The sequence below is a fragment of the Cnephaeus nilssonii genome, assembly GCF_951640355.1.
Source record: "Cnephaeus nilssonii genome assembly, chromosome: 2".
Classification (NCBI taxonomy): Eukaryota; Metazoa; Chordata; class Mammalia; order Chiroptera; family Vespertilionidae; genus Cnephaeus; species Cnephaeus nilssonii.
Window position 1 is genome coordinate 112,496,585 of NC_137073.1, and position 72,089 is coordinate 112,568,673.

Here is a 72,089-nt window from a genome sequence, read left to right on the forward strand (position 1 = left end):
CGAGCATGTCCCAGGAGGTGGGGAGCCTCACACAGGAGCAGGGACAGTGGCCAAGGGCAAAGCTGACTGTCACTGTGTTTCCTCGTCTCTGGGGGAGGGACATCATGAAACAGATGAGTCTAAATAACAAATGAATGGTGTAATTTGGTGAAAACGGCAATCCTTTTAAACCTAACCGGCTAGATACCGGAGTTGGGGTGTAAAGGGTTAGGGACTGGTCAGTTTGAGTGCCCTCTCAAATGATGAATACTTTTTTCTTTGAATTGTTTAAATTCCAGGTTACAAAAAAACACAAAGATTGACATTTTAAGAATTTTGTGTGTTATAGTTAATTAACTCTAAACGGCCTCCCAACACCCAAAATAAAATTTAAAAGGAATCACAGGTATTTGACCTGATATTAACCCCTAATTAGAACAATAAGAATTTAAAAGTAAGAGAAGTTGAAAAAATACCAGATGGATAAAGCCTTTTTTTTTTTTAATTCTGAGGATAATGACATGGACAGGTTGGGGGGCTTATGTTGTCCCCTAAGAGCGCTTGTGCTGTCTCAGTGTCACCCCATGCCCGCCGGGCTGCATGAGGACAGCTTACCCAAGGAGCGCACCCCCATGGCCCAGAGGCCCAGTGCCTCCCCCGTGCTCACCTCCTAACTCTCCCGGACGCTGTGCACTTGGAGGTAGAGAACGCAGACCCAGAGAGGTCCAGGAGCTTGTGTGTGACCTCAGCGCCAGGGCTCGGCCAAGAGGTCAGAGCTGAGCCTGGCAGCGCCATTCTGGAGGCCGAGTCACCAGCTGCTCTGGGGCCTCTCGACAGGAGGCGGCCCTTCCCGGCTGCCCAGGCCCCTCGGGAAGAGCGGATGAGCGATCGGGTCTGAGTCAGAGGGTCCTTCCACCGGGACCTCCAGGCTGAGGCCCTGGGCGAGGGGCACCCGTCCCCAGGTTGACACAGGGGTGCTGTCCGCAGCCATGGCCAGCTCTTCTCCGGGGCACCTCAGCCAGCAGAGGGGCCTGCCATCCCGGAGGCCGCGCTCAGACCTCCCTCCCGTGTGTGAGCGAGACACCCCGCCAGCCAGCAGCGCCTCTGCCGGGGATGTGGCTTCAGTTCTACCTTGTCCCCAGTTACGTTACTGAGAGAAGCGTTCCAGAAGGTCAGGGAGGGAGAGTTGGCTACGAATAAGCACCCCAGCCACTCTCAGACTTTCTTGCAGAACTGGGTAATCTGTTTAAATAAATGCTGGTCTTTCGTAGGACGTTATTTCTCATTTCCCCTGGAACCACATCTACCGGCCTCAGCCCTCGCACACCGCACACACACATTCAACGGACAGCCTGGACGCCCCAGAGCAAGGCCCCGCTCCAGCTGGACGGGACTAGCGTCCAGGTCGGACGCCGCTTTCTGGACTGCTGCCTCTCACTCCCGTCCCACATCCGGCTTCCTCCACAGCCAGCAGTCTGACTCTGCCCTTGGCCCCGGGCTTCTCCCATCATGTCCCTACGCTGAGGTGTGAACTCGGAGGCCTCTGGCTGTGTGAGCTCTGGGAGAGGCCGTAAAGCACATAGAATTACAGAGAGATCCTGTTGGCTAATGTATCAACACGGAGAAACCCCGTTGGCTAACGTCTCAAAACACTAACCTGCCACAGCGTTCGGACACTGTTGGAAGGAAAGATGCAGGAGGGCTTGTGAAGAAGAGGAGGTCTCTAACCCATCAGTGAAGACACGGTTTTCCCATGACATACCCTTTGCTGGCAACCGAACAGCCATCTGGCTGACTTCGGTTTGGCAATTCTTATGAGCCAGACAGACTCCTGCATCCAATTTTCTCTGGAAATCCTCTGCCAAATCCATGTTCTCCATCTTTTCTGTTAAGCTGGACTTTTTTTTGAAGGTAAAGGGACGCTGCTGCCCGGCCAGCGCAGCTCAGTGGAACCAGGAGGTCATGGTTCCATTCCCGGGCAGGGCACATGTCTGGGTTGTGGGCTCCATCCCTAGTCGGGGGCTTGCAGGAGGCAGCCGATCAGTGGTTCTCTCTCATCATTGATGTTTCTATCTCCCTCTTCCTTCCTCTCTCTAAATTCAATACAAATGAAAAACAAAACAAAAAAAAGGACATTTGGAGGTGGGATTGTGTAAATCATGGAATCCCCCACAAAATGAACACTTGGGCAATATAGAGAGCAATGTTTTTATTTTATTTTTTTTATTTGGGGAGTGTCCTGGATCCCTCAAATCATACTCTGGAGGTGACTGCCTGTCTCATAAGTACAAAAGGCTCAGGTTTGGGCTCTCCAATGGAGACAGACATTCCAGTCAACAGGAGACATGGGGTCATTCCCACCAAATAAGTAATGCATTTTAATAGTCGGGAAAAAACAACAACTAATGAACTCGAGAGCAGTTTGAACATGTGTGGGTTTCGTGTTTGAAAAAGAAATCACCTCAGTTTCCCAGGAGGGCTGTAAAAGGCAGGACTAGAAAATGTCCATGCGGCTGTAAAAACCAAGGAGCCCTGGAAACTCTCCGCGTAATCCCGGGCTGCGGAATTTCCATTTCAGGAAAAGACCTATTAAGGCTTCTCCACCTGGGGTCAGGGACATGGCGTCATCCTTCTAGAATGTGGTGCGGCCCTGACTCTCACCGGGACGCTCTGTGCACGGCTGTCCCCCAGGCGGCGCTGGCCGGAGCGGCTCAGCAGCTGAAGACAAGGACCATTGTCATCCTGACTGATGGGAAGTGAGCTCTTCAGCTCATCTCCTATCTCTCTTTCCAGCTAGGGGTCCAAGTAAGCAAACCCAGAGCAAACCCGGAGCATGGGAAGAAGTTGCAGGAGAAAGTGCCCCGGCCTGCCACCTTCCTCGCATGCTTCTGTCCCGTGTCCGCCTCCTCTGGGCCTGCTCGCGGCCCCTCTGGGTGCCTCCTGAGTCAGCAGCTCACCCACCTAATTCTAGGAAGGCTTCGGCCAGCGAAGTCACTGTTGGGGGCCCCCTCCCCCCAGGGCTGGCACTGCTGGACTGGACACTGCGCCATGCCGTGGGGATGAGCTTTGACTCTCAGCTTGCTCCTCACCCTCCAGTTCGTTCTCCCCGTGCAAGAGCCGCTCTGCAGACGCAGTTGGGTGCAGGAGTCTCTTCACCGTGTCACCCTATCCAGCGTGTTTCCAAACGCCACGCGGTGCCTGCATTTCTTCAGGGAAAACACAAATATTTGCCAAACCAGCTGCACGCAGGGAGGAAAGCCTTCATCCTCAGTTTCCCCCGCGTCCCGTCCGCTGGCGGGGCCTCCGAGTCTGCTCCCGGGCGGCCGGTCCTGAGCGTCCAGGAGGCCTGGCTCCCAGAACAGCCCAAACGGCCGGTGGGACGCGTCTGGTGCATCTCAGCGCCTTCCCTGGGGCGGTGTCTGTGGTTCAGGTGCAAACGCCGTGGCCCGGCTGCCGGGAGCTTCCTTCCAAAGCTCGTGCAGAAAAGAAAACGTTTCCCTGTCCCGTTAGAGCGACAAGAGCGGAGCACAAAGGGAGCAGCGCCTCCTCTGCCCCAGCGGTGAGGGGCGGCCCCGCACGGCCCCCGGGCTCAGGCCACGCGGCCAGGCTGCCGGCCACCCGCTTTGTGTGGCCGCGGCGTGGGCAGGAGCCTGCTCTGGCAGAGGACCTGCTCAGCTGCCTCCCGTGTCTGCCCTGTGCCACCTGCCGCCTGTCCTTCTGCCTGGACACGGCCACCTCTTCATCCGCTCGGCGTGGGAGGGACAGGACAAGCCCTGCAATGTCCTTACGTGCTCACAGGGCGCTCTGCGGCTCCTTGCTGGCCCACAGGTTCTCTCTTAGGTACAGAGTTAGAAAACTATCAAAAAACTAGTCTTACCCGGCCAGTGTGGCTCAGTGGTTGAGCATCGACCTATGAACCAGGACCTATGAACGGTTCGATTCCCAGTCAGTGCACATGCCCAGGTTGCAGGCTTGATCCCCATGTGGGGCGTGCGGGAGGCAGTGATCCATGATTCGCTCATCATTGATGTTTCTCTCTCTCCCTCTCCCTTCCTCTCTGAAGTCAATAGAAACATATTTTAAAGAAACTAGTCTTCTGACTCATCAGTATTCAGGTGCCTGGTGAATAGCCACTCTTCTGTGCCTCTGCCTCGCCTCCATCTGCGGGGTCTGCTCACAAACATTCCCAGTGAACGCCTATCTGAAAGCTAGTTCATTCTAGCCAGAGTCCATTGGCAACATACAGACAGCTTGTACGTTCTTATCTTGGTACTATTTTAATGAATATGTTTTATTTGAAAATCAAAACAACTAATCTCATAGCTCATTGAGATCTTCTTCCATTCATCAATGGTATAATGGATACATGTTTAGCCTCTGTCATCAAATAGAACTTTGTTTAACGCCTGCCCTTGTAAATTTCCAAGCAATTCTGGGCAAATTACCACTCCTCATTTCACCTGTGTCGTCTCTAAAGATGGAGATAAGAATAAGATTTGCAGCACTGGGTTATTATAAGGATTGAATTATCTGACATATTCCACATGTAGTACTTCACATATGGCCTGTGATTTCAATGTCCATGAAGATGGTGATGAAGATGAAGATGATAGTTGATGCTATGTCTTCAGTGAGTCATAAGCCAGCTTCCCTTAAGATTAATTAATCTTTGGCTATTCTGTGACATCATTAAAATAATAGAATGTAGCCCCAGATGCAATCCTTTGCCGCTCCTCATTTACAGATGCAGAAACTAAGATTCAAATAAGTTAAACAGGAGTCACAGATTTCATAACTAGCACAAGGTCTAGGAATAAAACCTGCGTTCTTCACCCAGGGCCTCTGAAGTTTTTGTGTTTTCCTCTACATTGTGCTGTTTGCCTGTCTGACAGCTTCCTTTGTCCTTCCCGCCAACAATAAAAAACAATAAAGTTTACGAATGGAATGCAGATACTAAGGCTAGATTTAGAGGAGGAGGAGGTGGGGTGGGAGAGAGAGAATTCTAAACAGCAAGCTCACTAAAATCTCCCCTTGTTAGGCCTCCAAGAAAGGTGAGTCTGAATAAGGACTGAGAATATCTTGGGTGGGCTCCATTACTTGCTAACCTGTGCTGAGAAATTGGGCTGGATATGTAACAGCAAAGACTTCTGGTTTTATTCTAAAAGTACTCTTTAAAAAAATGTTTTTATTGATTTTAGAGACAGGAAAGGAGAGGAATAGAGAGAGAAACATCGATCAGCTGCCTCCCACACTGGTGACCCTCTGTTGCAAGGGACAACACTCAACCAACTGAGCCACACTGGCCAGGGCTAAAAGTACTCTTGAGTGGACTTCATCAGCCTTATCCCAAGACTCAACTTGGTTTCTGTTTCGTTTTGTATGACAAACTGTTGGCTCACTCACAGAAAGCCATGCCCACCTAATCTCTTTCTCCTTGAACAACTCAAGTAGAGACTGGAACATCAGGGAATGCTTTCCCCTCCTCCTTGAGAGCAGTGGGTAACCACGTGTGACCAATAAGATGCCGACCGAGGAGCTTCTAAGAAGGCTTTTGTTACCCTATAAAGAGGAATAATATGAGAGGAGAGCTCATTCTCCAGTTTTAAAATGTTTTGAATATGAATATTATCTCTAGAGCTAACATAGCAAATTTCCTCCCATGAAGCAATCATCATGAGGACAAGAAGCCACCAGCTAAGAATAGTGGATGGAAAGGAAGAAAGAAACGGAATCCTTGAAAATATGATGGACTATTGCTGACCTATCCTGAGCCCACACATCCTGGTTTTGCCGTTCACAGTCCATGGCATGTTTTAAGTCGTCATGAGTTGAGTTCTCCGGTGCTTATAGCAGATGCTGTTTCCGAGTATGAGGTGCGTGGCAGCATCTCCCCTGAAGTGGAGGAAGGCTCCACATTCTCCCCCACCAGCTTCAGGGGAGGAAAGGGAGTGGACATCTACAAGCAACCCGCGGTGAAAAGGTAAAGACGATTCAAAAACGAACGAGAAGTATTGTCTCAGCATGGGGCAATCCCACCATTGGGAGCTTTACCTCTCAGCACAGTAGACCGATTGTTTGCCTTTGACCGACAGTCTTGAACCTTATTGCAAACCACCTAAAATCAGTATGTTCAGAGTTGCAACGAGCTTTACAGATAAAGGAGAAACCCTAAGTGTTTACCTTAAAGATGTTTCCCAATTTTTTGATATTTCATATCAGTAGTCGTATTTCATTTGCTGAGCTGCATACATGATTCACAGCAATCACTGACTCTTTATGAACAACTCAGGAGAACATAGTACATGTATCTGTGGGCCTCTCAGAGACAGTCCACTCATTGATGTACATGCCTATTTGGAAAGTGCACACTAAAATTTCTTTAAAACGGGTTTGGTGTAAACTTTTTGGAAAGGGATTTAAAACGCACGCACCCTTGGGCCATGCATTACACTTCAGGGACCTAGGTTTATTTACTCACTGTGTTAAATTAAAGATGGCTGCAGTCACTTCCTTCTGTTGAGGGGAGAGTCTAATGCCCCTGCCCTTAACTTCAGGATGGCTCGAGGGGATTCCTTGGCCAGTAGAAAATGGAGAAAGGGATGTGCTGGAACTTCAAAGGTTAGTTCCTAAAACACCTGGCAGCTCCCATCTGGGTCTCTTAGAACACGTTCTTGAGCTCCGAGTTGCTATGTGAGGTGCCCACTACATGGAGACGTCCATGCTGAAGGGCCCACATGGAGGCGCTCTTGTCAACAGTCCCCTCTGAGCCTAGCTTTCCCAGCATCCCCGTCACGGGGCCATTCACAAGAGGGACTCTGCCTTGCATTGCAGACAAGCACACCTGCCACCCACATACTACGGAGTGATTTCCTTGAATGCCACAGGAAACGGAAGAACCGCCTAGAAATTCCCGACACACAAACCCTTGAGGTAAAATAAAGGATGACGTTAAGCTGCTAAATTCTGTGGCAGTTTGTTACACAGCAATGGATTACTGTAATGTTCACATAAGTGCAAAAAGACATAAGCAAGAATGCCCATTGAAGCATTATCTGTAAAAATTAAAACCTGGGACAACTTAAATTCCATTAATAAGGCACTGGTTAAGAAAATTCTAGCAAACTCATTCAAGGAACTATTATACATCAGGTTGCTGAAATGATTTGGGCAAATATATCTATTTATATAAAATGATGCCCATGTTGGGAGCACGGAACAGACTGATGAACCTCAGAGGGAAGGGGGACGGTGGGAAGAGTTTAACCAAATAACTTACATGCAAATATTCATAACCCCTGGACACAGACAGTAGTGCGGGTAAGGCCTGGGGACGGTGGAGCAGGGTGCAGGGGTCAGTGGGGGAAAAAGTATATCTGTAATACTTTCAACAATAAAGATAAATTAAAAAAATAAAATGATGCCCATGTTGTCTGAAGTCTGTAACATTCCAAGCTGAGAAACATCATTCTATAGGTTTGAATTCACACACACACAGATATGTCTGGATAGACGTCCATACACAAGACCACTAAGGGTTTCAGCATCACGGGACTGACTGTTCCTCCTTTTGCCAGTATTTTTAGCATTATTGTTTACAGATAATTTTGTTACTGTTACTTTTGTGTACATTGCTTAGGCAGTACAGATGCATTAAGGAATTTTGAAAATCAGCAAAACGTGGCAAAAAAGTAGATAGTACAGTTCTAAGCTTCTCTATGCACGTTTTATTTCACGCGAGGTTTGCATGGCTTTACATCTTTCTACATCGGGGTTTCCCAGATCTAACATCATATCATCTGCAAATGATTATTTCACATTCTCCATTCCAAGTTTCCCTCGCTGGCCTCAGGACAGTGTTCCACAGGAATGGCGTCTTCCTAGCGCTTCGGACTGGGTCTCGCTTGTCTGTGGACTGAGCTTAATAGTCTTCATCATGTTGAGGAAGCGTTTTTATTTCTGTATACTAAAAACCCATACTACTCAAGGGTTCTTGGATTTTGCTATAGCTTTTTGGCCATCCAATTGGAAAGACTATATTATTTTTGTATTCAACTTGTCTATGTGATAAATTTTATTAATAGATTTCATAATAATGGATAGGTTTATTGTTGGAATAAAGACCATTTTGTTGTAGTCTCTTCAGGATTTTGCCTGTCTACAGTCATAAAGCATTGGATGCACATATTTCTTTTCTGTTTATCTTTGTCAGCTTTTATTTTCAGAATAGTTCCTGCTTTTTAAAGTGAATTTGGCAACTTTCCTTTTTTTATCTATGTTTGCAGAAATTTTTGTAGCACAGACATTATCTGTGTCTTGAAAACTGACAATAAGTCAAGTGTAAAACCATCTGTCTCTGCAGATGCTTTTTTGTTTGTGCTAAGTTTTTGACAGTTTCCAATAATTTTGCTTTATTAATTTTTTAAAAAATATGCATTTTATTGATTTTTTTACAGAGAGGAAGGGAGAGGGATAGAGAGTTAGAAACATTGATGAGAGAGAAACATCGATCAGCTGCCTTCTGCACACCCCCTACTGGGGATGCGCCCACAACCAAGGTACATGCCCTTGACCAGAATCGAACCTGGGACCTTTCAGTCTGCAGGCTGATGCTCTATCCACTGAGCCAAACCAGTAGGGCAAAATTTTTTTGTTTAAGTCCATGTTCAATTAGTTCTGGATGTTGCTATAATTTTCTTTAGAAAATTGTCCATTTTCTTGAAGTTATTAAATATATTAGTATTATTTTTAGAATAATGTTATTTTTAAATGTATTCTATAACTGTTGTAATATCCCATTTCTCATTTTGGAAACAACTTGATTAATCAGAGTTTTTCTCTATTGTTTATAAAAGTCTCATATTTGTCATTTCCATTATTTGGCTATGTAATTATTTCTGCTTGAAGCTACATTATGTACTTCCTTCTGAAATATTTAGATTTTACTTATTTTCTTCCTATCTCTTAAGTAAATCCTTGAAATAATGTTTCATTTATTTAAAAAATAATGAAAATAATACTGTGAATATACCTTTGGTTATATCTCATAAGTCTAATGTGTGCTTTTTTCTACTCATTCAGTTATTATTGTATTAAATATGGACCCAAAATTGGAAGCCAACCTGGTATTTTCTATACCTTGCGAGTAACCACTCACTGTGGACCAGGTTAATTTAACCTAAGGTCTCTTCTGTGTCTAAAATTCTTTGGTTCTAGAAAGAGTTCAGACATAGATTATGGTCATGATTTATCCAGCAATTTCACTTATCGATATATATAAAAGCCTAAGTGACCATCCCACTGTCCGACCTGTAGCTACGACGCGCAATGACCACTAGGGGGCAGACGCTCCGACTGGTCGCTATGACACGCACTGACCACCAGGGGTCAGGTGCTTAGTACAGGAGCTGCCGAGCTGCAGTGACTTGGCAGCTGCGATTCTTGGGTGATGCACCCGGAACCAGAGAGGAGGGAGCTTGATTCTGGGGTGTGTCACCCAAGAACTGCCCTCTCACAATTCAGGACCCCTCGGGGAATGTCAGAGAGCCAGTTTCAGCCTGATCCCCGCAGGCCAGGCTGAGGGACCCCACCAGTGCACAAATCGGTGCACCAGGCCTCTAGTATTGAATAAAGTTAAGAAAAATATTAATTTAGTAAGGCAGCTAAAATGAACCCCTAAAAGAATCCTCTCAGTTGTATATATTTTATTGGAAATTGAATAAAGACAAGAGAAGAGAAGTTAGGGAGACTGACTTTCTTTTATACTTTGTATAATATTGCCAGAAATTTCTCTGACAGAAGAATTAGCTAATTTAGATGCCAAAAATATGTTTTCTAGTTCCAAGAAAGATCTTCCAAATCAATAAAAGAACAATTAAATTAATAAACTTCAAGAATCATTTTAGACTGCAATAACTACACTTTAATATGTGCATAAATTCTCTCTCTCTCATAAGCCTCAATATATCAGTTATTCGATGCTTTTGGAAGTATTTTTGCTGATAGGCATAAGTTTATCAAGACTATTTTATCTCTCTGTTCACTTTGTTGAGGAGGGAATCCTAATACTGAAAGCCTAGGTGACGTCACACCCTTGCGCGATATTGCCACAAGATGGCTGGCAGGGGAGGACAGTTGGGGGTGACCAGTCCAGGAAGGGAGGGCAGTTGGGGGCGATCAGGCTGGCAGGCAGGCAGGCAGGCAGGCAGGCAGGTGAGTGGTTAGGAGCCAGCAGTTCAGGATTGTGAGAGGGATGTCCGACTGCTGGGCCTAAACCGGCAGTTGGACATCCCCCAAGGGGTCTCAGATTGGAGAGGGTGCAGGCTGGCTGAGGGAATTTTGTGCACTGGGCCTCTAGTGGTTATATAACTAGCAGAAGCAAAATCTGAGAAGCATGGCAATTTTTAAAATTGACACTATTTAAACAGTGTGGTTCCTTCCTTGTATTTCTAAGCATCTCAATAGATGGTTGTGAATTCATTGATTTGGTTATGAACACTGTTGATATTGGATCTGGAAAGATATTGAAAATGTTTCCCATAAGAATCCATTATGTATCTATTTTTCTCTATGACGTGGCCATCCTCAGCCATTCACACTCAGTGGTATCATCAGCATTTCTTTCCTGAAGATGGAAGTTTGTCAAAAGCTAAGTCGCCCTGTGTCTAGACATGAACTCTATATTTATACAACTAAGTTAAATATCAAACTCACCATGGTTCAATAATGAAAATGAATTATTAGATTAAAAATCCCCTTATTAATTTGGTTTTACATGTAAATTAGTTTGTTTCAGTATTTTTCCCTGAGAGGCAGGGCGACAACCAGGAAGTATCTGCTCTAGGCTAATGTGGGATTTTGGACAAGTTACTTAAACTTTTACAAATTCTTTCCTGGCTGTAAAAATAAGTACTACGTTGCACACCTTATGAGGAATAAATACAATCATGTAAACGATGGCTACTCTCACTAATTTCGTTGTTTTGGCTACTCTGAATGGTTGATGGCTTTTCCATGACATGCAAGAAAAACACTTTAAAATCATTTTTCTTAGAATGGTTGTTTAAAACACAAAAATGTTAGGTCAAGAATTTTGTCTTACTAAGTGCAATCCTATTTTGAAAATGGAAATTGCTAGACATCCACTTGTTACCAGGCATGTGTGATACATTTATCACAAATTATATTTAAGAAAGGGATTCATTTTATTTAAGAAAGAGTAAAAGTAAGTGGTTCCAAGTCCATCTTTAAAATAATATAACTAAAATATTGCCAAGTGCTGTTCAGTTGAGGTCCTTTTCCCCAGACTGCCTAATGGTGGGGCCTCTGGATTGGGGTCAGGTGGTTTCTTGGGCATTTGATCTTGGACTCTGCTCTCGACCTGCTTAATAAGGGTGCCGAGATGCTTGACCCAGGGCTGCACATTTATTTTTGGGGAGGATTATGTATTTCTGGAATGCTTTAAGATTAGGTAAGTCCGGGGGAAATTGAATAGACAATATATCCAAATAATATGGCTATGGATATTAATAAATAACTTAAGAGACTTAAAAAAAGCAGACATCAGATAGGGCAGCAGCCCTTAGCCTCCATCACTTCTTTCAGTGGGTCGATTTGCACTATTGAGGGTTCCCTTCCCAGCCGGTAGGCACACCAGAAGTCTGGGCTGCTGTTTGAAGCAAGTGTTCCATGCACCATGCCCGAGGCTGCCTGTGGTGCTGCCAGAACATGGACAGGAACTGCCCCAGTTAAATAACCTCCCCACGGTCAGTAGGATGAGAATTGGGGTCCAATGCGTACTGGTCTGGGCAGTTGGGAAAAACCTTGATGAAAATGGTGACTTGGGCAGCCAGTGTGACGGCCCTGCCAGCAGAGTGGGAACCAGAAGCAGACCTTTCAAAACAGCGCCAGGTCCCCCAGCCTCCTGGTTCCTTCTCCAAAACGGTATGCACATCCCCAAGTTCTTCTATGGGTCAAGAACTGTAACTGATAACAAAATCTCTACCAAACACTGGCAGCAGCAATATGTTATCCATCTACTTCTCTAAGTTTTCTTTATTTTTTCAATTTTTTAATCATAGTATGATTGACATATAACATTCTATTATTTTCAGGTCTACAACATAATGCTTTGATATTTGTATTTATTGTGATGTGATCGCTGCAATAAGTCTACTTTCCATGTATCGCTGTACACAGCTACAACATTTTCCTTGTGATGATAAATTTTAAGATCAACTCAGCACCTTTGAAGTATGCAATGCAGTATAAACATCCCCAGGACTTATTTATTTTATAGCTGTGAGTTTTATCTAAGTATTTATTTTAGGTCAACAATCTATGACGTGATTCTAAGATGCTGGTCTCACACCCACCTGAAAGCAGAAATGGGTAGGAGTGGGTGGCAAGTTAGGGAAGACTTTCTGGGATGGGGCACTGATTTACTGGGAGGGGACGGGAGGGGATGGCCATTCTCAAGGGAAGGTCGGGTCACGCGGCATGAGAAAGGCTCAGAGGCCAATATTAAACACACCGTTATGCATCTCTTTCTGGTTTTCAAGCTCTTTTATTTGTCTGTATAATTAGGTTATATAGGATACTGGTATGTGGTGAAGTAATAAAAGAATTATCTCTGCTATTTATAAAATTTTCCCCGGAGTTGTTAACTAACCAAAAATCGCTGATATAATTAAAATAGATGCTAAATATCATCACTTGAAAGTAGCCTTCTCTAATTATGAAAGTCTACTCTTTTAGCAATTTCTACCAAGTTATCCATTTCCTGTTTTGAAGATATAGAATTAAGTCCCCTTAGTCTCTTAATTATCATTCATTGCAATACATTACTGTATAATTTGTATTCATAAGTTAACCAGAAGAGAGATTTAAGCACTCAATTTCTCTATCCCTAACATTTGTCGTGTTATCCTTCTATAATATCGAGACTCTCATGGGTTTCCATTGCCACCATCTAACTTGGTCCATAGTCATACTCTGCTTTCGGATGTTGCATCTCTTGTTTAACTAACCACCCTTCTGTTGGGATTAACCAGACCACTTCATCCTTCCTATTGGTCGTCACACCTCCTCGCCCTCCTTTAGACCATAGACAAGGCTGTCTTGGATAAAAAATGGTTCCTAAATGTGGTAATCCTTCCCTATTCGGTCCCTGTCTGCCAGGCACTCTCCACCCGGCTCCGAGTCCTCACTCACGTTGGGCTCAACCAAGAGAGTAGATTGCAAAGCTGCGAGAGAGTTCATGGTGCCCTTCCCTGCTCCTCCCCTGTGGGCACTGCGCTCCTGAGCACAGGAAGTTCAAGGACGCCTTCCTCCTTGGCTCATGTTTTCTCTGCACTCCTGGCAAACGACGTGCCCCACGTATTCGTCAGCGAGCTGTGGTAAGAACACCTGTCCCACTGCTAGCGTTTGCTTCTTGTTTCTTTCTGTTCTTAACCTTGTTCTTCATTAAAGGTCTTGATTTAAGCCAGTGAGGGGGAATTCTGCTTCCAACAACGCTGCGACTGTTGAAAGAAGAATATCAACACCCCTGAAAGTGATAGCAATGCAATTATGATGTTATAAATCCTGAGACTATGTGGTCCATGTGCCTGTTTTTACAGTAAATGTACATTTTATGGGAATATCCACAAACAGGTTGCTATGTGGATAACGCGCACCCTCTCGGCGGCAGCGCACCTGATGAGAAAGTCACAGCCACGTAGAGGAGCAGCAGCAAGTGGCCGCACAGGCTCCTGTGTGCCCACCTCCCTCTTGGTTCCCCGCAGGCCTTCCCAGAAAGCAAAGCGCTGCTGGAGGAGGAGCCACTGTTATGTCTCAAACTCTCAGCTCACAATTGCTGCATCCAATTTTAAAAGTCAGAGATATTAACACACAAGAACCTTCTTTGCAATATTTTCAAGTATGAAAGTAGTGTTTTTTGAGAATTGATAACATTATTTGCAATTTATGAAACATTTGAAGGCTCCTTAAGTGAAAAGTTTAGAGATTAAAGAGGATTACAGGAAAGGAATCCGTGTAACAACCCTAGAAGCCACTGCTATCTAACAGCCGTAAAGTAAGCCACCAGTGAAAGCCATCCAGGTGAATTTAAAATGTCTGGTGGTGCCCTAACCGGTTTGGCTCAGTGGATAGAGCGTTGGCCTGCTGACTGAAGGGTCCCAGGTTCGATTCCGGTCAAGGGCATGTACCTTGGTTGCGGGCACATCCCCAGTAGGAGGTGTGCAGGAGGCAGCTGGTTGATGTTTCTAACTCTCTCTCCCTCTCCCCTCCTCTCTGTAAAAAATCAATAAAATATATTTTAAAAAAATAAAATGTCTGGTGGTCACATAAAGAAACAACTGAAATGAAATTTAATAACACTCTATTCAACCCAATGTACCTAAAATGCTATTTCAACATGTCATCAATATAAAAACTGATGAATATGTCACATTCTTTCCTCACACTCAGGCGTCAGAACCTTAGTATTTACATGGGAAGTGCATCTCCACTGGGCCGAGCCAAATCCAAATCTTCAGGAGCCACCCGTGGGCAAAGCTCGGGTGCTGGCCGGCACAGCTGTTCCTAGACGCGGTGCCTAAACCCTAGGGCCAGGGTGGAGACTTGCCCTCTGAGATAATTTCCCCTCCGGCTTCTTCACCTCCTTGCCTACTTCACCCAGCCCTGAAGATCCTGCTTCTTCAAAATCCTGACACCGAAGCTCTTCTGCGGGTTCAATAAGGATCAGCAGCACGGACCCCTTCGTAAAGGCCGCCAAAGTGCTGCTCAGATACTCCCGCTGAAGCGAGTTAGTCATGAGAGCCGGAGGCGCTCCCGTCACTGTCACACCCGGGGCAGCTGGCAGGTGAGCCTCTACACTGTGCCTCCAGCACGCCACAACGTTGAGAGAGCAGCCTGAGCCCGTGGGGCCACCCCCCACACCGGGGGAATGGTGGCATCCGGATTCTGGCTGTCCTCTCCTCCTTTTGACTCAGATTTGGCTGTCCATCTACCATTTTAACATCCCCTTTTACACTCACCCCTGAGTGCTGCTCAGGACCTCGTCATCAAGGGACCCACACTCGATGTCTTCTCTTCATTAGTCAAAAGATCCAGCAATTTGTATGTTTAATTTTGAATGAACTTTTCAGAAATGAGTTTATGCTTTGACGTTTTCCCAGTGTGAATAGTTTTTATTTTCCCCGATGGCCCTGGGGCCAGGTTTATGGTAGGAGCTCCTCAGGGATAATGGTAAGTCTCAGTTACCATGGAAACAAAGGCGGGCACTGTTGCTGGAATAAAGCTGTGTGTCCACCTCGTCAGTGTACTAAGTTCTCAATTAATAATTGTTCGGTATTGCCACTGTCCCCTAAACACATCAAGAAATTACTAGAAACATAGCATTGAAATAGATTGGATCCCGCCTCTGAAATTACACTGACCGCCACCCAAATACCAGCTTCCAAATTTATTAGCTGCGTGACCCTGGGAATTTCTCCTACCTCCCTCAACTTCAATTTCCTCATAGATAGACATGGAGATGATAATAGTCCTCAATGCATCATTTTGAGGGTAAATCAGATAATACATTTAATGTGCTCAGCACAGCGCCTGGCACACAATGGAAATGTAATGAGTATTGGCTATCATTACAATGGTCATTATAATTAGCTAGAGGCCCAGTGCACGAATTCGTGCACCAGTGGGGTCCTTCAGCCTGGTCTGCGCCCTCTCGCAATCCGACATCCCCCAAAGGATGTAGTAGAGCACGAAGTAGCAGGCGGCCGGGGAGGAGCCCGAGCTCAGGCCAGGCGCAGTGCTGCTCCCACTCATCCTGACCCTGCTGTGCCTGTTGCTGCTGTGGAGGCGGGAGAGGCTCACACCGCCGCAGCTGCACTTGTCAGCCATGAGCCCTGCATCTGGTGCCCATCGGTCAGCTAAGTGGCGCTCCCACTGTGGGAGTGCACTGACCACCAGGGGGCAGCTCCTGCATTGAGTGTCTGCCCCCTGGTGGTCAGTGCACATCATAGCGACCGGTCGACCATTCATTTGGTCATTCGGTTGCTTAGGCTTTTATATATGTAGATTTTTATCACAGAGCCACTCGCAGCTTTCCAGGCTAAGGTAAATAGTTCAGTCACTCAATCATTTACTCAATATTCACCTGTATGCTGAGCGCTGTGCTGAGTGCCGAAGGTGCAAAGGTGAATAGAATGGACACTGTCTCCGATGTCATGGATCTCAGTCTATTAGAATATACAGACAAACACCTGCATGACCCTAGCAAGATGCTTTGCAGAGGATGAACAGGGAGCTGTGGTGGAACTCAAACTGAGATTTTGAAGGTGGGAGGGGTCGTCAAAAAGTTCTCTGGTGACAGTGAAACTTAAACATGTGACTAGTCAAAGAGCAAGAAGAAAGATGCCAGTATCCAGACTCAGACACAGCAAATGCCCAGAGAAGAACACGGCCACACATTCTAGGAACAGGAAGGAGTTCAGTTACGCCGAGAGGAGCACAGAGGCAGGGCAGCCCAGGTCTGACTCTGGAAATGTCGGCAGCTGTCCATCCATGTAGAAGGCCAGGCCAGGCCCCTGGCTGAGGAGCGGCTTCCTCTCCCATTGCTCCCAGGGGCTTCCATTCTGTTACTTCCCTTTCCCTCCAGGGCCATGACGGGTATTCGATTATTTCAGGTTCTGTCTTTTGGGAGATTTCCTCTCCATGCCCCTCCTGCTCCCATCTACTGCCTGGCATTTGGGTTCAAAGGCACTTGGCTGCTTCTCTCTCTAGTGATTTTCTTAACCTAAAAGGCTCTGCTCAGTCTCATCCGTCTGGGGCTGATCCCAAAGAATTCCTTCTCTTCAGCAACTTTGGGTCTGTGGTTCCGTGCCCTGACTTGAGTGCGAGGCGGTCCTGTCCCGGCAGGGAATTTCTGGAAGGCGGCCACTTGAAACCAGTCTGATCAAACGAGGGGAGGAAGTCTCAGGTCTTGTCATGGCGAAGAGAGCCGTGGGAATTTATGGCTGACGGGGACTTTCCAGTCCTCCAGGAGCACATGGAGAGGGAGCTCTCCAGGATGCAGACGCCAACCTCTCCGCTTTGGAAGAGCTTGTGATTTGGGGTCAGGGGCGCCGGGCTGTGAGTGCACTAGCTTTTGCACAACTAATGCTTACTGCGCCAACATTTTTTGGTATATTAATCAGTGTCTTGCAGTACTCTGGACATTAAAGTTTCCTAAAATCATTTTGCCTGAAGATAACAAATATTAACAAATGATAGTTGTCTTTCTTTTTCGCGTTTTCATGTTAGAATACTAGTAAGGATTCCTGGTTAAGTTGTATATAAAAGCACCGCCAAAGCTCTTTAGGACCGTGAGTGACTAATAGGATCAAAGTGTGGCAATCCAGGGGAACATGCATCGTGCGCATGGCGAATAGCAGTGAGTTTTATGAGAACAGAAATAGAATGTAAAAAATCAGAAATTAACCCTTCTTCGCCATGCAACTAATTTTCTCTCATTTTGTACCCTGTTCTGCATCATGTGTATGATGAATAGTAGTGAGTTTTATAAGATTGGAAATAGAATGTAAAACATCAGGAATTACCCAGCCAATGTGGCTCAGTTGGTTGGGTGCCCTCCCATGCACCCAAAGGTTGCTGGTTCAATTCCTGGTTATGGCACATACCCAGGTTGGAGGCTCAATCCCCCAATCGGGGTGTGTGCAGGAGGCAGCCAGTCAATGTTTTGCTCTCACATCAATGTTTTTCTCTCTCTCCCCCTCTCCCTTCTTCTCTCTAAAACTCAAAAAAATATTTTTTAAAACCAGGAATTAACCTTTCTTTGTCATGTGACTGATTTCATCTCATTTTGTACCATTTTCAACTTTTTGGAATATTTGCTTAATTTCCTTGGTCTAGAAAACTTCAATATTCTCCTGCCTACAACCATATCCCCCTTCATTGGATACTGAGAAGTCCTTCAAAATCATCCTCTCCAAAGAGTCTTTTCCTATTCTCTTACTTTAGGCTAACAACTCCAAATGCATTTGTAACATATACATGTACTTTCTGTTCTCTTGTTTTGCCCATGTATGTATGTGTATGTGCATGGGTATGTGTGTATGTACCTGTATGTATGTGTTTCTCTTTGTTGTTCATTGAGAGAAGGGAGTATGTTCTATTTCTTTTTATTAACACATCTTTAGTACAGAGAACATTTCATAAAATCTTGCTGAACACATATATAAACCTGGGTATTATGCCTGAACATGCTAGGTATTTGCTTTGTGAGTTAGGGGATACTAGTTAATGTCTCCCTATTTCTATTTTTTTGCATCCCTAAAATAATATTTTTTTATTACCATCCAGCTAAAACTTTTGATAATTATTATAATATACTTCCTTTGGGGGGGTGTTGGAAATGGCGGGTTAGGGAAAGAAACTGCACAGACTCTTCCATTGTAACAATTGCTTTGAAAGAGAGGTAAGCTCTTGGGGAGAAAAATTAAATTTTATAATCCACCTTGCTTCTATTAGTATACTCCAGTAACAATGCACTAACTATTTTTTAAAACTGTTAAGTTTAATTAATAGATTTGCAAAGGAGCTTAATTTACACGAGGAAATAACTTGTTCATGTCCACACACGGGACAGCTCCTAGTATTTGCCCTGCTCCCTAGTAAGGGCCGCGGAGTTGAGGTCAGTGTGCAACCCGATGAGGGAAGGAGCCTTCTCCTAGACACAGCCAGGCAGGTACTTGCTCTGCTGCACAGCGTTGACCGCGTTATTGTGCTTCCAGCCCACTCAGCTCTGCTGCCCTGAGTACTGGGTGAGGGAGGGAGCTCTAGTCATGTGAACTTGTCTTTAAATCTTGACTCACTCTTTTAACGTGTTGTAGGGCAAGTTAGGAAATTTCCCTAAACCTGCACCTCCTGTCCTATGAATTGAACACAGTGATAATACTGACTTCATAGGGCAGTTGTGAGGATTATAAAATGCTAAGCACAGAGCCTGGGAAAGAGAAAATAGTCCATTTGAGAAGCTATGACCTCTACCATCACTACTGCTGCTACGTTGAGTAGTATTCCTAGTAGGTTTTTATGGAGAAACATGATCTCCCTATGTTGAAGAGCTCTTAGAGGTCATAATTCAACTCTTCTGCTCTCTTTCCATCAAATATTTAAATTTCTTCTACAAGGTCCCTGATACATGATTATCCAGTATAATCTTCTTCACTTGTCAGATTTTACTGGAAACCTGCCCTCACTGGAAACTCTCTAATTCCCATGAAAGTCCATTTTATCTTGGGACAGTTCCGATAGCTAACAAGTGTTTCCGTGTGTGTGTGTGTGTGTGTGTGTGTGTGTGTGTGTGTGTGTGTTCTGCATATTCACTGTATGTAACTGTTGTATTCTTCACCCGTTGGGGTAAGTCTGGCCAAGTGGGGGTGTCACAGAATAATTACTGTCCTTCCTCGAGTAAGTCCTCATGCATGGGAAGGCAACAGTTATTCTGCTTCTAGATCCAGGAAATCATTTTTAGATTTTTTTTCCAAATTCGAATCTTCCCCCATTCTGATCATTACCCCTAGAGATGCCCCGTGTTTGAAAGCCTTAAAGCTTGTAGTGCGAGGATGTGACACCTAATTCAGGGTGAGTCTTGCAAACCGAGGTTTCTTAGCTCCTTTGGAAGTTCCCCTTCCATTGTTGACTCATATCACGCTCAAACTACACGAAACCCCCAAGCGTTTCTCCTTTCAGACTGTAGAGACATGGCTGTCATGTGTTCAGGGGACTCTGAGCACAGACAGGCTGGGGAGCCGGGTGTCTGTCTGACATTGTAGGGTGGGTGCGGAGGGCAGTGGTGAGAGAGAGGTGGTATCTGTGGCTGATAATGAAGTAACTTCTCTACCAGGTTCCATCTTTATATGATTTTAAGAAAGGGAATGACACAATCAGAAACAACGACTCTGCTCAGCATTCAGGACGTCTGGAGTGTGTCTGGGGAAGCTGAAGACACAGACCCGTTTCACCCACGCAGGTTCAGCTTCCATGACTCAGGAGGGCCTGATAGAACTTCCTCGGTGACTGCCAAATCTCAGGTCAAGGGGGCTTCTAAGCAGCAGATGCAAATGCTAAACACTCCGACGAATATTATATAATCTACGTGTGCCTCATAGACATAGTTTTCAAAGATTTATCCTTTGTTCTACTCTACGTTGACACAGTCAACTGACCTGTTGTGAAGAATCCCATAAGTCTGGGTGATCTCCACATGCTATTAATTTTTGCCAATTGCTTCCCCCCAAAAAAACAGTTTGAGCCCTAGCCAGTTTGGCTCAGTGGATAAAGCATCAGTCTGCAGACTGAAGGGTCCCAGGTTTGATTCCGGTCAAGGGCACATGCCTGGGTTGCGGGCTCCATCCCTAGTGGAGGGTGTGCAGGAGTCAGGCAATCAATGATTCTCTCTCATCATTGATGTTTCTATCTCTCTCTCCCTCTCCCTTCCTCTCTGAAATCAATTAAAAATTTTTAAAAAGTTTGAAAAACGTATCTATAAGCTGATGTATAAAAATGTTCACGAAACTATTGAGCCTTCTCTACAAATATAACAGGAAAAACTGAGTTACCAAACAATGTTGTATTTTTCAGATGAGTAATTTTTTTTTAAACCAAAGCAAATAGATGTTATAATTCACTTGCCCCAGGGGCCATGCATCTGATATTCCTGCCTATGTGGAACACAACTAAGAACCTACAGGTAAGAAAAGTCAAATTTCTATCCTAACTCTCCATAGCAAAGATTGTTTCTTTTCCTACAGGATGTCTTTACATCCCGAGTCATCCAATCCTGTGGACTTGTATTTTACCAAAAATTGAAACCAGTTTGAAGGCTATCATGGATACATCTATGTCAGGGGGATGTATGTGTGCTTTGGAGGTTTTTTGAAGTGCATTTTGGAGGCACAGACTAAGCATTGATGATAGGTGAGGGGCAAGGATTAGAGACAAGGAAAGAAATCCTAAAATCAAACCAACATTTTTTTTTCAAATGGCAGTAATCTGTAGCCATTTATAGCATCACTGTGTCTGTCCAAAACAGACATCCAATTCATTACGTTGACTTTTTCCCAAGAATATGTAGAAGAGTAAACTTTTGTCAGGATTTTTCACACCAAATGACCAAAATATATCATAAATATGAAAATATGACCTTCAGTTTGCTAAATCACTCACATGGACTACCTACTCCCCGATACTGAAGAGATAAATGAAGTTCTGCACTTTCTGTTCAAATAACAATTTGCATTGTACATGTTCATCACTACTTCTAGTTACCACATTCATTGAACAGTAATTTAATAAATAGCAGGGGGCCCAGAGCTAACTCACACATCAACACTGTTTCCTTGGTACTTAGTGTGTCTGAGCTTTCGCCTTCGCACTATTCACATGTGGAATCATTTAATGTTTATAATCAACATGGGAGGCAGAAATATTTTTCCTAATTTTCAGAGGGGGAAACTGAGGCTTGAGTTTGGGCCCAAAGTCACAAAGCTGGTAAAGTAACTGAGCCTACTTCCAAACCCCGGGTGGCCCTGCTGGGCGGCAACGCTGCCTTCCATGCACCGTCCCTATCTCCAAGGCTTCCGACTCGCAGCGATGGCATGCCTGTGGGGACACACTGAGCCCTCAGGGAATGTGCATCAGGTTGCAATTGGCTGCTTCTTCCCAGCATCCACTTATCTGCTCAAGTGCCAAGCCGCTCTATCTTTTATCTTTTTAACACTTTCCATTGTCAGGGTGTCTGCAATTTGCTGCCTGGCACCGGCTGGAATAGGAAACAGTTGTTGCTATCGCTGCCACCAGCCCCATTGTAAATCACTTCCATTGTGGCCAGAGCTGCCGCTGTTTCTCTTCTCCATCGCTCCCCGTACCAACTGGTCACTTTTCTCCCTCTTGACACCCCGTCTACTGGGGGGCTTTTGTACGAGTTGTGAGCATCACCACCCAATGCAGGGTTCTACATTATTCCATGAGAATAAGGGTTAGAGTTCATTAGATATAGCCTTTCTTTTCCCTCTATTTTGTGAAATTACATTTGTAAGTATTGGATATATTAGGACCACTTCCACCATGAGAACTCTCCTTAGATTGTTTTCATGTCAGACTAAGGTGCAATCCAGACAGTTTCTGAAGACTGAAGGCTAAATAGCAAGGTGTGTGTGCGTGTGTGTGCATGTGAGAGTGTGTGTGTGTATGTTTAGTAAATAATAGGCATAGTAAAAGAGGAATGAGAAAACTTAGGGATTTAAGCCGAAGATTACTCAGGTCTTAATTAATTAAATTGATTAAACCCAAGAAACTATTTACCACCTTAATTTATGTGCTTCTGTTGAACAGTTTAATTGCTGGTAGTGAATAAAGCAATGCCGTGATTATAAAACAATACATGGTTAAATGTGGACTAGTTCATCAACAAAATTCAAGCAACTGATGGAGTGGGGGTGAGTAGCATTTGAAAGGGCGGCACAGTAAACAGACTCATAGGGAACATTCTTTCGGGAGTTCAGTGCAGGTAGTCACTCCTAAGAGCCCACGCGCTCTATAAACCCCTCCTCAGAGGCATCCATCACCATCCTCTTTTGCATAATTCTGGGAACAGAAAGAGGCAGAGCTATAAAAATCATAGTTCGAGTCCAAGCACAGGCATTTGCAGACTTAGAGATAAGAATAGTTCTCCCTGGATGTCTTGTTCCTGACTCAAGTTAGGGGTGAGAGTCATAGAAAACTGCTACGATCTTTCACAGAGGAAAACCCGTAAGAGAATCGCGCTAAGTGAGAAGGAGGATAGCCAGGGGACCGGCATCAGAGAGACATTCCCCGCATCCACATGCAGCTCAGATGTGCATCATCACTTCAGTGAGCGAACCCTGAAAGTCAACACCGAAAACCACACTGCGGTCCCACTGCCACCTCATTTACTCTGTCTACGCAGGGTCCTGGGCAACTTGTCCTCATGCACGGTCTTGACCATGACCTCCTTTCACTCTCTCGTCAGTGCCTTAGCTTCACTCAAGTGCCACTTCTGCTGAGCCTCGGAGGCCACAGTGATTTCTGCCTCCCTCACAGCTCTTACGACCTTCGGCACTTTTTAAATCCTCGGGCCCACATTGTCTTAAACCATGTGGCATCATTAGAAGTTTGATACGGTGTCAGGCAGCATGGCTTTTGATGAGGGAGTAGTTAGAAGCAAAAAGACCATTTTAAAACATATGGTGCTGAGTGCCTGATGTAGGAAAATGGAAGAAGGGCGGGTATCGGTACTTTAATGACGTCTCGATATTCATGAAATACAGAGTTGAAACCAAGCCGATCTTTCAGAACTGACTTCTAGAATGTGTTCCGTAGCGAGGCCAAGTGCTTGGAAAACTCCTTCGCTTTGCATTTTCTCTAGAGTTTAGCATCTGCACTATGACCTGGTGCTCTGGCCTCCCCCCGCCCCCGGCCCCCCGGCCCCGGCTGCTTTCTGGATGACGTGTCTCTCACGAGACCTAGACCTTGTCATCTACTCCTCTAACAGGAGATCATTTTCCAACATGTGTTTTGCTGAAATGTCATTGTCCCCCCAGACAGTTTTTGAATAAAGTCTCTAAGTCACATGACTTGGGGAAGTACTGTGTAGCCTAAGTTTTGTTGACTCGCTGTAAAAAGACTTGACACTCCCCGATACGGTAATATACATCGTGTGGACCTAGCACCTATCTCTCCTTCAGAAGAGGTGGGTCTTCCTGGGGAAGGGAACTCTGTGAGGCATTCTTGACGGCGCACACCATTTGTCAGCCTTCACATCTGGAAGACACATCGCGAAGAGCAACGCATTTTTAGGGGAAGAGTTTAGTGTCACCACAGCTTTAAATATAACCCGTGCAGATAGCCCGCTATCGCCACCGCCGCCTGCCCCCTTCCTCCTATCTCTCCGCTTCCTTAATCACCGGAGAGCCAACCCCGATGGGAGCATGCCATTCCCCGGCCACGATAACAGGGCGGCGGGCGGAGACGCTCCGAGTTCAAGCTGCTCTCACTGCTCCCCACCCCGCTGCCCCGATGGCCCTAAAACGGACTGAGTCCCGGGGAAGGAGCCCATCGCGCTCCTTAAAGTTAAACAAACACACACCACCGAGCGGTGGAGCCCCCCACAACCCGCGTGAGAGACCCTCAGTAAGTGTCGGAGCCGGGGAAGGCCTCACCTCTCCTCAGGAGGTAGACTTCCAGGAGGAGACGTGGCAATTCCACTGCCCACTGAAGGCCAGGCCCCGGGCCCGTGCGCCCCTGTCTGTGCCTCGGCTCATGTGTGGGCCGCTGCGGGGTCAGTGCGTGCACACATGCACACACCCGTGTGGCCGTGGGACTTGCAATTCCCGGACGGCACCGTGAGAAACAGAGAGCGTTGGAGAAAAGGTGTTTAAGAAGCGCATTTAACTCCAGCCTATTCCAACCTGATGGCCTGTTCTTGGCACCATTTTTAGTTCAACACACTTTCACCTCTCGCACCGTCTGCTTTTACGTACTTTGGGATATGATTATAATGCTTTCTGCGGTTAACATTTTTTTACTTCAAGTACAGGCAACATGCTAAAGGGGCAATACGCCTCTCCTTAGAGGGACTCAGAGAAGAGTTTCCAGATTGGAGATGGGGCGATACTGAGATGGGGGTGTGGAGGAGGGTATGCTAGGAAAGTATTTTGGGGGCTTTATGAACTTAAATACACAAAACACATTTCCCAGGCCCTTCAAGGCTGGTGAAATATAGGAAAGTTAAACAGTAGTGCATTTTACCATTTTCTGGATTAAGAAGGAAATAATTCTAACTCTTAGACACACTGTAGGGCTCCTCAGCTCTTTAAAACAGAGGTCCCGGCTGCGCTGCCCTGCGGGGCAGTCTGAGCTGCACTGGGTGGGGGGCCCTGCTAGCAAGGCTAACTGCCCCCCTTCCCCCCCCCCCCCCCCCCCCCCCGCTCACTCGGCCCCTGGCAAGCGCCTCTGAGGAGGTCCATGTGTCTCCCGTTCTCAACACTCTCCCGAGAGGACTAAGTGGGGGACTGTATCTGTTGCCCATCTCTCCATCAACCCTGCGCGGAGAAATGTCTTATGCTCCACATTTAAAATATGTATAAATATGTGAAATATGCAAAATGATAATAAATCACTCATCTATTCAGCTTCAGTGCAATTCAATGACCGACCGTGATATAATATACCCTTCGTGCAACCACATAGACGGAATTAGCCCATTGGAGGTCCGGAATAAGAAAAATAACTACTTTGCCACAGTTTTACTTCGCCGGTATTTTAAAAGCCAGAGGATCTAAGAATATACACATTTACTTATCTCTCAAAGACATAATCACACTGTCACCCATTTTTGAACCACAAAAGATGGATAGCATAGCATGTGCTTAAAATGGATTCATTAATTATCAAAATAGATAAGTGTTTCATCAGGTATATACAGCAGATAAGTCTTATCTGTTCTCATAGAAGAGAAAAGATTAAAGTAATTCTTCGATACATATTGGGAAGAAAGAGCCTGCCCCGCGGAGACGCTCATAAAGTGACGTTAGCTGATAGACTGGCCCGCAGATGGTGAAGTTACACAAACACAGATACAGACGCCCGAGTTCACGTTGGGCCCGGGCCGCGGACTGCTGAGGAAGGACGCGCCTTCCCACCATAAAGATCGCACAGCTTTTATTTTGTTTCTTTCCAAACACGGAGTCACCGTAACAATCTCACAGTGAATGTCCGGGGCTGCATTGCTCCTGGCGGCGGAGAGAAGCTGCCGGGAACTCCCTCCAATGCAGTCCCGTGGGCTGCAGGGTCCAGGGTCAGGACGGCCCGGCTAACCTCCGCGGTGACCGCTGTCATAAAGGGACTGGATTTACAAGGCGCGACCCATCAACTGGTAGTTAGTGCTTCGTTCTAAATATTAAGGATATCAGATAAAAAAATAAATTGTATGTTTTTCTGAAAATTTAAAGATGCCTATTAAAATAATTCTGCTTTCATTTTTTTTCAATTAAAATTGCTTGCCCCACCCATAATGTGTTTAAAACTAAAGAATTCCAGCCACTTGAGTATATTTGAATGCAATTGAAAAGAGAAAAATAATGCTTTTTATCGCTGACAATTTTTGTCAGAAGTGATTTTGGGTAAAATGAGCCTATAGGTAAAATGAAAGTAAACTCTATTTTTCTAAGGAAAAATAGCCTGTGTTATTTAACACAATGTTCAATCATGGCACGTTGCTTATGGATTCCTAAGGCCACTGCTGACCTAGATCTCACAGGCTCGTTCACTTGCCTTCTCACATGGAGCCTTCAGTGGTTCAGTTTCGGATGAATAAATGCCTCTGGATTCTGTCTGTTGCATATTTCACACCGTGGAGTTCCACACTGTGGAGTTAAGGAGCACTGAGATCACGTGACCAAACAGCTCTACCCCTTTTCAAGTGGCTTTCCTCTGCCTGGGATCGGGACTACCCTGCAATGTTTTCTAACAAGTTTAAAACAAATTTTATGCACGAGAATCATGCGTTTCTATTTATTCACGTTTGAATTCGCTTATCCTTTGTAATATATTCTAACATATTATATTCACTTTATTTCTGCCATTTGCTAACTCTAAGTGATCTCATTATACGAGCACCTTATATAAATGCTCTCTGTGAAAGCTGAAAAAAATAATTTCCTTTGCCTATTAGTTTTTAAATGTCTGATAGATGCAACATCTGTGCGTTTGTGGCATGCTGTTTAACCGCATTATCTCCCTGTCAGATTTACACTTAGAAAATTCGGTGCAATCAAGCAAGTTCTTTGCAATCCAGTGTATACTGTGATATTGATCGTGCCGAACACTTTGAATTGTAACATGATTGGCTAAATAACATATAGTCCTCCACGTATGCAATTCACCAAATGATGTATTTCTGCTGAGGACAGAGACACGTGAAATAATTCAGTTGTTAGCCAACTACTTAGCTGCACGCTGCCAACCTGAGTGAAATGAATGCGCGGCGATATTGAAGGGAAACTGGCCGGAATGGAAGAGGCAGATTTGTGTGCTGTTTAATTTGAACTGCTTGCTTCTAGCAGAATCCGAGTTTGCCCCTTTGAATCATTATCAATTCATTTGAGGACTCAAGTAAACAGTGATAAAGGGCTCCAGAGAAGCGTAACGGCAAGGATGCTCGGAGCAGGCACCGGCCGGGACCGCTGTGTTGGGAAGACAGCTTTGCTTGCAACCATGATGCTGACAGTCCGTGTTTCTACAGACTCTGAAGTCTGGGGTTTTTTTTTAAAGCAATTTTTAATGGTATTTAAAAAACAAGATAAATTCAAGAGAGCTAATCTCTTGCTGTTTTTCTAAAGCTGAGGCAAATTTCTACAAGTATTTTAAAGTTATTGGACTTTAAGGGTACAATTCTTTCCGTGAACTGGAAACACGATTATATAAAAGTTTAAAAATTTAAACCATGCTATGAATAACTTGACCTATTTCGGCCAATGCCAGCCATCTCCCCCAAACTGAGATTACCCAGACTCCCCCTCCCCGGTAGCATTCTTCACCTTGGCCTAAGTTTCAGTGGAAATATTCAAACGCTAAGGTTGTCCCAAGTGCTGGTGAAAGATACATTTTAGCATACATTTATTTCCATTTAAAATGCTATAAGAAATCATCCATGTAAAATAATAAAGTAAATTTGCATTGGAAAGAGTCTTCCTAAAAACACTGACACGTTCTTCTTCTCTTTTTCCCTTTTATCACCTCCAGTCCCACTCAATATTTTTTATCACATAAATAGCCGGAATATTTTAGACGGAAATCCAGGGTGGTGGAACGTTTATTGATGAAAACACACATTTTCCACAGGAAGTACGTGCCTTCGCTCCAAAGGCCTGGCAGTGCCAGCGAGCGCCACGCTCCCGGGTGGGTCTGGACCCCTCTCCTCCAGCCTCTGCTCCAGCCTCTCCTCCAGCCTCTCCTCCAGCCTCTCCCTCCCAGCCAAGGAGCCACTTGATCACCAGTCATGTTACCTGCGAGCCCTTCCTCTCCAGCCCCGGCCCACCAAGCATCTTCGCTCCTCTCCTCTTCCTCCCTCCGCAGAGGCTGAGCCGCCTGGTCCCAGGAACGGTGTCCTTCCTGCAGAGCAGGGCGGCTGCCCTCTGCCCTTGGCCTCCAGGCAATGGAGCCAGGAGGCGCCTATTGATCTTCCCTCGCTGTGGCTTCCACAAGGATTTGACAGACGTCCTTGCAGGTTACACATCCAGGCTTTCTGAGGTGGCTCTAAAGCTTTGTTTTTTGATTTTTCTAACTTTATTTTTTTTTTTTTTGAAACCCTTGCTCATCTGTAATCTTTAAAAGCTCAGCTGACGCCATGCAGAGCGAGCCTCATTTCTTTGCAGAACTAATCTAGACACTGTCTCGTGTTGAGTACAGTTGTCTGATTCAAATCTCCTGTTACAAAGCACATGACATCTAGCTGGATGTCAGGAGAAGAGCCTAACAATGACAATTCACTTATCCCTTAGAAAGGATCAATTCTCCCACAATGCATCTGTCAGAGAACTCTCACTCAGTAAAAGCAATTTTTCTAGCTGTCTGACACTGTAATTGCTCTTAAATTTTCAATGAACGTTTTACAAGGACTCCCCTGAACCATGATGAAAAACTTAACTTTTTTCTAAAAGTGAGAGGCTGACAGGATGAAAGAGGCCTTTCTCTTTAAAGCCGTGCTTGCTTGGGTCGGAATTCTTTCATATCATCAACAAGCTGTTGAATAGAGGATAGATTACTTTCCATTTATTTCATCAATCAGATTAAAGGCTCCCCGTCACAATGCCCTTTAAACAAGAGCTGTTTATGATGTCCTCGCGGGGTTGACTTCAATGTAGTATTAAATCACGGCGGACAGGGCAGCCGGTGGGGGAGGAATAGAAATATGACGGCTATCTGACAACATTTAAGGATTTCATATATTTCGGTCATTATCTTCATTCCTGTCATAAAAGGGAGGTAAACAGAAGAAAAACAGCCATAGATTTGCCCATTCTTAAACCTGGAGAAAAAATTCAACGCAATTTCCTTTTATGGATCAGTAAGCAGAAATGCCAAGCATAGCAGTGATTTTTTTTTTTCTCCTCTGAGACTGGTAATTTAAAAGGAAAACTAATTTAAAGAGAAAGAAGTAGAGATTTTTTTGTTTCTATTCTCTTCTAAATATGTATTGACAGGTTTAAAAATAGAACTCTGAGTTCAGGCATTCCCCGAGAATTCAGAGTAAAGACCATAGGTGGTATGGATAATCCTCTATTGTCAGTTTTTCCAAAAGTAAAACAGAGCCAAGGAGCTGTTTATGATTTTATCAGCAACGGAATAGTCTTTTCAGAGAAAGAGATATATGTGTCATATAGGTGAAATAATTGCCTTCATGTGTATGTGGGTATTAAATGTGTGTATTTGGTGAGTAAATAATAAAAACATGTAAATGCATCAAAATTCCTTTAGTGTATAATGTACCTGTGAGCAAGCCTCCTGTCTTAGGTACACAGTGATATTGCAATTAAAAAAATAAAATTTGATTTTTAATCTCTAATACAAATTTCCCAAAATGAGAGGAACATTGTACAGACTGGGGCAAACATAGGCTTATGGTTGTCCATATAGAAAATAATACAATAATTAATAAATAATAATACAGAAATAAACTCTGTGTTGTACATACAACAGTAAACCTACTTTTGCCCCACCCTGTCTTGTAATTGTAGATTTCAAGAAAAAGTCAATCGAGGAGGGACTTTCATAGTCATCTCGTCCTATCTTCACCCTATAACTGCAGCTCCTGAGCAAAGCTCCGGCATTTTCCCATCTTCTGCTGAAATATCTTCTGTACCTGGAATGTCACTCCCTCCCCTGGCAGTTTATATGTTTCTTACAATTCTGTCAGAATATATTTTTCTGACTCCAAACCTTCATTCTGTGATATATTACCCATTTCCTACAGGCCATTTTTTTGGTATTTAAATTAAAATTTAAAATACATAATACTTGAAACAATAAGCCATCAAGTACTAAGACAATTGCATTTTTAAGCCAATTCTCTTGTCCTCTCCACCTTTTCTTTCTGAAGCTAATCAACTGTCAGTTCCTCCAACAGTTTTTTATGCATCTATTGCAATAATCTAATGGGAACAAAGCATATGGGCATTTTTTTTACATAATCTCATTGAATCCTCAATCGAGATATCTACAATAGGTAGGTGTTTCATTCAGAGGATCAAAATGAGGCACACAAGGATTAAGTAAATTGACCAAGTCACACCGTTAGTAACTAGAGTCAAAATTTAAACCCACAGTGATGAGGCTCCAAAAGCCATCATCCTATCTAATAAAGAGGTAATATGCAAATTGACCATCACTCCAACACACAAGATGGCTGCCCCCATGTGGTCAAAGATGCCCACCCCCATGTGGACACAAGATGGCCACCACAAGATGGCCAGCAGGGGAGAGCAGTTGTGGGTGATCAGGCCAGCAGGGGAGGGCAGTTGGGAGGGACCAGGCCTGCAAGGGAGGGCAGTTGGGGGTGACCAGGCCTGCAGGGGAGGGCAGTTGGGAGCGACCAGGCCTGCAGGGGAGGGCAGTTGGGGGTGACCAGGCCTGCAGGGGAGGACTGTTAGGGGCAACCAGGCTGGCAGGGGAGGGCAGTTAGGGGCAATCTGGCTGGCAGGGGAGCAGTTAGGCGTCTATCAGGCTGGCAGGCAGAAGCAGTTAGGGGTAATCAGGCAGGCAGGCAGGTGAGCAGTTGGGAACCAGCAGTCCTGGATTGTGAGAGGGATCCCAGATTGGAGAGGGTGCAGGCTGGGCTGAGGGACACCCCCCCCCCCATGCATGAATTTCATGCACCGGGTCTCTAGTCTTTACATAATTCTACATTGTCCCTGAACTTTACTGTCTTACACCTGGCTGCCTGCTTGACATCTCTTTTTGGATATCTTGAAGGGACCTTAACCTTACTTAACATGTCCAAAATAGACCTTTGAATTCCCATCCGGAACCTGCTCAGGCCACAGTTTCCTCTATCTCATATTTACCAACCCCCAATTGCTTAAGCCCCAAACTTGAGCTCATCATTGATTCCTCCTTCTCATTATCCCCCAGTAGAACTTCAAGGCTTTTTACCTTGCCCAGTCAACGTCAAGTTTCCTGTTTCTACTCTGGTGACATCTTTTCCTCTCACAATGACCTTTTAAAAGCATAAATCATGGCATGGCATGTACCCACCTCTGTCATTTAAATCTCTTTAATATCTTCCCATTGCACCAAGATAATTCCGAGCTCCTCTCCCTGGCCTGCCCTGTTAGGACCTCTGTGACCTCACTTGGTATGGCAGTCCCTTTAACTCATTGTTCTCCAGCTACACTTGCTTTGATGTTCCTCACACATGTGAAACTTCTACCTTAAGACCTTTCGTTATTTTCTTTCCCAATTACTCTGCCTACAGTCACAGGGCTTACTCTGCAGTGCCTTTCAGACCCCATTGAAGTGTCTCCTCTTCGGGGAGATCTTCCTGGGTGTTATTTAGAGTAGGGCCTGCCTACACTCCATGATATCCCCTTATTTTATCTTTATTAGAGAACTTCTTCTGATAATGAAAAAATCATAGTTCAGTGTTTGTTTTACATAGTTAGATTATAAGTTTTATGAAATCAGAAGCCTTGTTTTTCTTGTTCACCACTGTATCTCCATAGTTTAGACTACTGTACTCAACAGACGTTTTTAATAAATGCATGAAAGACTTTGTTGTTGTTGACCATTCTAGTATGTTAAGAGCACTTTTATTTCCCCTTCCAGGGTGTTCTAAATGGACATTGCCATAATTCGGACTTCATTTCCGTAGGTATTATACCTCCTGTTTCAATTTCATAGATCATTAAGGTTGTATTTCCCTTTTTAGTCTTCATTCTTGTTGTGCTTTCATTTGTATAATTTCTATAGATCTGAATAACAAGGTCACTGATTCTTCATGTGTGGATATACAATCTGCCGTAAAGCCCATCTAATAAAATTTTCAGTAGCAAAAATCTGTTTTAGGATTTCAGTTTGCTTCATTTTTACAGCTTCCATATCTACACAGGAATTTACTACCTCTTCATTCATTATATCCACCTATTCCTATAAATTATTTAATATATTCATCTTAGTTATTATAACATATTTTTCTAAGCTCAATACCCTGAGTCTGCTCCTATCTCCACTCCTCACCCCACTCTCCTTGGGTTTAAGTTTTCTTATTTCTTGCCTACGTGTAACCATTTTTCATTATATCCTAAACATTGTAAATGATGTGTTAAAGAAACTGTGAATTCTATTATCTTACTTTGAAAAAAGTGAATTTTCTTCTAATAAATCATTAACTTACTGACAGATTACCTTAACATTGTAAAGGCATGATTTAGGTTTTGTTAGAGGAAGTCTACTTCAATTGTGCCTTTATTCTTAGGCCAGATTCTTTAGTCTTGGGACGTGGTCTTTATTCCATATTCATGTCTTTCCAGGAGTTGACTGTAAAGCCAAGTTTATCATGCTCCTCTAACACAGTGAAAATTTAAATCCAAACTCTGTCTTCTGAGCAGAGCAGGCAATTTTTAAAATCTATTTTCAGCCTTCCAGTTGTTGTTTTTCTGTTTTTGTTTGTTTTGTTTTTTTGCTTGACGTCTCACCCTTTGCATAGACCAGTCAGGTATCAGCTGTTTGCAAATCCTCTTCCACCTGTGGCTGCCTCTTTTCTGGTATCACCCTCTTTATTTTCCAGTCATTCTACTACTCCAGATTCCCCAGACCCTTTCTTTATGCAAACATGAATTAGCAAGTGTCCTTATGGGACCAAAAAATGTATAATTGTGCATCTTACATAGTTGGTTCCTTTTTTTCAAGAATCATATTACTTCCAGTTTCTGTTTACTCCTGGTTGATTTCAGTGCCTTTATAGAATTTTATAAAAAACATATTTTTGTCCAGAGTTTATAACTATCATCAGTGGAACAGTTACTATAATATAAACTACACTCTTATTATTCTACTAGAGGCCCAGTGCACGAATTCGTGCATGGGTGGGGTCCCTTGGCCTGGACAGCGGGAGGTTGGCCAGCCGCTGGAGGTTGGCTGTGAGAGCGTACTGACCACCATTGGGCAGCTCCTGCATTGAGCATCTGCCCCCTAGTGGTCAGTGCGCATCATAGTGACCGGTTGACCAGTCATTTGGTCACTTAGGCTTTTATATATATATAGATTACTAATTTATTAAATTTGTGATTCCCATAACCACAATTTATTATCAGGAATCATTTACATTTGTTATTTTTATATTATTGATCCACAATACTTTATTTACAATTCTGAAATCTACAATGTTCTGTAAAATAAACCTTGTTAATTAACTTATTTGGTGATGTAGTTATTTAATATTATTTATTTATTCTAGTTACTGTAAATATATATTTATGCTAAAGATATATTAATGCTTTTAATTACAATATCTTGCCACACACCTTGCTGAGGGTATTATGTATTCTATATATGGGTCACATTTTATTTCTAAAATATAAAAAATCTTAACATCATAAACATACGTGGCCTCAAAGTTTTCAGATAAGGGATTGTCAAAATATATCAAATTTGAGAAAAAAAAAAAGTCCTGCGTTTGCTCTAGATTAGAGACATGGTAAAAAGTGTCTTTGGGAGGATGTATTTTGGGTTTTGTCTAAAAATCCAGGTAACTGACCTGGAAAGGGGTGGTGAAGTGCTGATAAAAAGCTTGTTAACATACCTGCCCATCGAAACAGTCTTTACTAATAGATGTTAGTTGTGTGGTTCCCATTTGAGTCAAACAATTGGTCCATACCTTATTTTTCTAATAATGTGACTGAGGTTTGCATAGACTAGGTATGTGAAACTAAGTCCAATATAATCAGCTGCCATTTCTGGTCATCCATTTGCCCCTTGTGAGCTACTGTCTGTTAGCTCATTATGAATGCCTACGGCTGTTTTTAGGAATACCAGTATTATTTTCCCCTTTCCTGGGCAACATACAATCGAACCAAGCAGGTTCAGTCTGTTAAAAATTTTAATTATAGATTTTAGAGTGTCTCGAGTATATACATTTCAATTGGAAGCACTCATAATAAATATTTGGAATTACAGATGGAATCCAACTATGGCCTTTTATTTATTATGCAGTGAGGAATATTTTTGAGGTGTCTTTTCCAAATTACAGACACGTTTTCCTGTTTTTAAATTTCCAAAGAAGATTCGTGGTGCACTTACGTTAGGGCAATTTCAAAAGCCAACCAGGAGCATTCTAGAGATGAAAAATGTTTAAGTTCAAATCCCCTTATATTACTGTTAAAAAAAAAAGTGCAGACCAAGCAATTAGAATGCTGCAGTCCTTAAAATATGAGGCCATATTTCTACTACCACTAATTGATTTTACATCTGGCATGGTAAAAGAATTTATGGAACTTGAATAGTGTCTTTGTTTATACCCTCAAGGCTCAAAATGAATTCTCTATATCATCATCATAAGGAGAAATCATCTGCTTTAAACCTGTAATGTGATTAGTAAATCTAACTAAAACTTTTAAGATCCTAAATAGGAATGATTTCTTTTAAATACGTGGAGGTTTAAGATATCTTTTATGTATAGAAAAAGATCGATGATCTAAGTTGTGCTTAAAAAAAAATACCAGTGGGAAGTATCCAAGGGAAAAAGGCACTTAAGCATAGTAAAAAAGAATTTTAAAAAACCAGAATTTACATTTATATTTAATAAAATGACTCCTCTTGGTGATGGACGAAGCTAGCGGCCACAAGCACATGGACACACTACTCTCTATTGGGCTCTCATTTGGGGACAGGTGCTGCTCTACACACCGAACGTGTATTTACTCTTTTAATCCACAGAACCACCCTAGGAAGGAGCTTGATTAACAGTCGCAGTTCACAGATGAAAGGAGGAAAAACAACAGCACAGAAACCCACAGAGCGGGGCGTCCTTGCCAGGGCCCGCGGGCGGCGGGCGGCGGGCGGGCCCCCCAGGCAGGCAGGCTGGCTCCAGCGCGTGTGCCCGGACCCGGTGATGTATGGCCTCTTCCAGGACCTGAGCTGCCTCTGCCAGACGAGGTTTAAGGGATTTACATGCATTATATCTTCCAAATTCAGAAGGGACGTGGCAAAGCCGGGGACCAGGCTGTCCTGCAGCAATGCATCAGTCAGCTGCCCATGTCCGTGTCCATGTCCATGTCCGTGTCCGTCAGCAGGGCGTGTGGCTTCACCCACCGGGAGGGCCGCAGGAACAGAAACAGCAGCTTCTGGCACCCCTCCTCAGGAACTTCTCCTGAACGCGGGTTTGGGTGCCTTTAGCCAAAACACACACTATTTCCGGTGCCCCTGCCCTGGAATCGACCTGGGCGCTGCCGCAGAGCTCAGGCCTCTGGATCCGGAGGAAAATGCGTTTGACTCGCTCAAAGAAACAGACTCTGTAGGGTTTCTTCTCTTCCTTGGCATCCTTTTAATTTTAAATGTGTGTAAAGACGGGCCTGGTGACTCACTAGGTATTCCTGATATGCGGGTGCAGAGTCTTTGAACAGCAAGTAGGGCCTTCTTGATCCACTAGCATTTCCCCCCTAAAGCTCTCCATTTGGCTGGCAGGCTCCTGGGCCCCATCTATCACTGAGATAGCTGTGAGTATGGGATGAAATGTGTCCGCAGGTTATGTAAACTTTTTCACATACGAACTAAGTTGACAGCATATTTTGGGTCTTCTGCCTTTGATATTCCAGATAGGAAAAATATATGGCAGCTAATGGAATTTCCTGACCTTCGCAATAAATTACTCCTCCTGAATAGTTTATGGGTTTTTATTTCCAATTTTGTAAAATTACGTTTTAGCTTTTGTTAATGATTCCATAAAAGAGTGTCCCTTCAAACAGAAGGAATTTAGATAAACATCTCTCAGAATAAATTTCCAAATACAGTTTTAAAAATGACATTCCTGCGGGCAGCCAATCAGTATAGCTGTTATCATGCTGGGAGTAAGGTAACTTCTGAAAATGACAAAATATGAATTTTCAACTATGTTTTATGAAATCGACCGAACTCTGAGCTCGCTCTCGAAACTGAACACAGCTGCATGGTGAGGAGAAGGCGTGGGGACACATGTCAATGCTCTTGCCAAAATCTGGGGCTTTTCAACCTTCTAGCTTAGTCTAGGCCGAGTTGGTTGAGATGGTAACATGTATAAAGGCGAACCTAACCACCTGGAGACAGTTCTAGAGCCTCAACGTCACTGAACCACATACCTTAAATCCACGATTGTAAAATGTTGTTAGAATGCGATGTTAATTAGAAATGAACTTGCTGCTGTGACAAACGGGACCTCTCCATTTTTGTGTCGTAACAAGCACCTGTGTGTGGTTGCTGTCACAGGAACGTACAATGGGGTCGGAAGGTGCTTTCCTCTCTGTGGGGGTTCAGACACCTGGGCTCCCTCCCCCACACAGCTCGGCCAGGACCCAGGGCCTGCAGCTAATGGCAAGAAGGGGAAAAAGAGCCTGAAGAAGGCTCACCCACTTCTCAAAAAGCCTCAGCCCATGGGAAATCCTTTGCATTTCCAAATCTACGTGAAAGGAAAGCTGGGAAATACAGCATCCGTCTGGCCCGCGCTTCTCAGCAGCAACTTTAAACAATAGTGGGGAACTGGGGTTTTGAGGGCAGCTAGCTCTAGCTGACATTTTTGAGAATAATCTCCGTTAAAGTTGACTGATTATAGATGTTCATCATATCCCAGAGGCTCACTGAAATGTGTACTCTGTTCTTTAATTCTTACGTAAATGTTAAATAATATGCTTTCATTGCTCATTTTTCAGGGTTCTTTCTATATGCCAGGCACTGTGCTAGGGATTGCAGCTATAAAGACAAACAACATAAGAAGCTTACAATGTATTAGGGGGGGAAAAACCTCTTAATGGTGTACTTGCAAGACACTAATAATTCCTACAACAGGCATAAGCATGTGGGAATATAAGATTCCACCAAAGGGCCTCTGTGTCAAACTCAGAATGATTTGAAATGATTTGAGAAGTGTATTAATTCAATCAGAAAAATAGAACCCATTCTAAGGAAAAGAGATTCATGGCAATAATGTAGACAAAATGATGAAAGTATAAGAGAAGTTATTGGCAAGTTTGATTGAAGGAATGACAACAGATAAAACAGAGACAATGGGGTCCTCATATATGGTGACAGGAGAAGATTTGACTTTGGGTGGTGGGTACAGATCTTGTAACATAGAAACCCACACCTGAAACCTATATGATCATGTCAACCAATGTCACCCCAATCAATTTTATGTAAAAAAAAAAAAGAGAGAACAAAGGAGAAATATTTGTCCAGAAATATTTGTGCAGGAATGATTCGAGGAGAGGCAGGGTGTCTGGTGTGGCAGCTGAGTAGGCACTGCCATTGACCAAGATTGGCCATAGGAGGAGAAACAGACTGGGGAGGGTGTAGAGAGGAGCAATTTGGACAAGAGCCTTCTTCCTTTGGGTCATCGGTATAGAGAAACACAACATAGACAGTTAAATATCTAGTCATGAAACCAGGAGAGAGGAGAGGGCTGAGCTATAGATAATAGTCATTGCTACATGTTTCAGTCAGAGTTCTACAAAGAGAAACAGAACCAAGAGTGAATAAACTGTGTGTGTGTGTGTGTGTGTGTGTGTGTGTGTGTGTGTGTGTGTGTTTTATTCTAAAGACTTGGCTCCCAGATTATGGGGCTGGCAAATCTAAAATTTATAGGGCAGTCTGGCAAGCTGACAATTCAAGTAAGAGTTGGTACTGTTGTCATGAGACCAAATTTCTGCTCCTCCAGAAAAACCTCAGTTTCTGCTCTTTAAGTCTTCCAACTGATTGGATGAGGCTGACTTACATTTTCGAGAATAATCTCCGTTAGTTAAAGTTGACTGATTATAGATGTTAATCACATCTACAAAATACCTTCATTGCAAGATTTAGATCAATATCTGATAAAATAACTTGGTACCATAGCCTAGCCACGGTGACACTAAAACTAACCATTACCCTATGTCAGTGACAAATGAAATCATAAAGGAGAGACAAGATAAGTAAATACCAAAGTGCTTCTATGTTATCAAGCCAACCCTACAGCTCTTCCCTCCTACACCTTGATACCCCTGTTACTGACAGTTCTCACACAATGGTGGGCCTGGTGGTGAGAAGAAAGGCTGGCGAGATTGCGTCCAGTCTGATATGAAGGAGGGGAAGTGGCTGAGAGGAACACAGAGGAGTAAATGGAGAAACAAAAGAGGAGGCTTTAAATAAGGGAAGGAAAACACAGATGAGATGGCCACGTGAGAAGCAAGGAAGACCCTGTGGTAGGAGGGCCCTGCCTCCTAAATAGCCAGATCATTTCAATAATGTTGGAAAGCTCTGTCAGTTACACTACCTGTTACTAACAAGAAGATGACGTGTCAAGATGAATGGTCTACATGGACAACACAAAAAGTCTGCTGGTCCTACTTCTATGTAGACTTGTCCTTTGATTAACAGGTATGCTTGCTCTGTGGATAAGTGCTAATGGAGAATTTATATGTATGTATCTCTATGATATTCTTCGTTTCATACCTTTAAATCATCGCCAAATATATAATACTTAGATCCATTTAGAATATTACGGAATGAATTTCCATTTGTTAAATAGTACCCTGGTGACCTGAAAGAAAATCAATATAGCCTGCAAAAAAAAAAAAAACTTAACTTACAACCAGGAAATAGCTGGAAGAATTTGCTAGCACATATGATCAACAACATATTCATTGGGAGAAATATGAAAGGAAAACTACATACTTTTCCACAACTTGACAATCAATGAAAATCAACACTTATGTCCATTTGCTCCTCTTATTGCAAATAATACAAGAAATACTTGTGGGTCTTAGAAAAGATGCATATTCCTTGATTGATCACTTTTGCTATTTATAATTTATCTATCTACCTATCTATCATCTATCTTTCTGTCACCACCATTTAATAATTTATCACTTTAATATATGCCACTCACATTATCAAAGTAACAACTATCGGTTTGTGTAAAATCTAAGAGAATTCCTGTGGTTGAACCCACAGAACTGTGGATGTAGGTAAGATTAGAAAAGGCATAGTTCATTTCACACTGAGGAAACATGGTCCATCCATTCGGATAGGTTGTGTCTGGAAGTAACACTTAGCTGATTTGTAGAAAGCTAGGTAGGATATTCAGGATGATGTAAAAAGTTAAGAATCTATCACTAAAGTCGCCCTGCCTTCCGTTAGTAGCCATTCTCCTATCCATACATATTCACTCATAATTTCATAGGATGAAGAGTTGCATCTGTTTGCCTTTTGGAACAAAACTGTCACTTCAGCTGTGACCAGTTTGGCTCAGTGGATAGAGTGTTGGCCTGCAGACTGAAGGGTCCAGGGTTCGATTCCAGTCAAGGGCATGTACCTTGGTTGCGGGCACATCCCCAGTAGGGGGTGTGCAGGAGGCAGCTGATCGATGTTTCTCTCTCATCGATGTTTCTAACTCTCTATTCCTCTCTGTAAAAAAATCAATAAAATATATTTTAAAAATCTGTCACTTCATTTTATTTTCCAACTGAGTATTTTGAGCCTCTCCAATGTCTCTTCATTTTCCTTTTTCTCCAGGAAAGGGTGTCTGAGTCCCCTTTCATACTGTTAGGGGTTCCAGTGATATTCTGTGTTCAACTGTGCCTTCTCCACATGTCAGAGTCCTAATATAATAAGCCCATCCTGTTATGGAGGGCTCTCCATCTGGGGTCGTCCGTTTTTACTTTTCCTTGGGATGTGTGCAGGTACCTGATTGGAGGAGAACGCAGAGTCTTTCCTTCTCTCTCCCTCCTCATGCTGCCTAAGCTGGTGCGGGTATTCTCACCCCACCAGCCGGGTCTCACCCGGAGCAGCTGCTCTCCACTGTTTCCTAGTGAGGAACGATGGCCTGATCCCTAGCACATTAAAATGAGGAGTGGATTCCAGTCCCCACACGTACCCCGCCTTTTCCCAGCTCGATGTTATTTTCTGCTCTCTGGTTACTCACAGGGACCTCTCAGCAATGGATGGAGTACAGACAACTCCCCTCAGCACCCTTTACTCAAGACTCTAAAAGAGAGAGCTCTGTTGAATAGAAGTCTGTGATGAGGACAGTGTTACGGAATGAAATAGCTCAGCTTTGCTTCCTTCACTTAGTGGGGCAAGATGGCTCGGAAAGAGTTTACCCTCAAAGATTTTCCATGTCTACAATTTTATAATGTTCACTAAACCTGTCATTCAGTAAAAAGAGAAAGAGATGTTGGAGAATCTTTGCCATAATTATAACATTTTTCTCCTAGGTATTTTATTATAATATATCAAGGGAGAAGAGGATATTGTTTCGGTGTGGACTTTGGAGCCAATTGCTAGCTGCCATTCTTGCTCTAGCCACTGTGCATCCTTGGGTGGTAACCTACTAAACCTTTGAACTCCGTTTCCCCATTTGTGAGAGAGGAAATGGGAGATGTGTCTGGGGACGTTGGGAGGCTGAAATGGATTGGAAGATGGAAAGTACTTAACATGTTGCCTGCAACATGGTTAGCATTCAGGGTGTGACTCTTACTAGTTCAATAGAATAATACAGTGTCATTCTATAAGATAAACATTTGTAATACTATGCATAAAATTGTAATGTCCTGTTGTCCTTCTTACTATTTTTAATAGAAAAAAACCTGTTTGCAAGTTTGAAATTGCAAGAGTATTCCATGGTATTTTTATTGATGTGAGTATCTATATATATAAAAAGCCAGTGTCCATGATGACCAGGACGACCAAGTGACCGGTCACCATGAGGTGCATTGAGCACCTCTCAGTCCCTCCCCCCAGCCCACGAACAGCTGCTCTCATGGCATGGTGGGGCAGGGTGGCTCTCGCGGTGAACAGCGGTGGGCTACCGTGCGTGATTTCACGCGCTGGGCCGCTAGTAAGAAATAAAAAATTTATATAGCCCACCTGAAAATAAAAATTTTATGGTGATGGTTATGAACCATGGGCACCCAGAATAAATTCTTTGTAAATTAACGTAGATTTTCCTAAAATGATGCAATAAAAATAAAATAATATATTGTAATAATAAAGTAATTTTGGAGTTTTAGTTCTACTTATTATAGTACATAAATAGTGATCAAAGTGTTTAGGATGTAACTCCACAAGCAAAGACTTTCACTTGCCTGACAATACAAACTGCCTGGAAATGATGTGTTGATACTTTACCAGAGGGAGGAACTGAGATTTTAAGCGATTGGCACAGAAAACAGCCACGACTGAGTTCACATCAGCCTTAAGACAGCGTCAGACCAATCGTTCGTTCGGCATAAAGCAGCACCACAGGACTTAAGCCCTTTTATCAACGAGCAGGTCAGACATGCACTTCTGGGTGGGCCCTTATAGCAGGGAGTCAAAAGGCGACTCCTGCCTCAAGGACATTGACACGTTTTTAGTGGGCACTTTAGGGTTTCCATATTTTCCTTCAGAAACTGAAAATATATGACACACACAGACATGCACACACACTCAAAATATTGGCCTCTTTTCCTAAACTGTTAGGACACCTGCAGGTGGCAAAGACAAGAACAATAAGCCAATTTAATATGATCGGGTTTGCGACAACCTCCCGACACCGAGTTACGTTTCTTAAATCCTGAAATCATATTTGTTATGGCCAACAGCACAACCAGAAGGAAGTCTGTGCTGCGGAACTGTATTGATGACCTGGCACCTGCGTTTCTCATGGCGGCCGTGGAAGGAGCTCATGGAGAAGCGCCCTTTAGAGTGGACCCGTCTGACCCTCTCGGAGCAGCTACTCCTCCAGGTGCCCAGGCTTTCCGGGGGCAGAAGAAAGCACGTGTGTGTGCTCCTGCAAACCCTCACAACTCATCTGGATGGCCCTACCAGAAAATAAGATTCTGATGGGAAGAAATTTACAGAAGAAAGATAGAAAGACAGGCATATGCCGGAGGGGGTGCGAACGTCACTTCATGGTAAAGGGATAAGGCATGCTTTGCCACGTGGCTTTGAATCAGAAGACATTCCGCACCACTCGGAGCAGCTCCCCGCTATGGGCACATCATTTGCGCGGAATCGGAACTTGTTAAGACACTACCGTACCATAGATTCACACAGCTCAGCTTCAATTAGCAGCCTCATTTATTACCCGCCCAGATGGGAGACTGCAAGGTGAGGGTCAAGGGTCACCGAGGGTGTCTTCATCACTTCAGTATCATTGCCTTAAAAGGCGCTGACCAGGAGGAGCAGATGACCTCATTTCAGAATTATTACAGCACAGAGAACTCAGTTCCAACATTATAATTCATTTTCTCAGGGAGTATTTCAAATTTATTATCGCTTTCCTGACATGGAATGGCTAATCGTTAAGGATAGCCACTTTAACATAATATGAATACGCATTTCTCCATAGGTAATACAGCAGTTCCTGCATTAGCATTATTGACTAAGGTGCATTTAACTTCTTCACTAATACTTAATGGAAGGTTAATGCAGAAGTCAGGAGATTAAATGGCTTTTACTTAAAACAACTATATTGATTAAAATAACTTAGTGAGACTTTTTTAGGGCTGATGATATAAAAACACTCACACGTTTTAATATTTTATTTAATATTAAGAGCAAATTGTAGGGCGTAACAGATCAAGATGAGTGGGAGTTATTGCGCTAATTACTCCTGGAACTAATTCTTGCTCGTGGTTAACAAATGGATATTGTGTATTGAGAGGCAACAAATCATCCCGGTTCATTCTAGTGTTCAGGGCGTCCCTGTTTGAGAATTTCCATTGTGTCTGGCAATGTCCTTCAGGTGTGCCTTCCTTGTATCTCACACCTGGCACCCTTGAAAGATAAGACAACCTTCCACAAACAGAGCTACTATTCAAGGTCATTGAGATGTAGCTTTATTTCCTTTTTTGTATCCTATTATTATTTAAATTTGTGTTAAACCTAATACATCAAATGCTTGCAGTGAATTACCTAATGCTACTTACCATTTCCTTTCTTTGCTCAAAACCCAATAGTCCACCAAATACAGTAGACGAACAAGCCGGCCTTGTGAGGTAGGACATCTGATGCCAGAACCCGTTCACTTCTTTGACTGTGTTTCCGCCCAGAAATGTGCAGCCCTCGCCTCTCCCCAGCTCTCCTGTCTGGGTAGCAGGAAGTGACTCCTGTGGGGGCTCGCTCAGTTTTAACCTGAGCTTCTTTTACATCAGAGGGATTCGATCTCAAGAAAGCGACCAGGCCCATGTAAACACTGTGTAGCTGCGGAGTGAAGAGCCTACACCAGGTTCGCCGTGTATTCAAGGCCTAAAGCAGAGTGTAACTCAGGCAATCAATATTTTAAATGCTAAATACATAGTATAACATGAATGCGATCTATAGTCATAAAAATGCCAGCACTCCATTGAGCCAGGCTTGGTTCTAAGTGCTTTGTGTACCGTAAATCATTTACAGCTCAACACAATCTCATGAATAGGTAGTTCTTATCATCTCTAATTTACAGATGGGAGCTAAGACACAGGGACATCAAGGTGTGAAGCTTAGAGTTATTCTGTATGTATTTCCATGGCCACGCAGCTGGGAAGAGGCAGGGCTGGGAGTATAGCCAGGGCTCTAGACAAGGCAGGGCAGGCTCTTAGCCATCATACTAACCATAGGAACTCTCAGGCTCTGGAAACAGGAAGGCTCAGCTCAAATCCCAGCACTGACCTTTACTAACTTCTTCAAGCTGTGGTACCATTATCCGTAAAATATATAATCATAATATCTACATATTACTATTGTTGAGAGAAGAAAGCACAATCATTCATATTACCAGGCTAGCATGCTATCTTGCATATAGTAAGGTGTCAGTCAATTAAACTTGTTACTACTATTATTATTTTAATTAATGTACTCATTTACTCACTCAACAGACTTTTTATTTAGTTAATGCTAACTATGTGTTTGTGCCAAGCTTTGGTAAGTAGGACTGCTTGGGCTCATGGTTCAGTAAGGGACAACACATGTAAGCAATCAATTAAAATGAGAATAACTGCTATTCCAGATGCACTCAGGCATAGCAGAGAAAGTACAACACTGTGTAGCACCGAGGAAGGCTTCATTGATGTGGTATGTGCCATATTTCTACACTCTGTACATTGTCTTGGGTTGAAGAATGGCTAAACCAACTGGAGACATTACAGATTTATTCAGCTTGCCTCCTCAGTTGAGACATCATGGAAGAAAGGAAAAATTAAAATACAGTTTTATGCTGTCACATGGAGAAACATGGTGGCTATATTCTACTAAAGATTCTAGTGAGATCCATCTTCTTAAAATATGAGAATCTTTGAGCTATAAGAAAATAGCCCAGCCCCCACAATGCCTTTTTTCTTGGTTGTGATATAAATTACATTCTTCATTGTGAGGCATTTCCTTATTTCCAAATGAGCACTGCTGTAGGGGAGTTATATGTACAATTAAAAAATCATAGACATAGCATTGTACCGGAAAATTATATAAGATGGATACACACAAACACAGTTTATGTCCAAGATAACATATATTGAAATGCTATTAAATCTCAAAGTGTTTAACGTCTTTTCCTTTCTCGGATTCTAAGGGATAAACAGTAATTTGGTTCTTAATGTGTCCTAACAAGCAGGACCTGAATTCCGTGGTGCACAAGAGCAGAGAACAGTCCACTAGCGAAGAGCTTTGTTGGATAAACCATGGCTTTAAGTGAGCATTTCTGAAAAAAGTTACTTTCATTATTCAAAGTGAATTTCAGAGCATTGACTACGCATTCAAGATCGAAAAACATTTAAAAGTATGATTCCAAATTTATTCTCTTCCTTCCCCATTCGGTCTACATTTGGAGTCATCATCAATGATTAAAAAAGAAGCTGAGATCACAAACTCTTTTAGATGCTTAGCCATCTCACACACATTTCTTACATTTTTTCACACTAAGGTTAAGTCGACTGAGTATGGGGATCTTGGCTTGACATCAATACCTACATCTAAGAGTAGAGGCTAAATGTCCTGAATAACTTAGCTCTTAAAACTCATACTGGCAAGATAAAAGCATATTTAAGTTGTAATAGTTCCTATACGTAATAGAAAAGCCACACTCTAATTCTTATTTTCTTTGCTGCCCATATTTAATTCACTGCCTTCTCGGTCTTTTCCAATTCCCCTTCCCAGAGGTTGTGGGTTAAATTACGGCCCCAGAAATTTCCTGTTGAAGTCCTGACCCTCAGCACCTGAGAACATGACTGGATTTGGAGATAGTCTTTGCAGAGGCGGCTAAGCTGAAATGAAGTCATCAGTGTGCACCCTGACCCAGTGAGGCTGGTGTCTTGTGGGAAGAGGAGATGTGGACAGAAACACGTACAGAGGGAGAAGGAAGTGAAGACACAGGGAGGAGACACTGTCCATACGCCGAGGACAGAGGCCTGGGAGGACTCCCTGCCTCGTGTCTCTCAGAAGGAACCGACCCTGCCTGCACCTTGACCTTGGATTTTCAGCCTCCCAGACGGCGCGGTAATGCATTTCTGTTGCTCCTTATTATGACAGTTCTAACAAACTATGCACCAATGGAAGTTTCTGTGATTTTGCTTATGAATACGTGTGTTCACAAGCCTCAGAGTTTGTCTACCCTAGTGGTTGGCAAACACATTAGTCAACAGAGCCAAATATCAACAGTACAATGACTGAAATTTCTTTTGAGAGCCAAATTTTTTAAACTTAAACTATATAGGTAGGTACATTGTTATTAACTTAATTAGGGTACTCCTAAGCTGGCCTTTGCTCAAAACTCAAGGGGCCAAAGAGCCTCATGTGGCTCGCGAGCCGCAGTTTGCCGACCACTGGTCTATCCTGTCACATGCACTCAGAATCAGTGTCGCTTTAAAAGAACCTCGAATAATAGCTTCTATATTCCAGGAACAACCAACAACCTCAACTGATAGAACAATCTAACTATCTATCCATCCATCTATCCATCCATACACACACACAGACACATAGACACTTTCATAAATATATTTACATGTACACATATACAAAAATACATACATTCCTGGTAGGGTTGCCAGACAAAATGCTAAAATACAGGATACCTGGTTATAGATGAATAAAAAGCAAACCCATTTTTGGTATATTATCCAAATATTCATGGAACATTCTTATACTACAATTTTTTTTCATCCAAAATTCAAATTTAACTGAGGCTCTTGCATTTTTACTAGTATTTTCTAAATCTTAAAACTATATTTAGTGGTTAGGTGTTTTTTAATTGGTTGATTCTTTGTGGTTTTATTTATCAATATTTATGACCTGTACCAAATAGAGGTAATTCATTTTCCCATCACCTTTCTGTAACTTCTGAGTCTCAGTCCCAATCTGATACCTTTGCGGATTGTAATATCATGCTCAAGCATAACCTCTCACTTAGAGAACCAGGAAATGCTTAATTATTTCTGTGTCATTTTTAAAAACTCCATTTTAAAAGGTGAACATTTTAACAAACTAAAACATTTAAACAAAATTAACAATGTAGTTTCAAAGTGGAAAAATCATTTCTTCATAAGCTTTCCCAATATAATAAAAAAATGTGAGCAGAATGCTTGAGTAGAACACTTCAACTCAAATGATATATGGAAATAGATGAGAAAGTGATATTTGTATATTACTGCAATCATAGATCTTAAAATACAGTATCCTTGGATTTTATAAAAAGGAATTAAAGAAAAAAAGAGTAATCCTTTATGGAAAGACTTCACATTTTATTTTATTAAAAGATTGAAAAACTATATTAAGATATCACTTCATATCCACTAGAATAACAATAATTAAAAAATTGAAAATACTAAGTGTTGATGTGATGTGAGACAACTCTCATTCATTCCTAGTTGAACTTTATGGTCCAACAACTTTGGAAAACGAATTGTTTCTTTTACAGTAAAACATACAGGTACCTTGTGACACAGCAATTTCACTGATATTTAATTAAGAAAAATTAAAACATACATCCACACTATCAATGCTCATTGTCCTTTTATTCATGATAACCTAGCTCTAGAAAAAGTTCAAATGGCTAGGAAAAGTAACTAACAAATTGCGTATGTTTTTTCCATTTCATTGCGTATGTTTATGAAATGGAATACTACTCATCAATAGTAAAGAATAAACTACTTATTCTCAGTACTGTGGGTAAATCTAAAAATGGGCTGAATTAAATAATTCAGACTTAAAACAGCATAATTCATTGACTTCCATTTATAGAAAATTCTAGAATAGTCAATCTATTACAATACATACCAGAAAGTGGCTACCTGAAGCAGGTGGAGGGGAGATGGGTATTGATTCCTAGCAATGGATCAGGAGGGATGGAGTCTGGGATTATGGGAGGGATAGTAACAGGGCCGTACGCACTTCTCACAACTTACCAAGCTTCACACGTGAAAGCCTGTGCATCTTACAGAATGTAAAGTGCACCTCAATATAAATCAAAGCAAAATATTTAAAGTTTTCCAAGGTTTCCACTTTATGTCCCCACATTTCCAATAGCCACGTTTGGTTGAAAGGCTCTTAGAAACCGCGTGAAGGACCCAATTACAAAGCGCACAAATGGGTCCTCTCTGTGCTGGTCTTCTCTCTGCTCAGACCCCCGGGATCATCGGCTAATTCACGCTCTGGGAGCTGTGCTCGCCGCGTGTTTTTAACGCATCACCAAGCCTGCCACCCCATGCGAAGGGTCTGGAATCTGCGGACGCCCGTCCTCGGGGCAGTTAGCCTCCTGCATGGAGGGAACCTTTCTGGCCTCCAGCACCCCCATCTCGGGACTCCTTCTGCTCTTTGCTGTGCGAGGTCTGCACAACGCAACACTGTCGAGTGGTTCTCACAGACCAGGTCGTCCTTCCCGTGACAGCAGGCTTAGCTGTGAGCGCGGCAAGAAGAATTCCAACGCTTCGTATTCATGAGGCTGGTCACAGTTCTGGATAGAGCTGCATAGGCAAACGCTCTGCCCCCTAAGAGTTCAAAATCTAAAATAAATACTAAATATGCAGAAGCACTTATCGATGTAGGCATGAACATAAATTGAAAGCGATGTCAAAACACAGCTTAACAGAATCGTTCCGGACTTAATTCCTCGGGCTTCCCAGGCCCAGAAAAATAGGAAGTCGAAGCTCTGCCTTTGCCTGTTTTTCACTTGTTTTGGGAAACAAAACAAAACAAAAACAAACCCAACTTTTATAAGCTATTCAGACCTTGTACATGTTTCTTGTATCATGGCCAAGTAACGTGCTTAGGACCCACTCTATGGCAGGCACAGTTCTGAAAATCTTACATGGACTCATTGACTGAATTCTCACACCAACTCCTCACTGGAAGATTGTGTCTCTATTCTGAAGGTATGGAACATGAGGGACAGAGAAGGAAAAGAATGAAGAAATGTTATCTTCTAGAGGACACTGAGGTGAATCTTCAACTATGTGCCAATTGTCTTCGCTCAGGCGCCTGTAACAACATACCGCAGCCTGGGTGGCGTGAGCCGCAGACTCTCATTTCTCACAGTCCCGAGGCTGGATGTCTGAGGCCAGGGGCCTGCGTGGTCGGGTGGTGGTGCCTGCACTGTTCGTGGGGGGCAGATGGCTGCCTTCTCTGTGTCCTCGCCGGGGGGAGGGGCAGGGAGGGAGCTCGGCCTGCCTCTGCTCACAAGGACACTAGCCCATCATGCAACTCCACTCTCAGGATCTCATCCAAACTTGTTACCTCCCGAAGGCCCCACCTCCAAATACCAGCACCTTAGAGCTTCCACATAGGAATTTTAGGGACGCAAACATTCAGTCCGTAGCAATCCGTGGGAGAGGAACGTCATGGTTGTATGTGTATGTGTGACAGAAAACTTTTGACAAAAGCCATCACCGATCCCAAATTACTGCACTCCTACAGAGTCCTAAATTCTGGAATGGTCTCCAGAAGTTTCCAGAGCTGCTTCTGAGAAGCCAGCCTAATCCTGGAGGGGAGGGGGGGGGGGTCCCTCACACACCTCTGCAGAGGTGAGGACAGCAGCCATGACAAGGGTGATAGGTGAGACCCACTTATATCCCTCTACCCTTCCGAGGAAATGGCCTTATTTAATCTTGTAGACTCAAGGTTGGCAATAAAGGTATCCGTATTTGGGTGCTACCTGAGTATAGGCGGGTCTGGTTACTTTAAAACTACACTCTAAAAATAACTTTGTGCAAAAAGATATAATTACATTTAAAGACAGAGACCTTAACAATTGTATAAGAGCCATAACTATTTTTAGTGTATTTGGGATACTGGGCACTTTTTTATAGCTAGACCCTTCTAAATCATACTTCTCATGCCATATTTGTCAGAGTAAATATTTAAGTAATTGTTTAAAAATAATTTTGGAACACATGTCTTAAGTAAACACACAAGAAATGCTGATATAGAAGATTCAAAAGCGACACCAGTAAATAAAAATACCACTAGTATTTAGTATGGCCTTGTCTGTCCATGTATATTTTAAGTTCCCAGAGCACAATACTGCACGTGCAGCCCCATAATTCTCAGCACAATGCTAAACTCACAAACCTTTTCATCGGATAGTATTTTAACATGTTGCGTTAGGAGTATTTTGGCAGGTTAGGAGCCTTCTCTAACTAAAACTCAAGTAAAACCCCTCTTAGACATTGTACCTAAGGTGAAAACAGTTTTCTGATTCTTCCACAAAGAGAGCGAATGAAAATAACCTTAAGCTTTTAAAGAATAGCCAATAACTCTTGGGAACTATTATGAGGATTTAAATACAAATGAATTACAATCACATGAACTGAAGTCCTGTTGAAATATATATGTGGCCTAATACTTTCAGACTTTGCCAGTCTGAAATGCCCAGAACAGAGTTCAAGAGCCTCTGGCAAAGTTCAAGCACCGCGGAATTGTCAGTTCCTTGTGGAAAACTATTTGCAGCCTTATTTTCCCCATATGAGGTCCTCCTCCACCGTCACTGGACTAAGGCCAATAAACCTGGCTAGGTGTCGCATAAAAGCCCAGAGAGTCTGTGTATGTATCTGCTCTTTCCCTTTTAAAAACCTGTTATTCGGGATTGCGAATAAGGTAAGTATAGTGCCCAGAAGCTTCAAAAAATTGAGAAACTGTAAGGTATTCCCTAAAGCTAGTGCTGTTTGCCAGGATTTATAACTGTGTATAGACAACCTGTCTTTCTAGAAGACTCGGGTGACTCTGACAAAACGTAGGGCATCGAGCAGAATGTTAGCCTGCATTTCCTGCTCCGGAGCGGGCAGCAGGTGGCCCGGCCAGAAGGTGCACATATGGTGGAGACGGCCCCACCACGAACTCTGTGAGCAGAAACGCATCCTGTGACCCTGGGGAGTGGGGTCCCCGGCGTGGTGACCAGACTGCGAGCCTCCTCAGAAGCAGCAGATGCAAGGGTTCGCCACACGCCTCCCCATGGAGGGATTTCTCTCCCAGCCTTCTCCTTTCCGGGAAAGAAATGGCTCCTACGACACTTTTATCAGATTGTTTCAAATTAACTAATACAAATGTCTTTTATTCTCATACTAGAGGCCCGGTGCACGAAATTCGTGCATGGAGGGGGGGTGTGTCCCTTAGCCCAGCCTGCACCCTCTCCAATCTGGGACCCCTCAAGGGATGTCTGACTGCCCGTTTAGGCCCGATCTCGTATCGGGCCTAAACGGGCAGTTGGACATCCCTCTCACAATCCAGGACTGCTGGCTCCCAACTGATCACCTGCCTGCCTTCCTGATTGCCCCTAACCGCTTCTGCCTGACAGCCTGATCACCCCCTAACCACTCCGCTGCCAGCCTGATTGATGCCTAACTGCTCCCCAGCCAGCCTGTTTGCCCCCAACTTCCCTCCTCTGCCGGCCTGGTCACCCCTAACTGCCCTCCCCTGCAGGGTTGATCGCCTCCAACTGCCCTCCCTTGCAAGCCTGGTGCCTCCCAACTGCCCTCCCCTGCTGGCCATCTTGTGGTGACCATCTTGTGTCCACATGGGGACAGGATCTTTGACCACATGGGGACAGCTATATTGTGTGTTGCAGTGATGGTCAATCTGCATATTACTCTTTTATTAGATAGGATAGAGGCCTGGTGCATGGGTGGGGCCTGACTGGTTTGCCCTGAAGGGTGGGGGTTCCCTTGGGGCATGGGGCAGCCTGAGCGAGGGGCCTGTGGTGGTTTGCAGGCCAGCCACGCCCCCTGGCGACCCAAGAGAAGGCCCTGGTATCTGGAATTTATTTACCTTCTACAATTGAAACTTTGTAGCCTGGAGCAAAGCCAAGCCTGCTGCTCGCTCTGCGGCCAGCAGCGATTTCTGTTGGAGTTAATTCACCTTCTATAATTGAAACTTTGTAGCCTTGAGTGGAGGCTAAGGCCAGCAACAGGAGGCGCGGAAAGCTTGGCTTCTTTTGTTACGCGGAAACCCTCCTGCTCTCAGTGGCTGTAGCCATCTTGGTTGGGTTATTTGCATATTTGCTCCTGATTGGCTGGTGGGCATGGCTTAGGCATAGCAAAGGTGCGGTCAATTTGCATATTACTCTATTATTAGGTAGGATGTTAAACTTAATTACACTTCTTTGCATAAGATGAACATCTTTAAGTCCTTTATGATGAACATAGGTTATTGATTAGTTGCATAATGTAATAAAATTTTCATACAACTGCAATGGATACCCATGTCCATTTGTCTTAAGAGAAGTGAATATATATACCTATACGCACATATCTGTATATGTGATTTAGAAGAAAGCAAAATATTATATGTTCGACTGCTTACTCTTAAATGGATACTCTTTCTCTGCTTGCATGTGTTGACCACCCGTATGCATGGCAACAGCATCTTCCTCGCTTCAAACACAGTGTCCATGTAGCCATAGGTGCCTTTAAATCAACTGTCTTGATATAATTACTTGTTTTTTCAGTTTGAACAATAAATTATATGGTTAGAGAAATGCAGATAAGCATGATTTCATTTATTTGACTACTGTGGTCACCTATGTTCTATATTTACTTCTATATCTTAATTAGAAGTAAGTATCAAAATGCTCATTATAGACAGAGCTTACCTTACTTTGTTTTAATGTTTTAAAGTAGCCATTTTAGACACTTCAAACTAATTTTTCTATAAGTGTGTCAGTGCATGTTAGCAGATAAAAGAGGACAATGCAATTTCTTAGCAAATATTATAATCGAACTGCATTATGCTGGAATAATTATATTACAGTTTAAAACTACTTATAATGAAGGACAGAAAATTGTTTTTTAAGAAAAATATTAAGATGAACAAAAAAATCCCTAATAAAAGCTTAAGAGTTATCAAGTGGGGCATCCAATTCTCCCTAGTACACTTGTCAAACATACTTGTCATTCCTGATAATATGTTGAGATCATATGCTGATCATTAACTCTTTCAATCCACTGAGGCTTATATTCAAGTATCTTTCTTCTGCAGTTCTCTCTCAAAACTTGGGGAATCTCCAGAGAATTTTGGAGACCTCCACTCTGGGTGATTAACTGTTTAGACTTCATGTGTCTGAAGGCAAGGATCAGAGAAGATGATTTTCTTGAGGATCTTTCTGGCGTGTTACCATCTCAGACACCCAAGGCAAGACTAGTAAGTTATATGCGTGTGCTCGGGAGCAGTCTGCCTGCCTTGCGAAGCTGCCCCAACGATTGCTGATCAATGTCCATGTGCTGGCTTTCTTCTTTCAGCATTCCTTTCTCCTTTGCTTTTGGAGATTCAGAATCACCTGCTTCGCTTCATTGTCCATTCTTTGTGTGGCTTCTTCCAACTCTGAATATTTGAAAAGAGAGGAACGACTAAATATAATGAGTCTCTTCAAAAGCTGAGAAAGGGCCTAACAATTCTCATGTCATAATCTCCACCATGAAGTAAAAATCACCCCGTGAAAAGTACAAAAGCTGCAGGGAATCTGACGGCTCTCTCTTTTCTCAGAGTAAGAGAGAATGGTGACCTGACATTAAAATTTTTCGGTTTCTATTGTATTCATTCATTTTATTCCAAGAAGAACTACTTATATCACAGGTCTGCAAACTACAGCTTTTGGTCAAATTCAGCCTACCCGTTTTGGTAAAAAATGTTTTGCTGTGACACAGCCCCGCCCATTCATTGACATATTGTCTTGGCTTCTCTCCTAGGGCAGAAATGAATAGTTGCTAAGTGACCTCATGACCTGCAAAACCAAAAAATGTACTATCTGGCCTTTTACAGAAAAAGTTTTCCAACCCCTGAAATATATCATGCCTTGTTTTAAGAAGACATTGTTGTGCCTTGATTAAGGTAATATTTTCATCTATTCACAAAATTTAAGGATTTTTTCCTTAATTCTCCTCACAATTTAATGTAATAATATTTCTTTCTACTTTTCATAATTAATGCCACTTAGTAAAATATATCATATAGAGGCTTTTTCTTTGAAGCAACTAATTTTGTTTTTTAAATTAGTTCATGCTGTTAAAGTTATAAGGATAGTTAACTTTTTTATCATATGCTTTTCTTGGCTTTCTCCTTTCATTCATTATTTAATTTTCATATTGGTTCAGTAATAAATAATGTGGTCAGTAGTTATTGAAATGATTATCAGAATGTGACATTTGCATTAATTTATAATTAATGGATAAACCAAGGACTCAAACATTTCTTCAATTTATAAAAATATATTCAGGTTATAGAACAATCAGCCTGTGCTACTACAAGGCATTCTGAGATATATTATAAATGTAAATTATCAATGGACTAGTTTTGATATTACTTTGAAAAGAGTTTGTTCTCATTTTTGTATAGTTTAGGACTGTACATTCCTGTGTGTTTGAAAAGGATTATAACATTACACTTCTTTAAGTATAAATTAATACAAGACTTTAGAAATCTGGTGATAAGTAAGTCTTTGTAAATGTCATTGGATAGGTCTAAGAAAGACAATTTGCCTTATTTCCTTAAATGGCTTTCAAGTCTAGAATGTCATCTAAAGTAGAATGTCATCAAAGTTCAATTTATAGATTCATGAAATGATAGAACTGGAGAATACCCCTTAGAAAGTATTCAGATCAGGCTCTTTATTTTACACATATGGTTATAGAATTCCCTTCATTTCTATCGAATTAGCAAATTAATTTCTAGCCCAGCTAAACTAACAGGCAGTTCTCATGCCTCCCACTGTAGAATCATTTTCACTAAATAGCAAGTGTCTCTCACTGATGTCCTTCTTCCATATTATCCACGGTATATAAACTGGAGTCTTAAATGTGACTTGTGTCTTGTCCCTATTGGTTGATAAACTGAGGGTGCATATGCTTTTGCTTCCAATAAATGATTACTGGAAATATAATTTTTACTATTTTGTTGTGCTTATATTATACCCTAATGATAGATTAGGGCCTAATCTATCTAGATGTGGGCTCTTCCATCTATTCTGCTTGACACTGCATCACATCAATATTAGATATTCATCCTTTATTCTTTAAAGTGTTGTCATTATTTCTTCAAATATTCTATCTGATTCTTTTTTATCTCTCTCTGTTTTTATGATTTATTATGACATTGTTATTTCTACTCCCATACCCCACATTTGCAACAATTTGTTTATATTTTCTATCTTGCCTTTCCTAACTGCCTCTATAATTGATCTTCCAGTTCTAAAATTCATTCTTTGGCTTTGTCTTGTTTCCATTTAACTCATATGTATGTTACTTATTTCAACTATTATTATATTTTTTTATTATTATCAGTTTACCTTCTCTGTCACACACACACACACATATATATATACATATATATATGTATATATATATGTAGATATATGCATGTAGATATATGGGTGATGGGCACACAATGCAATATACAGATGACAGATCATAAAATTGTGCACTTGAAACCTGTATAATTTTATTAGCCAATGTCACCCAATAAATTTAATAAAAATAATACATATCCTATATAATAAAAGCCTAGTATGCTAAGTGTCTGGCCATCCGGTCGTTCAACCAATCAAAGCATAATATGCTAATGATATGCTAAGGCCGCTCAACTGCTCGCTATGATGTGGCTAATGATATGCTAAGGCCGCTCAACTGCTCGCTCTGATGTGTACTGACCACTAAGGGACAGGCAGTCGACTGGTTGACCAGTCACTATGACATGCACTGATCACCAGGGGGCAGACGCTTCGACCAGTAGGTTAGCTTGCTGCTGGGGTCTGGCCGATCGGGGACTGAGCTAGATGGGCCGGACACACTTTGGAGCCCTCCTGTGGTACCACCCTGGCTGGCCAACCTCCTATGTCCCTCCCCGGCCCCGATTGTGCACCGGTGGGGTCTCTTGGCCCGGCCTGCACCCTCTCGCAATCCGGGACCCCTCAGGGATGTCGGAGAGCCAGTTTCAGCCTGATCCCGCAGGCCAGGCTGAGGAACCCCACTGGTGCACGAATTCATGCACCGAGGTTCTAGTATATACACGAGTGTACTTTCTTAATGACTACTCCTTTCTCAGTTTGTTAATAGCTCTATGGATATAATCTTTAAAAATTCTTGACTTACCAGCTCTATTAATTCTGGCTTATCCAGAGTAGTATATTTAATGATTTACAGTTCCTCTTTTATTTTGGTTGTGCTGTTTATGTCTGGCTATTTTTGTCTGTGAGATTATTTCAGGAATCTTGACTCGTATCATAAAGAGTTGCAGGCCAAGATCGGGATCTAACTTGTGAAGTTTCTCATGGGTTTGGAGGTGGAAGATGCCCCTGGGAAGAGACCCCTGCCTTGCTTTCTGCCTCTGCATCTGCCTCAGGTCACCCTTGCTCTTCCTTTGGGCCTGGCAAGCTCTCTACCTGTCTACTTCCTCCAGAGGTTCTTCAAATCAACACACTTTCTGTGACTTCCGTAAGGTTTCTAGGTTGGACTGGGGAGAGAGTCAACAGCCTGTGACACAATCTTATTAGTAACAGAAGACGCAGGTACACACATTTGAAATGGGTATTGTGGCATTATTGTAAAATAGGGTAAGAAAGCTGGAAGCAATTTAAATGTCTATATGTAGGGTTGTGGTTATGTTAATTAAATTAGCTTCATTTACTGGAATAAGTTAAAGATTTAGATATCTAAGTGTTACTATAGACAACTTTCAAGAAACAATATTAAGGAAAGAGAAACAAGGTGTAGAATCCTATCTAATAAAAGAGTAATATGCAAATCATCACTCCGCTACACTCACAAGCCACGCCCACCAGCCAATCAGAGTGAGTATTCAAATTAAACCGAAAACATGGAGGCAGCCCCACCCCCCAATCTCTCTGGGCCTGTGGGAGTCGGAGAAGTCAGGCATCAGCGCCTGAGGCTGGCTGCAGCCACGGAGACCAAGAAGCCGCCTGCCCTGTGATCACAGCCTACAGCCAGCCTCAGAAGCCTCACGTCTGTCTGCCCCACATCCTGGGGGAGATAGAGATAGCGCCTGAGGCTGGGTGTGGCCCGGGAGACGAAGAAGCTGCCTGCCCCATGATCCCAGGCCTCAGCCAGCTGGAGAAGCCGTTCACCCCACGTCCTGGGGGAGACAAGAAACCGGGTGCCAGTACCTGAGGCTGGCTACAGCCCAGGAGATGAAGAAGACGCCTGCCCTGTGATCCCAGGCCTCAGCCAGCAGCAGAAACCTCAGGTCCACCTGCCCCACGTCCTGGGGGAGACTGAGAAACCGGGCCCCAGTGCCTGAGGCTGGCTGTGACCTGGGAGATGAAGAAGCCGCCTGCCCCATGATCCCAGCTGCCTGCCCCGTGATCCCAAGCCGAAGCCAGTTGTAGAAGCCGCCCACCCACGTCCTGGGGGAGACAAGAAACCGGGTGCCTGCGCCTGAGGGTAGATGTGACCTGGGAGATGAAGAAGCCGCCTGCCCAGTGATCCCAGGCTACAGCCAGATGGAGAAGCCGCCCACCCCATGTCCACCTGCCCCACGTCCTGGGGGAGATGGAGATACCGAGCCCCAGTACCTGAGGCTGGCTGCAGCCCGGTAGATGAAGAAGCCACCTGCCCTATGATTCCAGGCCGCAGCCAGATGGAGAAGTCACCCCCACTGCATCCGAGGAAAGATGGAGAAGCCACCCACCTGGGGTCCAGGTGCCAGCACCTGCAGCTGGCTACAGCCTGGTAGATGGAGAAGCCGCCTACCCCACAGTTCCGGACACCAGTACCTGCGGCTGGCTGTGGCCTGGGAGACAGAGAAGCCACCCACCCCGTGGTCCAGGGCACCAGCACTTGTGGCTACAGCCCAGGCGAAGCCACCTGCCCACCATCCCCTGCGGCTGCAGCCAGCCTGGGTGCCTATGGCTGACCAGAGGGAGGGAAGCCCGGATCCCAGGTGCCTGTGGTCAGCTGGAGGAGGGAATCCTGGGTACCAGGTGCAGGCTGAGGCAGAGGTGGTTAGGGGCAATCAAGCCAGCAGGGGAGCAGTTAGGGACAATCAGGCTGGTAGGCAGAAGCAGTTAGAGGCAATCACGCAGGCAGGCGAGAGGTTAGGAGCCAGCAGTTCTGAATTGTGAGAGGGATGTCCAACTGCTGGTTATCCCACGAGGGGTCCCAGATTGGAGAGGGTGCAGGCCAGGCTGAGGGACACCCTTCCCGCTGCCCCCCGTGCACGAATTTCGTGCACCGGGCCTCTAGTATTATAATAAATGTGGAAAATAAAACATTAAATCTGGAAAGTCAAAGAATACAGTCCAACAACATCAGACACGTATACAACACACACCTGACCACAAACTGTGACCTTAACAACCAAAGATTGTATCTTTCAATCGAAGAAGAAGAGACATTTTCTTTCCCAGAGCTCTAATCTATCCCTAAAGAATGACTTTGGGGAAACCCATTTGGGTTAAATACACACCTGTGGACTAATAGTTTTATCTAAAGGAATAAGGGCTCTCTGGCCATCCAGAATGATGTGCTGATGTTCATATTCAAACTCAGGGAACGCAGAACCATGGTTGACAAAAAACATGTAGAAGTCAGTGCTCAGATGAAAGGAATATGAGAGAGAACAACAAAACCTATGGGTAATCTCTCTCTTTCTCTTTTTCTCTGTGGCTCTGAATCTCATTCAGGGTTTTGATTGGTTGTATTTCCACATTTAAAAAAAATCGGTATGTGTTTATTAGGTTTATTTACTTTTAAAATATTTCAACTATTATAAAGCTGGTGGGTTCTTGCTACCTAAGACAATCAGGTCTTTCAGGGACACTTTCTATTATCTCCTTGCAAATGTCATAGCAACTGCTCTGAAAATGGATCTTAATGCCACCGTCCCACTGCCCTCTAACTCCATACGAATTAATCACTTATATCTCTCATCTCCTGCTTGAAATGTTTTCATGGTGTGTGTTTTTCTGAGAAAATTCATTTATTGAGAAGCTCTGTCTGCTCTCACTATAAGGGTACAAGCCCATAAGCTCTGTGGAGTGTCACCATTAGTCAGATGCCATTTGTATTGTATCTTCCAGAAATTCCTTAATATTGGGCCTTGCTTTTGGCACTGTTTTTGTCTTCCCAGAAATATTTGGTCTTCTCATTTCTTTATATTTGTCCTGTCATCTTAAAAGGGTTTGAAAGAGGAAGGGACTAATTGTGCTCACTGGGCATTGCAAGGCAATACATTCTAGTTTATCTTTGAAATGCAATAGGAAAGTTCTTCTAAACAATTGTTTAATAATAAATATGTATATTCTTTAGGAAGTTTCTGTAATCCAAGTGAAGATGCACTTTTAACTTCTGGATGTTTTTGGTCTATTGTACTTAATATTGATTCACAACTAAATAAATCAATAAAATGTTTTAGCTTCTCATTTCTTCTTCATGCACACAGGGTCGTTCTCACCAGCGGAATCACAATCAATGAGTACAAACAGATATTATTTCATCACTAATGATGCCCATTATGTTTTCAAAGCACAGTTCAACAGCCATCTATTTCTTCATTCATATCTATACAAAAGAGTAATTATAAAAAGCCCAGCTTCAATGACCTAGAATAAAAACTATAGATTTAATATGATGATAATGTATACAAAGCATCTTGTAAAACCACTAGGTAAAAACAAATCAAGTGTCTCTTTGAATCTGTCTTCCAACAGATCAATTTACATGTTGGTTAATATATTTTAAATAATAACATGTAAAAACCTTTTTGGAATACACAGGGTGTCCCTCCCCCCCAAAAAAAAAATATATATACACACTTTAACAGCTGATAAGTCAATTTTGAAAATGAAATGTGTTTTAATAAACACTGCCTTTATAATTTTTTAAAGTATGTGTATACATTTTTGGGGGGCAGCCTATATTTAGGAGACAAAGTTATAGAAAAATGGAATGAAAATCTACAAAAGAAAATCTTGTGTTTAATTGAAAAACAAAACTTAACACCTTTGTTGAACTGTGTTGACTGTCTTTCAATATTTCAGCAAAAGAGTTATATTTTGAGAAGTTGACTTCTTGTGTGTTATATGTATGGTGTTCTGGGAACTACATTATAAAACTGAACAGAAAACAGAGGATTATATTTTCTGTAGACACACATGTATTTTCAGGTTGTATTCTAGATAAAAAAAACAACAACAACATAAAACTAAACCTTAACAGAGAATAATTAATAGCAAATTGCCATCAATCTGGATATTAATATAACAAAAAATGTTAGGATACATGTAATAGCACTGAAGAATCTCAAAAACTTTTTGATAAGTGAATGAAGCCAGACACAAAAGACAACACACTGTATCATGTCATGTATATGAGATTCTAGAAATGGGATTACTATAAAGTGGAATTTGGGGAGATGAAAATGCTGTAAGACTAGTGGTGATTCCATGACTTTACCCATTTATCAAAGCTCATTAAACTGCACACTTAAAATTTATAGTATTTACATTGTACCTCAATCTAAATAAAAAGAAAGAATAATCATCTCCATTGATGACTTACAGTCATTATTGCATAAAGATCAATACCATGAACCGATCCTATATGGATTTGCAGCTGTCATTTCATGGCATCCTTGAAATTCATCTTACTCAACCTTCCCTTTGCTTTTTGTTCTGTCTTTCTAAATTTTCATGCTCCAGCCTCCCTAACCCTGCCCCCATTATTGGTACAAATATGCTATTACCTTTGATTGCACAACCCTTCCCCGACTTTTATCTGCAACACCCATCAATTAATACTCTCCCAAGATGAGAACATCATTTCCACAGGGATCTTCCCTGACGACCTACATTAGATCAGTTCCCTTAGAGAAGGCCCTCAAAACCCCCTCTCTTACCTCAGGCATACTTTTCACAGTTCATGGTGTAAGTTACGTAAATATTCTTTTCTCTTGATAGTGCTTACACCTTCCTGCATCCTAACCCTTACAATGGTAAGAGAAGAGAGTTTGTGAGGCCAGGTAAGCTAATCAAAATATATACATTTCTTTAATGCAAACCACCCAAGAGATATGCCAACTGGAGGCTAATCTTGGCTCTGAAGTTCACCTGAGGTTAAATGTCAGAGAAATCCTATCCCTTCTTTCCTACCTTCTACCCCAAGGTCCCTATCTACTGGTGGAAGTGATAAATAAGTGACAATTCACATAAGAAGCTGAGCTTGAAAGAAAGAATGGAGGTTAAGAAAGAGGGGGCAAGAAAGCAAATGAATAGAGAAGGGCCACAGGGGATAATTTTTTCTTCTGACAACAGTGTGTTGATAATATGGGAGCATCCACAGAGTCAAGAATTAAGTCCTGCCCATTGAAGGAACGTAGGCATGTGGCACAGGCAAAAAGAGTAAAATGTATGAATTTCTACCCACTTCTGACTGATTATGTCTGGAATGGATAGAAGACTCATATCCAAGGGAAGGAATTTGGACATTCCACAGTATTTTCGGCTTCTGTTTGTCAAGCAACATTAATGTCATGATATCCATTATTCCTTCACTTAATAATAAAGGAGATAGGGCAAAGTTTGAGTTATTAAATAATTGTTTCATAAAATGGATAGATTGTTACTTATCTCCCTGAGATAAGAACTCAAGCTTTCTCCTTTGCTGTGGTATCCCTTATGTCTAGCACCTTGACCTGCAGGTGGTAGACACTATTCAATGAATATCACTAAATTAAATTATATTTTGGAGGAAGAGAAGGTCGTTTTTAACACTGCTCAAACTTTGATTGTCTGCTCTATATCTAGGTTCGACCATGAATGCTCAGATTTGTCTCACTACCGGATGTGTAGAATGAAAGCAAATTTTAATCCAATATGATTCAATATTGGTTATGATTGGACTACTCAAAGCTTGTCCACATTAATTCTTATTTAAATATTCAGGAAATAAATTACTCAAATTAAACAAATGAAGTAAATACACAGTATGCTGGAAAAATCAAGTACAAAATATAACCTGAAAAGAGGAAGATGAATTACGGCTTTGTGTTTTTAACTATAAAGTCTGTGTTATGTCTCATGGCTAATTAAGATGGATTTAAAAAAAAACTAATATGTAAGATATTATATTTTCCCTGATGATATTTTATAGAAATTAGAAAATAAAAAAATGAAATTTTTATAAAGCTGAAGAGATAGAGAATGACATTGACAATTTACATGTGTCGATAAAAAATTATGGAAGTAGTCATCTTTATAAGATTCTACCTAATACTCTTGCTCTCTTCCAGAATACCACTAAAATGACAGAATATATTTTAAAAAGGCAAAACTAAATAAAACAAATTAACAAAACAAGCATATAAATACACAAAAACAAAAACAGCAGAGGGCAAATGGCACGCATATTATCAGACTGAAGAAAAGAAAATCTCAAATCTGCAGTGGGATCTGATGGTAAGAGTATTTTAGTTTTGTAAGAAACAGCCAAGCTAATTTGCTAAGTGGCTGCATTGTTTGGCACTCTCCCCAGCAATGAACGCGGGTTCCTGTTGCTCCACACCCTCACCTGCGCGTGGCGGCAGTGTTCTGGATTTGGGCTGGTCCAATAGGCCCATCGCTTTCATTTGCATCTCCCTAATGACATACAATGGTGCAATGTTGGATTCCAGAGAGGAAGGGAGAGGGAGACACAGGAGAGAAACATCAATGATGAGAGAGAATCATTGATCGGCTGCCTCCTGCACGCCCCCTACTGGGGATCAAGCCTGCAACCCAGGCATGTGCCCTTGACCAGAATTGAACCTGGGATCCTTCTGTCTGCAGGCTGATGCTCTATCCCCTGAGCCAAACCACCTAGGGCTTTTGCTTGTTTTTTTTTTTTTTTTTTAATCAAGTCATTTATTTTCTTATTGTTAAATTTAAACATTTTTTGTATATATTTTTAAAATAGTCTTTTATCTGATATGTATTTTGTAAATATTTTCTCCCAGTCTATGACATATTTGTGTTCTCTTGAAAGTGTCTTTTGCAGAGAAATTTTTAATTTAAATGAAGTCCAAAGGAGAGAGAGAGAGAGAGAGAGAGAGAGAGAGAGAGAGAGAGAGAGAGAGGTTTCAAAAGAGCGGTGGATGTGATTGGCACATGGATTGGATGAAATAAAACATAGAAGAAGCTGAGTAAGAATTTAAAAGGTATTGCCAAAGAAATATCCATGCCAGAGAACAGTCTAAGAAAGATGTATGATACCCAAGGAATTTCCCAATACTCATTCCATATGCAGACGAGGAAGACAATGAAAAAGAAAGGGCTTATCCGCGGTCTAGAAGGTAAGGGCCATAAAGAGCAATGGCTTGAGGACGACCCCCATTCTTGCAGTTCCTGCCTGAGAGATGTTTCTGTTCTTTCAGGTCAGTCACTGCTCTGTTTCTCTCCCACTTCCCGTTCTGAGAGGGAGTGTTTTGTTCCGATTCCACTGTGTGTGTGCCTGTGGGATCGGGGCTGATACATTTTCCTTATTGTTGTTGTTCACAGATTTCTGGACCAAGAGGAGTCGGATCTGTAACTCATGGAACTATCGCCAGATTCTGGACTTTCTGCTCACCAATAGATTGGAATGATAGAGCTTCGTCCCTTGGAGGAAGGAGTGAGCTTTACTCAGTGGCTGCAGCGTTCCTCTCGTCTTCCTGCTACTGAGTGACAATCCTGAAGCCTCCACCTGTCTCAAGCTGGTATGCTGAGTGCCCAGGGGGAGGTTAGATGACCCGTCCTTTTGTTCACACATCTTCTGGCCAAGGTGAATGATACCCATAGAGCTGTATCCAGGGACCGATGCCTACGGAATCGCCTCTGCATCCAGACCAGATGAAGATCATGAAGTCCTGGCCCTCAGGCCTCATCCCCATGCTGTGATACGATGAGAGTTTGGGAGTACAGGTCTCCCTAAGCACAGGGGCCAGCTTAGTTTGCACATGTGGGGAATGTAAGTAACTCATAAGCACAGAGCAAACTGGAAAGCTTGACATACTGGCTGAAAGTTCTCTGTCACTCCTCCCTTGAGCCTGGATGGGCTTTGCCCACTCACCTCTGGAGGAAGTGATGCTGTATGGCTTGGGAGTTCCATCAGAAAGGCCACGTAGCTATGACTTTGTCTTCCTCTTCGGAGACACTGATTCTGAGAAAATCCAGATGTTGTGTGAAAGGTTGGACGCATCGTCCTGGAAAGGCCACATGAGCATTCTGGCTTCCAGCTCTAGCTGAGCACCAGCCCACAGTCAGCGTCATCTCCCAGCAGGGGGGGAGGGGGGGAGGCGGGGGGGGGGGCGCAGAGAGAGCTGTCTCTGATGTCTTGTTCAGCTAAGCCTTCCCGCCCCAACCATTATGTGCAAGTGAATTTCATGAGAAACCCAAGTGAATGGTATCCAACAGAGACCTTCCTGAATTTCTGACCCACAACATCGTGGCAACGTTAAAAAACCATGGCTGTTTTCAGCCATGAATTTTTGGAACAGTTTGTTATAAAAGGGGAGTAACCAGAAACTCTGCCTATTGTTTATCCTCAACAGAGCAGCCAGAGTGGTCTTTTCTATAAATGAAGTGAGACGGTGATCCATCTGCCTGGAGGACCCTGCCATGAAGGGACTTCCGGTTCCATCAGAGTCAACAGCAACCCCCTGGCCGGAATGGCCCAGTTCTTGACCTCCTGAGCTCCTCTCCTACCCGAGCTCACTCATGGGCAGCCTGCTTGCCTCCTTACCATCCTCACCCCTGCCCTAGGACATGCCACCCGCCCCCCCCCCGCCCCCCCCCCCCCCGAGGGCTTTCTACAGCTGCTCCCTCTGCTTCGTGCTATAAAATCTCACCTTCCATTGAGGCCTGCCCTGAGCCTCGCCCTCCCCCATCCACAGCGCTCCTGATCCTCCCGCTGTACCTTTTCAATAATTCTACCAACTTTCTTCCCCTAGCACTTGCCGCTGTCTCCCACCTACATTTATCATGTGTCCTTCACTGTCAGGCTCTTCTTGCCAAAATGTAACACCAATGAAGGGAGAGGTATTTGCGTGTGAGTGTGTGTGTGTGTGCGCGCACGCGCACATGTGTTTCCCCCCCTTGCATCCCAAATGGCTATAACAACACACGCCTGGCACATGTACAAGGCTTAATAAATATTTGTTAAGGCATGAATGAAGGGTTTGGAAATCATTTCTAATGGGAAAGTATAATTGAAGGCCAGCATTTCTTCAGCTTAACCCCAGTTTATATTTTCTCTAAATTTTCCTTGACAATTTTAAAATGTAAAGTTTACTTAATAAATTCTTAGATTGCTCATTTGTCGTAGCAAGAGCACGTTACTTTTTAAGTACCTATATAATTACTGTTACTTTATTGTATTTTTTTTAAAAAGGAAAAGAGATACTTCCTAGTAAGACTCAAGACCAGAAATCATGGAAGGTTCTAACACCAACTTAACCGCTGCTGTTTTACCTTTGGACACTCTGCCACTCAAGCCTGCTTCCTCAGGTTATGATCAGTGAGGGAACTTAACTGTGCACATTCACATTTTGGATCTTGTCAAGGGTATTATTAATCTGCCATAAATAAGGAAATTCCAACATTATACTGATTTACTTTCCTCATCTCACTCATTAAGTTACACCCATGATGTCAGTTTAAGGGAAAATTCTTTTCAGTTATAGCAGTGCTTCCTAAGGACTACCTTTACAGAGGATCCTTATTTCATGTTTACTGAAAATAATCAGTAACTGACATTTTTTTTGTCATTCACCCAGTTATATTTTAACGACTGTGTATGGAAATGTTTTTGATTGCATTTATTGGGGTGACATTGGTGACATAGGTTTCAAGTGTACATCTCTATGATACATCATCTGCATATTGGCATGATGCCCACCACCCACGCCTAGTCTCCTTTCATCACCATATATTCGATCCCCTTTACTATTTACCAACTCACCCCTCCCTCTACTAACCACCATACCATTGTCTCTGTCTATGGCTTTTGTTTTTCTTGTTTATTCATTCGTTGCTTTCAGTTTTATATCCCACATCTACACTAATAAAAGAGAAATATGCAAACTGACCATCACTTCATGACACCCAAAAGCCAATCAGGAGTGAGCATGCAAATTAACCTGACAAAGATGGCAGTGGCCTCGTCCCCCAGCCACTCTGGGCCTCTGGGCAGCATGCATGCAGGTGCGGAGTGACCGGGCGGGGCGGGCCACCTGCTATGAGGGGGAGGGTGGGTGGTAGAGGGAGCTACAGGAGCGGTGCTCCGGCCAGAGTGAAGACTCTGGCCAGAGCGAAGATGGAAGGCAGCGGCCAGAGCGAAGGCCTGGGTCCCGGGTGCCAGCAGCCAGGGGAAGGAAGGCCTATTGCACGAATCTTCGTGCAACGAGCCTCTAGTATGAGTATAATCATATGTTTCTTAACTTTTAATCAAGAGTGAAAAGCCTTTGCATTCTATATAATTTATTTGCCAACCTTACAAAAAAATTTGGAATTTAACTTTCAAACATTTCAGAAATGTTTTCAATGTTGAACTTAGTTTGAAACCAGGTGATGTGTACATGGTTATTACTTCGTAAGCTGTGGGTGCTGGTAGTATAAGTTGAAACTAATGCTTCACTCTATAAAATAGACACATATGTCAATATCTAAAACAGTTTCCAAAGAGACGAGTCACTTAATGTGCAAGAGTTCAAAGGATATCCATTCTTTTTAAAAATATATATTTTATTGTTTTTTTTGCAGAGAGGAAGGAAGAGGGATAGAGAGTTAGAAACATCGATGAGAGAGAAACATCAATCAGCTGCCTCCTGCACACCCCCTACTGGGGATGTGCCTACAACCAAGGTACATGTTGGACTGTGTATGGAAATGTTTTTGATTGCATTTATTGGGGTGACATTGGTGACATAGGTTTCAAGTGTACATCTCTATAATACATCATCTGCATATTGGCATGGTGCCCACCACCCACGCCTAGTCTCCTTTCATCACCATATATTCGATCCCCTTTACTATTTACCAACTCACCCCTCCCTCTACTAACCAGAATCGAACCTGGGGCCTTTCAGTCCGCAGGTCGACACTCTATCCACTGAGCTAAACCAGTTAGGGCAAAGGATATCCATTCTTAACTGAATGACATATAAAAGAAGTGTAGAAACATCTGATCAAGCAAAATTGTTGTGTTGTCTAGCTTTTTAATTGTAGCGTAATGTTAATTTTATTCATGTACCTGCAAAGACACACAGAGGTCGAGGATGCAGGGAGGGCGAGAAATCGAGAAAGGAAGAGAATCTGTGTATTAATTATATTTTCTGGGAGTGAATGATGATGTGACTGCAGGATGTGAGGATAAACAAATTTAGCAAACTATATTTATAGTCATACAATCTGATATTAAAACAATTCCTTGAATATAAGTAATTCAAAAGACTGGTTGGAAAAGAGTATACCAAGGATAAAATATAACAGACTTGGTTGGTAGTTTTGAAAATATAAGGAAGTACATGTTAAAAAAGTGAATTGATATATTAAGGAAGAGATTTCATCAGCAGTGTGCATATTAGCATCTAGCTGTTTCCTAGATTATTTGTTTAATCAAATCCTCTAACATTATAACAGTAACATATGTAATTGAGAATGAGTCTATTTATCAAATTGATTAGAGTTAACATTTGGTTCAGGCATATAATATACATCCACATTTAGCTATATGTCTAAATCACTCTCTATCCCTCAACAATGTATATACATGTACAGACTGTGGTACACACATAGTTACGTACAGACACATTTTAATCTCGCTTTTCTGTCTGGTTTGCATTCAGATAATTTGTTGATTATTTCAACCTAACTGAAATAACACTACCCTTTTACTTAAAAATCGTTATGCTTAAAGGCATGAATTCTAAAATATGTCCCTGAGTCTTTAAATATACAAACAGTGCCAGGGTGCTCCTTAAGCATCATAAGAAAGCCCTAAGATAAATTTTGTATGCGTACCTCGTGCAGTTAATAGGAGAGTAACAAGCAGCTACCATTTTTACCAAACGCATGATGTGGCCTCGAGGCAGCTTTGCTGACCATCGAACTTCCCATTGCGAAGACGAGCCACCTCGTGTTTGTCCTCTTTGATCAGAATCCCCAGCTCTGTAATTTTCTAGCTGCTCACAGAAACAAAGCCAGCCGCGCTCAGACAGCAAGTGTATTCTGAAGGCTACAAATATTTGCTATTCAGACAACCTCAATGAGGGTTTAGTTATTTAAAACCAAAGATAGAAAATTACTATTAATAATGGGTTTCCGCTAATGAAGTGTGTTTATGCAAATGGGTGAACCCTAAATATGACCTGGAAACAAAAGACTGCTTAACAGTTACTATTAAGCAATACATTAGTAGATCAATTAAACAGAACTTCTTTCTAATGAGTGTGCGGTACCCTCGTTGCCATAGAAACCTGGAAAGAGAAAGCTTCAGATGTTAACAGCCGGAGAAACACAACAAAATGTTTGTAAACATACACCTTGAAAAGCGTCTGATCAGTTGAGTAATAAAAGGGTGAGGAAAAGGATTTCCCACCATAAGAGGAAGGACATAATTAAGAACTCAAGGTTTTATATGTATTTTTTTCATTATGCAGATCAGCTAAGAAGCTGCCAAACATTATTATGGGTCATAGTCGCATGCATTAGCTGGTACAAGGAAACAGTGTGCTTTCAGGATTTGAAAGAAGTGATGTGAATTCCTCTCACATTCAGGGGTACTGAAAAATTCATGTGGAGTGTTTTTCAAAGTGAAGATGAAGCCAAGACAGGGTTAAAAAACATTTGCAATTATTATGCCCATAGCATTTTCACCCGAAGGTACAATATGTCTAAGCATTTTTTCTCCTTTATTTTTTCCTTTTTCTAATTCTTGTTTGAAACCTCTTTTCCTTCTTTGTTGTGGTGCCTGCATTAATAATATTTGATTTGGCTTAAACAATTCCTAACAAACTGAAATGTCTAAAGCTCTATAGACAAATACTGTTATTAATCCAAGTACAATTACTGAATTGAACAAGAAAAATAATTTGGGCCACTTTAGGGTCCTGACTTCCAATGATAATTACTCCAATTTGGGTCATACTTTAAAGAGAAACAAAGCAGCCAAATAGCAATTCTATTCAGCAAAGAATTAATTCCTTTCCTATTCACTATTATGACAGAGTACTGGATTCTTTTAGAATCTACTAAATCAGAAAACCCACAGCCACTCTGTACGAAGTTTCATTCATAATTATTGAGATAGCGGTTGGGACAAAGACAACATTCTCGTGCCAGTGAAAGGAAAGGTCAGATAAAGAGCCTGACAGTGTCCAAGGACCCGGGCTTTAGCCCCCTGCTCAGGAACCTGCCCACCTGCCAGTGCGGGTTCTCCCAGGACCGCAGGCCTGGCTGCCCCCAGACGGAGGCCTGGAGAGGAGAAGACCGCTTTCTCCAGCCCCATCCTGTGCTCTCCCCCTGAGCCAGCCACCCAGCGAGGCCGAGTCCCTCCACCTGCAGAGGGAGGCGGTGTGTTTGCTGCTTCAGAGCACAGTGATCAGAGATGTGCGTCCAGGGGTGCGTTCCGTTCCTGAAGGAAAGTCGGGATGCTCCCCCGGCATCTTGTCTTGGGACCGACAGTGGCATTAGCTGGATGGCGGGGCGTCCCTGTCTTCCACCTGCCGCCACAGTTCCTCCGGCGCCACCCTCTGAGCACCTGCCCGGCGGCCGGGGCTGGTTTGCAGTCATCATAGAGCCCCTGACCCTCCCAGGGTCCTCATTGGGAATTAGTCTCTCAGAGGTCTGAGGGTGATAATTCTGTGACACGCTTCTCAGTAAGCACGTGTTTTGAACAAAAGCAATAGCACAAATGACTGCAAGTCTATTGCTCTCCACCACGGCCGTCTACCAAATCACCGAACCTGGGAAAGGCAGCGCCCTCGGGGTCAGGGCTCCGGGGCGGGGGGGGGGGGGGGGACCATTCCCTCTCCAGGGCTGCTCACACCCTTTACCTGTGGCCCTCTCCTTCTTCCCCGCCAGGACCAGCCTGCCCAGTCCTCCCGCTTCAGATCTCTCTCCTTTCCCTTCACCTTCCTCTTCCAAGTTCAAGGTCTCGTGGAGCCAGGCCAGGCCACAGGAGAGCCTGCCCTGAGGGCCCACAGGGCTGAGTGACAGCCGCATCAGAGGGCTGTCCCGTTGCACTCACAGGCTCCAGGGGTGGGGCGGCAGGGCTCCGGGGAAGAGGGTTTGGACATGCTGTCCGCCACAGGCATGTTTAAGAAAAGCGACGTGAAATTCACCAGGAAAAAGGTGATGCTTTTGACCCAACATGCTCATATTAAAGTACAATTTTCAGGTCAATGGGGATATAATTCTTTTCCCTAAAAGCACCAAGAATCAGTGTCTTGATTTGCTTTTCTGTGCTCTGTAGCGAGCTGTCGTTTTATTTATACAGAAACCTCACTTGAGTCCGTGATTCACTGCTCCGGTCACCAGTGCGGGAAGCTGGCGCTGTCCCAGCGGGAGGTGGTGGCACTGGGCACGCGGGACGCTCTGCCTGTGCAGGGCCTGCAAAGCTCCAGGGCTGCATGTGGTCAGTGTGCACAGGAAAGGCAGGGGTCGGAACACGTGGGACCCCGAAAACGGCTCTGAACACGCGGGTTGCTGACGATGAAGAAGCGCTCTCTCTTTAGAACTTGGAACACAGAACTGGGAGGGTCAGGAGAGGTGTGGGCTGAGCCATCACTCCCCAGTAAACAGCTGGCATTTATGGATGAGAGAATACAGAGGATAATGCTACCCAAGCATTTCTTCGGTAAGCTAAGGTAACACGCTCTAATTTGAGCCAGAACAACTTCAAAAGCCAACAAAAATGTCAGCAAATGTAAATAAACCGTTTTCTATTTTTACACAAAATTTTGAAATTTATCATACTTTGACCTCGTAAGTGACACCCCTCCCAAAGGAAAACCAACTATCAGCTCTATATTAGTATATATCAGTTTTAAGTGTTATCTTTCCATATCAACCTCCCATATTGTTTAAGGTCTATGATATCTAGAAGTTTCTGAGGCTCTTTTCCTCCTCACAGTTAGCTGTAGTGTGAAAACACACACACACACACACACACACACACACACACACACACAAACTTACTTTAAAAGCAATCTAAGAAGTGTTAAGTAACATAAAAATTATACAATTCTACTAAAAAGAATAAGGTCTACCTACATAAAGTAGTAAATTTATGGTAAATTAGAACATAGGTATTGAAGGAAGTCTTCAAATAATTATCTAAGATATCTATCTTTATTGATGTTGCAATTAAACAATCTACTTTTTTAAAGTTGCAATTAAGCAAATTATTTTTGTAGCAAATCCATTCAGTGGATAGTGATTTAGGGCCAATTATATGGGGTTTGTTTTATTTTATTTATTTTATTTTATTTTTGCTGTTGAGTGGGTAAGATGTCTTCCTTCAGACTCAAAAGGCATGTGTGTTAGACATTTCCACTGGAAGCAATTGCTTCATTTTGAGCATTTATTTAATTTATCACACATCTTTAAATTAGCTTGCTGTTAAGCCTGATTTCTAATGTAGATGAAAAAGAAATTCTTGGACTCAAAATATTTGAACTAAGATCTTCTCTTGTCCAAAGCAACTCTTGATCGTTTCATTCCTGGTCTTGCATAAAATCCATATTCCTTTGAAACTCATGCTCCTTGGCTCAGCTACCACTCCCCTTTCTGCCTCTAATTCAAAATGTACTAGTTACATGATCTGGGCCAAGCTAACATCTCTAAATTTCGTTTACTAATCGCATCTGCCACACACGGTTTTTGTTTTCTGGACTGCATGCCTTTTTTTCCAGGATCCGAAATGAAGATGAGTACTATGAACATGTTTTCCAGTTTCATTATGGAGTGCATTCCTGCGCTAGCCTGCATCTATGAACTACTGTATTTATACTTTTTGTTTCTTTCTTGTTTATTTATTAATTAAATTGATTGGGGTGACACTAGTTAATAAAAACACCTATGTTTCAAGTGTACAGTTCTGTAACACGTGACCTGTATGTGGCATTGTGTGGCCGTCTCCTTCCATCACCATGTACTTAACCCCTCGCCTCCTCACTGCCCCTCACTACCCCTCACCCCTCTGCCCTCTGCCCTCTGGTACCCACCATACTGTTGTTTTACAATAGTTTAACGAGTAAGTAATTTCTAGCCTGGATCTATATCTGCTTAAATGCCAGCATCCTTGAAAGAAACTTTTATAAAATTAAGAAACTTCCATATTTATCAAAAACTCAGTACTTTAGCTTAAGGTTCTATGTGCACAGCAAGAAAATCAATTAGCTCC